Source organism: Lathyrus oleraceus, chromosome 7 (assembly GCF_024323335.1).
Source record: "Lathyrus oleraceus cultivar Zhongwan6 chromosome 7, CAAS_Psat_ZW6_1.0, whole genome shotgun sequence".
Taxonomy (NCBI): Eukaryota; Viridiplantae; Streptophyta; class Magnoliopsida; order Fabales; family Fabaceae; genus Lathyrus; species Lathyrus oleraceus.
In genome coordinates this window covers 133,978,703-134,050,791 of record NC_066585.1, presented here as the reverse complement: position 1 = coordinate 134,050,791, position 72,089 = coordinate 133,978,703, and the positions used below count along the sequence as shown (strand labels likewise).

Sequence of the window (72,089 nt, the reverse complement as noted above, 5' to 3'; positions counted from 1 at the left end):
TCATATCTTCTCATGACAGCTGATTATATCTCGTTGGAAAATAAGTCAATATGGTTTTAATTGCTGATTGAAGGCGCGTTCAATCATTACATCAATCACACATAGATTAGCATAAAAAACACAATCACACAATACATAACATTCAGACTGAATGTTCTGTATACAGATGTCATGACATCGGGTCTGACATCTCAGTAAAATCCTGCATAGCCACATTTTAAACATCCTGCAGGAACATGTTATCTTATGTCAAGACAACACTTGTGACAACTTGTGAACACTCTAGGTTTTACCAAAATTGCTGCCAACACATAGAACCAACAAACTCCCCCTTTGGCAAATTTTGGCTAAAACATACATCATACCATTTGTTCACAAGATAATAACCACATCAGCAGTTTAGCAGCAGAAGTATTAAAACACACATTACTAGCTAAGATAGAAATTAGTAAACACATATTAAACACACATGCGCTTGTGTTCCTTCTCCCCCTCAGTCTGCTCAACACAGACATCTTCTTCAACATCACCTATGACATACACCTCCCCATCTAACATCACCTTCAACAACACCTGTACATACATCATATCTTCAATATCATCTATCATCTATTTATAGCATAGCTACTTTAGCTACAGCTCCTTTAGCTACTTCTCCCCCTTTTTAGCCAAAAGAGACCAAAGAGACCAATGAGACAAAATAAATGTCTATTAGTCAAACAGAATGTCACACAGAATGTCAAAACATATTGTTAGGTGTTACAGAACCACAAACATACACAGCTTAACAAGCTGAGATAAAAATCCAGAGAAATAAAAAAGAACCCAAAAAAAATGCATCAAGGCATCAAAACATGACTGCCAAAAGAACCACCATCAGAACATCCGGAACAGCACACCATCAGAACAGTGGGGGATAACTTCAACAAAACTAGTCAGAGGAGCTAGCATCTTCATCAGCTTCAGAACCAGAACTGCCACTTGATTCATCTTGAGATTCAAACCTCTCACTAGAGGTTTGGGCTTTTGTTTCCTTGGCATGTCCAACATTATCTCTATCAGCTTTCTCCAAGCTTTCAATCAGAACCTCCAAAGCTTCTTTCCTGGCTTTAGCTACCCTTATCCCAGTCTCCAATTCCTTACAAGTTTCTTTCAGTTCAACAATCAGACCACCTTGAGAGGTTGGCTTCTTCACAGCAGATGTCATGACAATGTCATTGACATGACTGCCTTCAAATGATTTGTAATGAACTGACAGAGGAGGTTTTCTTCTACTAGGAAGATCATTTGTGCTCAGAATTCCAGGTTGTTGGCTCAGGATGATCCCACAAATCATTGAGGGAAAAGCTATGGGCAGCTTCACTACATTTATAGAAGCATGTTTGACAATTTTTTCAAACATGAATCTACCATAATCAAACTTCATCTTGGTTCCAACAGCAAGTATGAACCTTCCAAGAGCATTTGAGATTGTAGATATGTGATTGGTTGGTACCCAATTTGCTGACCCTATCTTGTGCAAGATAGCATATTTCACAGTTAGCTTTCCAGCAGGGAGATGCTTCTTGCTAGGCCACTCCTTGACCTGTCTTGCAGTTATTTCCCTATAGACCTCATTGTTTGTGGCTTCTAGTTCACATGCATCTTTTGTTCCTCTTCCTAGAAACTTATTAATCGCAGTTGGAGAAAAATTGACACACTTCCCTCTAACAAACACCTTACAAAAAAACTCTTTGCTATTTTTATCAGCAATGTCCTCAGGGATGTTCACCACAAATTCTTTAACCAGACCTTTAAAACACTGAGATAACCCAGTAAAAGTTTTCATTAATCCAGCAGATTTAATCAGGTCCATGACCTTTTTAACCTCCACAGTATCCTTGCCCAGTTCTCTTTCCACAACCACTCTTCTTTGGATTACAAACTTCCATTTTGCTGCTCCATCTTCAAGATGGAAGGAAATACTATCCAAGTGTACAGCACCAACTTTTGTAGGGGATTTCCTAACAGTTGTCCTCTTGACCGGGGAGATGTCAGAGACATCTTCTTCAACATCTTCATCTGAGTCAGAACTGTCTCTCACTTTCCTCTTCTTCACCTCAACCTTGCTCCAAGACTTTGAGAGGCCTACATCAGTAGCCTTCTTAGCAGTTTTGGCTGTCATTATCTCAGCCACAGACCTACCCTTTCTGGTCTTCATCCTCTTAGCCACACTAGGCTTCAAGTGATGAAGCAAGCTATCATCTTCATCATCCGAACTCTCATCTTCTAGGTCAATCACCTTCTTTGTAGAATCATGCTTCTTAGACTGTGAAGCATTGGCAGTAGGTGATGCCACAGATTTCTTACTAGACAGAGTTTTCCCTAATGAGCATAATCCTTCAACAGCTATATCTTTTTCAGACCTAGAGGAATCATCCTCCTTCTCATTGTAAGGTCCAACCTCAGGAGAGGGGTCCCTTCTTAACAGAGGAGTAGAAACTCCCTTTACAGAGTGTCCTTCATTGAGGATCCTTGTGACAAGATTTCTAATGACACGATCAGTGTGATACATGTCGTCCTTAGTACTAGGAGTATAAGTAGAGCTGGGGGGATATTGGAAATGTTACCTTGAGTAGGGCATGTAGTTGAGGATGAATCAGGAGCGTTGCCTGGAATGACAGACAGGGGAATCACGTCCAAAATGTCTTCATTAAGAAAGTCCATAGAGGGTGTTCTAGCTTTGTGCGCAGGTTTGGTGTTTTTAGAACCAGATGGTGAAGGATGTTGTGACATCTTGTTGTTCTTGTGGAAAGGTTTCTGTTGCCCTAGCATAGAAGGTTGATGAAATTGAAGGAAGATGGAAATGTTTGAGTAGAGGTTGCGTGTGAAAATTCTATAGATGGAAGTTCCAATACTAGGTGGTGATTTACCATAAATGGGGCACTTTCTTTTAAGTTGGCAGACAATATTTTTATTACCTTTTCCACTCCAAATTAATTGCTATAAATTCTCATAGATACAGATCCCTAATTTCCCTCTTAGACATTCAAATTGATTAGCATCCAAAGCCTTTGTAAATATATCAGCTAACTGCATTTCAGTAGCAACATGCTCCAGGGCTATGATTTTCTCTTCCACTAGTTCTCTAATAAAATGATGATGAATATCAATATGTTTTGTCCTGCTGTGATGAATAGGATTCTTAGAAATATTTATATCACTCAGGTTGTCACAGTATAATGTCATGACATCTTGTGTGACATTGTATTCAGTCAGCATCTGTTTCATCCAAACCAGTTGAGAACAACTACTTCCAGCTGGTATGTATTCAGCTTCAGCAGTGGACAGAGACACGCAATTTTGTTTCTTACTAAACCATGATATTAAGTTGTTCCCCAAGAAGAAACATCCTCCTGATGTGCTCTTTCTATCATTAGCACTTCTATCCCAGTCAGCATCACAGTATCCAGTCAGCATAGATCCAGATCCATGAGTGTACAACATCACATAGTCACTGGTGCCATTGACATATTTCAGTATCCTTTTCACTTGGTTTATGTGACTGACTTTTGGTTCAGCTTGATATCTAGCACAAACACCTACAGCAAAAGAAATGTCAGGTCTGCTTGCTGTGAGATATAGCAGACTTCCTATCATACTTCTGTAGAGACTTTGATCTACACTAACACCACTTTTATCTTTGGAGACTTTCAGATGTGTAGGAGCAGGTGTCCTTTTATGGCTTTCATTCTCCATGCCAAACTTCTTAACAATGTTTTTGGCATATTTGCTTTGAGATAGAAAGATAGAATCTTCCATCTGCTTGATTTGTAGCCCAAGAAAATAGGTCAGCTCTCCAACAAGGCTCATTTCAAATTCAGACTGCATTTGTTTGACAAAATGTTCGACCATCTGATCTGACATCCCACCAAACACAATATCATCCACATATATTTGAGCCACCATGAGTTTTCCTCCTTCATTCTTAACAAATAAGGTCTTGTCAATGCCTCCCTTCCTGTATCCATTGTTAATGAGAAACACTGTGAGTCAATCATACCAAGCCCTAGGAGCTTGTTTCAAACCATAGAGGGCTTTCCTCAACTTATACACATGCTTTGGAAGATTTGGATCTGTAAACCCTTTAGGTTGTTCAACATACACTTCCTCATGTAAGTAACCATTCAAGAAGGAACTTTTTACATCCATTTGGAACAGTTTAAACTTCATAATACATGCCACTCCAAGCAATAGTCTAATGGACTCAAGGCGAGCTACAGGGGAAAATGTTTCATCAAAGTCAACTCCTTCAACTTGAGTGTATCCTTGTGCTACTAATCTTGCCTTATTTTTAGTAACTACCCCTTGTTCATCAGATTTATTCTTGTAAACCCACATTGTTCCAATAACATTTATTCCTTCAGGTCTTGGAACCAGTTCCCATACTTCATTTCTCTTAAATTGGCCTAACTCTTCCTGCATGGCATTGATCCAGAATTCATCAGTCAAGGCTTCCTTGACATTCCTAGGCTCAATCTTGGACACAAAACAACCATGTGAGATCACTTCCCTTGATCTAGTTGTGACCTCTTCATTTGGGTCTCCTATAATGAGATCTTTAGGATGATCCTTCTAAATTTTGATAGAGGGTCCCTTATTAATTTTGTCAGCTTCAGGTTCAGCTTGAGTGAGTTCACTCTCATTACTTTTGTCTAGGAAATCAGTTGGGGGATCATTTAGGGATGTCTCAACATCGTCTGTGACATCAGTCTGTTGATCATCAACCACAACATTGATAGATTCCATCATTACTTTTGTTCTGGAATTAAAGACTCTAAAAGCTCTGTTGTTTGTTGAGTAGCCCAGAAATATTCCTTCATCACTCTTGGGATCCATCTTCCTTCTTTGTTCACGATCAGTCAAGATATGACATTTACTACCAAACACATGAAAGTTTTGACTATAGGTCTTCTTCCTTTCCAGACTTCATATAAAGTAGTAGGAGTCCCTTTCTTCAAGGTTACTCTGTTGTGAATATAGTAGGTTGTGTTCATAGCTTCAGCCCAGAAGTGGTAGGACAATTTCTTAGCATGAATCATAGCTCTGGAAGATTCTTGGAGAGTTCTATTTTTCCTTTCTACCACACCATTTTGCTTAGGGGTAATGGGAGATGAGAACTCATGACTAATTCCTTCAGATGCATAGAATCTAGCAAATTTTCTGTTCTCAAATTCTTTCCCATGATCACTTCTGATTGTGATAACCTGACTTTCTTTTTCTCTTTGAAGTCTTAGACAAAGATCTTTGAAAACTCCAAATACATCATATTTTTCCCTTATAAAATTGACCCAGGTGTATCTAGAGAAGTCATCCACCACCACATAAGCATACTTTTTCCCACCAAGACTTTCCACCTGCATAGGTCCCATCAAGTCCATGTGGAGAAGTTCCAGCACTCTGGAAGTGGTGTCATGTTTGATCTTCTGATGTGACATCTTTGTCTATTTTCCAATCTGACACTCCCCACAAACTCTTCCTTCATCAATTTTTAAGTTTGGAGTTCCTCTGACAGCTTCAATAGATATAATCCTCTTCATTCCTTTAAGATGCAGATGGCCCAATTTTTGATGCCATATCTTCACTTCTTCTTCTTAGCTAGAGTACACATTGATGAATAACCAGTTTCTTGAGAACTCCACATATAGCAGTTGTCCTTAGACCTGACTCCTTTCATGATCACTTCATTTTCTTTATTAATAATCAGACATTCCGTTTTTGTGAAGTTTACAGTTAGACCTTGGTCACATAGTTGACTGATGTTTATTAGGTTTGTAGTCAGTCCTTTAACAAGTAGGACATTGTCAAGGTTAGGGACTCCAGGGCAGTTTAATTTTCCAATCCCCTTGATTTCACCCTTTGCTCCACACCAAAGGTTACATAGCTGGTGGCATGAGGATGAAGGTCAGTTAGCAGGTTTTTGTTTCCAGTCATGTGTCTAGAGCATCCACTGTCAAAATACCAGTCTTCTTTGGCTGAAACTCTGAAGGAAGTGTGAGCTATCAGGTTAGTAACACCAGTCCTAGGAACCCATTATTTTCTGTTGACAGTGATGTGATGTTTGGGTCTAGGTTGATAATGAGAAGGACTAGGATAGCCATACAACTTAAAGCAGAATGGTTTTATGTGACCAAATTTTCCACTCGTTGACATACTTCTTCACTTCTGTGACACAACTTTCTGTAGGTAGTGGCTAACTCATCAGAGGTTACTTCATCATCACTTGAGTCTTCATCAGAACCCCATCTTCCAGTCAAGGCAGTCACAAGATTTGCAGACTCTTCTGTTTCACTTTCATCAGACCAAGTAGCAGCAAGACTCTTCTTCTGTTTCTTGAGGTAGGTCCCACATTCATCTCTAATGTGTCCATACCCATCACATTCATGACACTGAACTCATTTTCCTTCTTTGGACTTTTCATCAGATCTTGTTCTTCTTCCAGCATTATTGGACCTACTGATGTTAGATGAGATGTTCTTGACATTAGACTTAGACCTTACATCCATCTTTTTCAGAAGTTTGTTGAACTGTCTTCCCAGTAATGCTACATCATTTGCCAGATCTTCATCGGTATCTTGACCACTTTCTTCCTCTTTCTCTTCAGTGTTTGACATGAAGGCTATGCTTTTGACTTTCTTTTCAGATCCATCACACATTCCCAACTCAAATGTTTGGAGGGATCCAATTAGCTCATCCACTCTCATATTGGAAATGTCTTGATACTCTTCTATGGTTGTCACTTTCATGGCAAATCTCTTAGAAAGTGACCTGAGTATTTTCCTCACTAGTTTTTCATCTGACATCTTCTCACCCAGGGCTCCTGAGGCATTAGCAATTTCAAGGATATTCATATGAAATTCATGGATATTTTCATCTTCTTTCATCCTCAAATTTTCAAACTTGGTAGTGAGCAGCTACAGTCTAGACATCTTCACTCTAGAGGTGCCTTCATGAGTGGTTTTGAGAATATTCCAAGCATCTTTAGCCACCTCACAGTTGTTCACCAATTTGAAGATGTTCTTATCAACCCCATTGAATATAGCATTCAATGCTTTAGAGTTCCCAAGGGCTAGATCATCCTCTTCCTTGGTCCATTGTTCCTCAGCCTTCTTATCAGTTGTAACTTTTCCTTCCTTAGTAATAACTAGATGTTCCCAGCCTGTTAAAACAGCCTTCCAAGCCTTATTATCCAAAGATTTCAGGAAGGCTACCATTCGAGGTTTCTAGTAGTCATAGTTGGATCCATCCAGAATAGGTGGTCTGTGAACAGATCCTCCGTCTCTATCCATAGTACCAGAAAGTAACATCCCTAGATCTCACCCAGAACCAGAGCAGGATGCCTGCTCTGATACCAATTGAAATTTTGGTATTAGATATGAGATGTCCAAGGTAATGTCACGACACTAATATCTGAACAATATAAACAGGATAAAAGATAAAGAACAGTAATGCAAGTGACACAAGCAATTGTTAACCCAATTCGATGCAAACTCACCTTCGTCTGGGGGCTACCAACCCAGGAAGGAAATCCACTAAACAGAATTAGTTCAAAGACTCTCAGTAAACAACTTCAAGTTACAGTCTTTTCACCTAATCTCTACCCGTGTGACTTCTACCTAAGAACTCTTAGATATGAGATCTTACTCACTCCCTCTCAATCACAGCAGTGATGTAAAACAAGTATTACAATGAAAAGAATCACTCTTCAAGGACACATACTTGATCTTGCTTAAAAGCTTCAACCAAGTAAACACACACTCGTGCTTCAAAGCTTAGAGTGGACAATTTACAACTCAAAAGTCAGTCCAATTCAGTCATCTATGGATGAATGAATGGCTCACAATACACACGACCACACAAGACTAAAACCCTTATTCTCTCTCAATATTTCATTCGTTATTTCTTGTGTATAAAACCAGGTTTTCCATGCCCTTTTTATAGAAGTGTTTGGCTGGGCTTGGACATCACAAAACCCTAAAACTATTTTCTATTCATATCTTCTCATGGCTTTAGGTTTTACCAAAATTGCTGCCAACACATAGAACCAACAAATATTGTAACATTTCTCAAGCAATTGGCCAATACTTAGAAGGTTACACTTTATTCTTGGAATGTATAATACATCTTTGATCAAGGAATATCCATCATCACTTCTCATGATCAAAACATCACCTATCCCAGCGGACGCTAGAGTGGTGTCCTCTGCAAACTTCACTTTGTTCTTCATGTCATGATTAATTTTAAAAAAACCAATTCTTTTTCCCCTTCATATGAGTAGAACACCTAGAGTCCAAATACCATTCCTCAGTGCATTGAACTTAACCTTTCGTACTCATCAGGACATTTTCTTCTGCATGTAACCGATTACAGCTTTTACATAATCAGTTATAGCATGTTTATGAACGTTTCCAAAATTATTGTTGTTGATGTCCCACAGCTATTGCTGATGCATTCCCCTTATGTGATCATGACCAAGAGTGTGTTATTATCATCAAACTCTTGTCTTGCAACCTTGGCTTCATCTCCTTGAGGTTCCTTCTTCTTTGCATTGCACTCTCTTGCAAAATGACTGAACTTTTGACAATTAAAGAAGTGCCCCTTGACTTTTTTAATCCTATTCCTTTCACCTACAAATTTTCTTGACCACCATTTTTGTTGCAATTGATCTCACCCCTTTGACAAGTCGAATTCTTGGAACTTTGGACTCTCTTCCACCAAATTTCTGAAAATTTCATTTACTTTTCATGGGAAATTTTCCTTTCAATCTCTTGTCCTTCTCGTTGAAACAAGCTTTCAAAACGATCTTTGTTTTTTCCTTATCATTATTTCTCTCCTTCATTCTTTGCTCATGAGCCTCAAGAGAGCTTTGTATCTCCTCTTTGGTAATCATCACAAGATCCTTCGATTCCTCAATTGCTACAACCACATTGTCAAATGAAGGTGTTGTGGATCAATAGACCCTTATGGAAAATGTTAGAACTTAGAACTATAAGATTGGTGAATAATGGAGAAATTGAGTGTGGAGAGGGAGAAACTGAGAGAGAGAATATTAATTAGAGAGAGAGAGAGTAATAAAGGGTGAGAATATGAATTTTCAATGACAATAGATGAGGATTGCCCTTAGAATTTATACACAAAACAATTGAACTGGGATACAATTTACAACATTAAATAACTGGAAAAAAATCCTTTGACTTGTAACCGGTTACTTAAAACCTGTAACCGGTTACATCTACTAAAAAATCTAAAAATAGAAACAGTTGTAAAAGGTTACTACGGATGCATAATTGTTACACCAATGACATAATCACTTTTTCTTCAACTTATTTGATTTTTCGACATGCATATAACCGGATACTCGCCCCTGATAAACAGTTACAACACTTGAGTTACCGAAAATCTCTTAACACAAGTGTAGGAGAGATTTTTAGATTTGATGAGGCGGTCTGATTTATGGCTAATGTCACCTTAATTTATTTTTAGATCGAAGGCGAGTTTGACCGTGCATGACCATGAGTGAAAGTTATAATTATTGAGTGATGGAGAGACAATGGGTAAGCCTAGATTGTCGCTCGAGTACATGTAGAAATGGTCGAACATTTATGTTTGGTAATTCCTTGTGGAAGATTCATGGTTAGATTTGACATTATTGGTAGGTTGATAAGTTTTTTTGTTTTGATTTGGGGTAGGTGATGATTTGTCATCTTCGATTTCCATGGATGAACACGAAGATTTAGGGTTTGAAAATTAGGGATTTTGGAAATGATGAAGCGAACGAAACAATGGAAGAAAAATCGTATATGAAACTATGGTTTGGGGAAAACGAAGGATGAAGATGAAATCGATTAACATAAAATCAAATGAAAATTGATGAAAATTGAGAGACGTTTTTGTGAAGCGGGCATTTTGGAGAGAGAATGTGAAATTGGAAATGAAGGGAAAATGGAAGTTTTGCTACAGAGAACTTCAAAGGTGATAAGGATGAAATCCGTGTGGTAAATGAAAAAGGGAAACGTGGTGGAAAAGATGATGTTAAGATGATAATGAGCAAAAATATTTTAGGCATGGAAAGAAAACAAAAACGCAAGAAAGAGAGAAATCAGAGTAATTACTTATCTCCTAACAACAATACATTTTTTCCCTCTTTTTTCTTGTAGCAACAAAAATCAATAATTAAACTAAATATTTGGTATCTAGAATTTTTTTTGTTTATTTCTCTATACTTGCTATCTTAAGAATAAGAAGGATAAGTAAGTAATAAAGTTATTAAAAATAAGGGTAATACATTAAGTTTAATAGGCCGGGAGACACGAGGGTGGGTGAGGATATTAGCATCCCTCACCCGCAATTAAAATTCAAGTTTTTCTCGCACCCACGCCTAGTTAAATCGATTTTTTCCCATTAGATTTGAGGAGGATCCGGCCTGATTCGAATATTTTCCCAATCGAAAGTGAGGTATTTCGGGGTTAGAAAGTAAGTACTTGAGAATAACGTCTCCATTTTCCTTTTATAGTCTCCTTCTAGGGTTTAGATTTTTGAATCCTTTGATCCCTATACACATATCTTTGGCGGTGTAGATCTTTCGATCCTTCTCCTTCATCTAATGGCTCATGGTGTTGGGCCAATAGCCTCATTGAACCACTAGTCTGCTCAGGAAGGAATAATTTCCCCCAAAGACCGGTCAAACGTAGGTGGGATGTGGCTTACATTTTGGTTCGTTCTTTAGGGGTTATGTCAGTCTTCATATTGCTAAGTTTTTGTGTGTATTTTCTTCTTCTAAACTCTCCCTAATTTTTCTTATTCTTTTGGTATTCTTTATTTTGTTTTATCACAACGTGATGAGACTTTACGATATCTTTCGTATTTATGTCTTACCACATATTATTTATAGTATATGGTGATAGCCTACTATTAGGCATAGTATAATTGTTTTTGGGAATCATAATTGTCATTACGACTTTAATGACACAATTTGTATTGATTTGGCACGAGTTTACTAGTGGATGTGTGACCTTAGGGGTCCTTGATCTCCATTTGTTGGATATTTGTCGATTTGTCTTCTTATTCTCTTAAAAAAATAGGTATACATAAGGATAACCTTTTTTTTAATTTCTTGATTCACTCTCGCTTTCTATTATTGGTTTCCACCTCTCAAACAATTTTCCTCCATTTTCAAACATTTTCAAGCGTTCTCCACTAGTAAGTTTATCAATCTTGTTATGTTATTTGTTAGTTTTTTCCCCACTTCATCATGATTTCTTTTTAATAGTAGTTTTCTTCCTCTAGGTGCAACGATAATTCCCACTCTTCCACCCCTATTGTCATTTATCGTCTGTGAATGCTAATATTGCTTTTGGGTGATCATTGGTGCAGTAGGTTTCTGGCTTTAAATCATTTCATGCAAAGTTGAAGATAAGTAGATGAGGTTGTATTCCTCGAAATCGCTCTTCTATATATGTGGAAAAGTACTATTCTGCAAGCTATTAGATACTATGTTTTTTGCCTCTGATTGCTGAACAATTGCACAGTTCGTACCCTTGAGTAGATGGTGTATACATAAGTACCTTGTCCATTTGCTCAAATGCAATGAATCAGGGTATTACTACATGATGGAACAAGTAGGTAGCCCTCTAGGTAGTTGGGTATTGTGACTCTGTCCTTTTCAGATCATATTTGTTTGGAGTTTCACCACCCCAACTTCTCGATGTATGACGTGGTGTTTTGAAAGATGGATTTCTTTATAATGTTTACTATCTTTGAGCTAGAAATTTTACGTTATATTTTAGTGGCATCGTCTTAACTGCATCCTGAATGTTGAGCCTTTATCAGGGCATTTCAATCAATATGTTGTCATCTGAACTACACAGGAATGTGAGTAACCGCACAAGGAAATTAAGACAACATTTATTGGTATATCCTATTATAGTAAGAAAGGACTACCCCATTAGTCAAATACTCTTCAAACCGAATATACCATGAAGGATGGTGAATTAGCCATAGAGATATCAGAGTTTTACGTCTCCTACGAATCACGAAGAGCACTCAAAGAACAAACTTTAGCTGACTTCATCGTAGAAACCACCTCTGAGGAGATAAATACACTTTCATGGTAGACATTATTCATGGATGGCTTTTCCAATTCTAAAGGAAATGGATCCAAACTTCTTCTGAAGAGTGGCCATAATCTCACCTTGGAGGTAATAGTAAGGTTCGAGTTCCCAACGTCTAACAACTAGGAAGAGTATGGGACTTTTCTTAGAGAAACTGTGTATAATACTTGAGATGGGAGCTGGAGAGGTGGTAGCCAAATCCAATTTGCAGTTGATCACATCGCAACTAAAAGGTGACTACCAAACCAAAGACTCATTTCTGCAACAATATTTGGAAATAGTAAAAGTCGTCATGGCTTAATTTCACAAGGCATAAATCCTTCACATATTGAGGAAACAAAAATCAAAGGTGAGCCTCATATCCAAACAAGTTTGTTCAAAAACACAGGATTACAATAAAATTGTGGTGCATAAAGCACTATTAAATCCCAATATAAATTACATGTATTGTCGTCATATAAGAGAGAGAGAGAGAGAGAGAGAGAGAGAGAGAGAGAGAGAGAGAGAAACCAAATTGATGAATGACACCTATTTCCAAATACATTACGGTTGGAGAATTACAATAAGACATAAAAAATGTGTCAAAGGTCCGAAGAAAGGCTTGTTCGTACTCCCTTATTGAAGGAAAACTCTAAGGGTCGAGTACTATTGACCAACAATAAATGAAAAATACAAGGACACACATCCAAAAATGTCAAAGGCATAAAGACCTACATATTACTTCACCAACGGATATGAACGCCTTATCCTCTCCTTGGGCGTTAACCTTGTGAATGATCTAGTAAATATCTGAGATGTCATAAGTGTATGGGAAAACTTAGATATGATGATACACTTTGATTTATGATTGGTGTCTTGATATTCGAGTTCGACGTTGAGAGGATGGTAACTGCAAACACTCTGACGTCCAAGTCAATGTGCTGATCGAAAATGAAAGGTATTTTAGAGTTAAAAATGTGTATCTGAGTTACATGTCCTTGATCTTTCTTCTTGAGTTAACGTCTAATGATCTTTCTTCTTGATTAGATGACTCACAAGTCTAACGAATGTTTGGATCTTTTTCATTGAATCATCAGCTTTATTGGAGTATTAGTTGGTTTGTCGGTTCATATAAAAATGAAAAAATATCATTTTTTTATACAAATAATATAATGATAACAATCATAATATTTGAAAAAAAAGAAGATCTCATATATTTAAATAAATGAAGAACTACATATTCGAACTCGTATTCTACCTAATCATATATTCGTGTAGCTATTAATCAAAGTTAAAGAAAGTTTAATCCCCTACAAAAATATATTGTTCGGTGCTATTATAAAATATAAAGTTATAATAGAAATGGTGGAATTGTTAGATATATCCATTTATCGATGTGACTTCGAGTAATTATTTATACTTTATAAACTAATGAGAATGTAATATATCTATCTAATTAATTAAAGGAGAAAAAAGGTAAACGCTTTTTTTTTGGTTGAGATGCACTTACGAGGCAAATCCGATTGCGTTCATCTTAATCTTATGGCATCCGTCAAATTAGTTAACTGCAAAACTAATTTGTCAACTATCCTAATTTTTCATATTTTTTCCCTTATCTTAATTTATTTTCCACTTCATATATGTTTATTTTAATAGGAACTTTCGATTTTTACTTTGCTTATTATAGTCGATTGTGCTTAAATTAAGTGGCAAAAATAGGTCCTAATTAGTGTACTTTCGAATTTTAATATTTTTTTAACTAATTTTAAAAAAAAATTATTTAGTTAAATTGTGATGTTTTGGCATTCGTAAGACTATAACAAAAGTACAAAAACAACGTCAAAAAAACACAAAAAGAGTATGGAATTCTTCTATTATGTCTTCTAAATATATCAATTTAATTAGATTTAACGATCAATTCCACAACATACTATCTCAAATTTAAATGATTTTATTCAGATAATTTTAACTGTCACTTTATAAGAAAAAAATATATGTTATTTTAAATATTTAAATTAATTATTACTCTTACATCATCCTTATTCTCTTATATATCTAAGTGTTAAGGTGTTAATATTATAGATAAACTCCATTAGGGTTGCATCATATTCTATCAATTTAAGTTACATTTCACCGTTTCACATGTAATTTTTTATTTTCAAGCATAATAATGCAAAATGAATAAAATAAAAATTAACTTTTAATTTGACTAAAAATAAAGAAAACAAAAATTTAACTTTTAATTTGACCAAATATCATCTTTAATTATGTCATTCGAATGAGTGCATTTCTTAATTGTGCCGGTGCTTATTGTTATTTTCATTATTATCTTTTGACTATTTTTTTTGTACAATCTAATTTTGACTTTTAAATGTAGTATTTTTAACGCTTCTTGTTTATTAATTATTGATTGAGTGTATATTTGTTTATAGTCTTACTTTTGTACGGAAACAGACTTATTATATTTCAGTTAATATAAAATCTAATATAAATGGGGATATAATAAAAAAAAGTGGTGACTGGGGGAAAACGAGGTTACAACTAACTTGTTATGGTTTTTAAAACTCTCTTGACATACGCTATTGACGTTTTCAAGTTTTTTTTAAAGAAAAAAAATCATATCATAACTTACAATTTTTCTTATAAGGCTCACGAATTTTCCTAATCCAAGTTTGTCCAAAGTAAAAAGGGTCATAAAAAATAGCAATTCAAGTTATATGTCTTATTAAATTTAAATATGTGGGTTCGAATTTGTGACATTTATTTATCTTTAAGAGATTAATTTTAGCCATTATATTATTTGATAAAAAAAAATAACTAATTTAAAATAATTTTAATTTTTCTGATGAACTGAATTGGTTGCAATGGTTCAGCGTAACTAGTTTGATTCATGGTTGTGTTGGTTATGGATAATGTTTGATTTTTTATTGTTTCAAATTCCATAAAAACGTTATCAATAAGGATAAGTTTACAAGTTGGATTTTGAAGAGTTTTGGAGGGGAGAACTTTGAAAGGACACTTCTATAATTTGATATGTTTAAAAACTTTTAAAAAAATAATGTGATATTATATGTTAATGAACCGTGTTGTGTTTTTTGTTTAATTTTCTTAAAATATCAAATGCATATCAAATTAAGGATGTGACCCTTCAAAGTTCTCCCTTCTAAAATCTTCTAAAACTCAACTCGCAAACAGGCTCTAAAAAAATGGTTCCAACTCATAGTTTCATTTTTTTTAAAGTCTCTAATTCCATATACATTGGAATCCAACGTATAATTTGTTAGTACTTTAAACCATATCTACAAATGGTAACCAGTTATTTGACCACATATTATTAGTGTTGTCATCTCCACCATCCAACGAGTACTTTTATAGATAATTCAAATAGTACTTTGGATGTCTCTCCATAATTACTAGGCTGATTTCCCACTTTATCTTGGAGGACATCTTTTGAAGGGTTGTATCTAGCTCTTAAGCATCTGGCCAAAAAGAAATCGGGAGTATAATATAGTCTTCATACTTGTTTTGTCAACATTGCTTTATTAAAATATTGAATGATCTGAAACCCATATGCCCCTTCCAGATATGGAGTTACAAATAGTCTTTTTCTTGATCCAGTGTATCTTGCATTTCAAAGTATTTTCCTTCTGCCAAAATATGTAAATGAGTCTTTCGGTCCTATATAAATTCTAATAAGAAACAAAAAAACAACTCAGCATGTGTAGGAATGACTTATACCATTGCTTTAATAAGAATTCATCTCTCCTCAAAGGCTCATTTCTATTCCTTCCATCATTTAAGTGTATTACATATTTTATCAACTAAGTGATTAAAATATGTAGTTTTTGAGTGACATATAGAATTAGGCATGTCAAGATCTTTCGTAAAGCCCATAGTAGTAGTGAAATTCAAGCAATCTTGAAAACTTTGCGGAAAATTCACCAAAATCTATGGAGAATTTCGATGCACAGTCTTGAAGGGTTGTATCTAGCTCTTAAGCATCTGGCCAAAAAGAAATCGGGAGTATAATAGAGTCTTCATACTTGTTTTGTCAATATTGCTTTATTAAAATATTGAATGATCTGAAACCCATATGCCACTTCCAGATATGGAGTTACAAAGAGTCTTTTTCTTGATCCAGTGTATCTTACATTTCAAAGTATTTTCCTTCTGCCAAAATATGCAAATGAGTCTTTCGATCCTATATAAATTCTAATAAGAAACAAAAAAACAACTCAGCGTGTGTAGGAATGACTTATACCATTGCTTTAATAAGAATCCATCTCCCCACAAAGGCTCATTTCTTCTCCTTCCATCATTTAAGTGTATTACATATTTTATCAACTAAGTGATTAAAATATGTAGTTTTTGAGTGGCATATAGAATTAGGCATGTCAAGATCTTTCGTAAAGCCCATAGTAGTAGTGAAATTCAAGCAATCTTGAAAACTTTGCGGAAAATTCATCAAAATCTATGGAGAATTTCGATACACAATGATAATGAAAGAGAAAAAGAAAAGATGAAGTGAAGAAGAAAGGGAAATAGGGTTTTAGAGAAATGGGGAAGAAAGGGAAATAGGATTTTGGAGAAAAGGGGAAGAAGATGAAAATTTCTGCAGAGTTTCTCTATGCACTTCAAACTGATATTTTATTCAAATATGTAACTGTATACTCTCTTATTCTCAACCATAGGGGTTACTCCTTATTTATAGATTGAGTTTTTTCTTGCTCACTAAGAAAAACTTCAACTACGCTAATTCAACTAAAATTACAAAATAAGCCTAAGTCAAAATCTTTGTCGAGCAACATGCTACGATATTTCGACATAAATGTTTTGACATTTCATTGCCTCTGTGAGCAACTTACTTCGACACAAGGAATTATAATTCAACACTGTAAAACCCCAATTTTGACCCTAAGATCCCTCATGCTATTTCATCATTTGCATTGCCTTTGGGATCACACATTAGCATCATCCTTACCCCTCATTCATTAGGTTTGCATTGGGAGAAAACACCAAGCACATTTGATTGTATCATACTTTGTTTTTCATTATTTACAAAATGCCAAAAACATGTTTATGTATAGCTTTGTTTCTTTTGTAGGTAGTGTGTGCATCCACCAATGCCTTATCAAGCTCATATCTAGGATTTGAGATCCTCAATGCAAGGATATCAATCAAGAGATGGTTCACAATGGTTTTAGATATCATATATGGATCCCCGTGATCTTCACCTATCATTTTGATCAAGAAATCACCAAGAGTTAGAAGCTTGTCTGTCTTGGAAGCCCTAATTCATCTGGGTATCTTGTGTGACTTCCTCAGTAAGTGTCTTCATCATTTGATCAAATATTTCAATGTATACTTAATTATACATCATCTTATGCATATATTATCCTCCATGAGTCCCAAAGATCAATAGAACTTCAAGTTTGCAAGTTGGTTCAAGGTGGTTGACCAGAGAAAGTCAACTGGTCAAAACTGGGGTTCCCTAGACCATATCTCCTACACTTTTTGTCATATGAAAATGTTTCCAAGAGAAAAGTTACTCATTATGACATTCCAAACAACGTTAATGTTGAGGTCAAGAGCTAGTTTTGCTTGAAAGATCATTTTTTATGGTGAAAGATTATAGGTCATTTTGTATGTGCCCTAGTTAGGAGGTCAACTTCCAAGGACCATAACTTGCTCAATTTTTATGGGATGAAGTCCATCCAAGTTTCATGATCAATTTCAAGATGTACTCTCCAACTTTTATTCTTTTAGAAACTTCAAATTCAACTTGAAATGGCATGTGCCAAGAGGAAATATTATAGGTCATTTTGGGCCATTACCATTGAACAAACAATTTTCCTCAACTTCTAAAATGCATAACTCCTTCATGCCAAATCTAAATGATGACAAATTTGTGACTAAATTGAATAGGTTTAAAAGAGCTACAGCTTTTATGAAGTAATGTTTTCCATTTGAATCCCATAGCAAAAGTTATTCAAGGTGGAAGAAGTGAACATTTGACTTGGTACTTAAAAAAAATTCAATTATGTTTGATTTTCCAAACTTCCGCCTCAAAATTCATCATGATACAAGCTTCAAATGGAAACGTGTTCAACATGAAAGTTGTTCCCCTTGATCTCACCTTTCCAAAAAGCCCAAATTCACTTCATTTGGCTAAGGTTTTAATGACTTGTGTATGACTTTTCTTCAAGGTTCCATTTGGATGAATCTCATAACCACTTCTCCATTCCAAATGCATGGCTTCATGTCACACTTTCAGCACCAGTCATGATCATCTTTGGACCTTTTGACATCACTTCATGGGCCTATCACACGCCCATGCACATGAGAATTTCTATTTTTGGCATTTGAATGGAAGTGTGTGGAAATCAATTGCCAAGCTTATAAATACATTGTCTCATGCTCAGAATTATCGACACCTTGCCCAAGTTTTGCTCCTGCAACCTTCCCTTCACCATTAGAGGATAAACTTGAAGGTTTTCAATTGAAAATCGAGTTTCAATTTCACTTCTGTTTTGAAGTTGAAACTCCAAGAATCCAAGCATTTCTTTGATCTAATTCACTTCCTGCAAGCTTCTGAAGTCAAGTCAAGGCTAATTGGAAGAAATATCAAGCAAGATTCAAGCTTCACGAAGGTGATTTTTCATAAACTTTCTCTCTTCGATTCTCTCTCAATTTTTCACCATTCTCTTTGATTTTTGGTTCGCTGAAGTGCTACCAATGTAGGCAACAAGATTGAGTTGCTTTGAGGTCAAATCGAAGCAACTCAGTTCATGAACCTCAATTTTTGAAATCCATGTATCTTTCAATATACTTAGAATTGGAAGAAATGGAGGTCAGATTCGTGCTCCTGAGCATTTTTCCTTCAAAAACATGTACCCATTTTTCATTTTCCATTTGATTCATGGTGCATCAGTCTGGTGAGGTCCACCGGAGAAGATGGCCGGAGTTAGGGCTCCAGTGGTGTGCTGGCTTCGCCCAGACCATCTGATTACAGTTCCACGTTTTAATCAGGACCCTTGCTTTTGCATACCACGAATGTACACGCGTTGCCTGAGGTGTTGGTTGGAAGCACGCGTTTGGCCATCAGATATGTCACCTCAATTAATGAGGGAGATTTGATGGCCCTTGTTTTTTTTTTAATTTCTTTTTATTTTATGATTTCTTATTTAATCCCTTTATTTTATTTTATTCATATTAATTTCATTTTTAATCCAAAAAATATGGGACTTTCACCAAAAATCTTTAAATATTTTTCCTTTCCATATTCAGAATTAAAATTATTTTTTGGATTAATTTTGATATTTTTCATGAATTAAATGTTTTTGTGCATATTTTTAATTGTTTAAAATTACTTTTGACTTTTTAAAAATTGTGAATTTTTTTGTCTAAGGTCCTTTGACCTTGTTTGACCTAGGATAAATCCCTTGTCAATTTATTTCGTGTTTTGAAGGGATTTTAGGTTTTGACCAAATTAAAAGGTATTTTAATTCATTTTTAAATTGTTTTTTAATTGATTAAATGTTTAAAAATATTGTTGAGACATTTTTATGGTCTTGTGATGTTTGACTTTCTATTTGGGTCTTGGTCAATGTTGATTTGACTTTTGTTGGATCAAAACCATTGGATTTAGGGGATTGATGAAATGTATATTTCATCTCCCAAAATGAATGGATAGTTTTGATTTGATGAAATTCCTCCATGATCAATTTGTGTTTCTATCTTCCTCTCCCTCTTCATCTTCATCTCTATTCTTCTGCATTCCCTCTTTTGACCAATGAAATGAATCAATACAAGTGTGACTGAGATAGGTCCCTCCTTAATGATCTTTTCTTTTAGTGTGCGGTATGTTTTAGGAGTTTGGTTCTTCATACCAAATCTCTAGCATGCATTAACACCTATATTTTTATTGCTCGGCCTCAGATAGTTGTGACTTTTCTACAAAAGTCCAATTACAATTGCTTAACATAGAGCTAAATTTGACCCTCAAGGCATAGCATTCTAGTAAGTGAGATTGTAAGTCTCCCATTCTTCATGGCATTGTGTGGAGACTTGGCCTTTTTTCCTTTCATGGGAGCTAGTGGCATACTTGTTGAATTATCCAAGTTTGAGCCTTTTTCATGAAAGATGTCTTGGTTTAAGGATTCATACTTGTGAATGAATGATTGAGTGTTCTCCAAAGAATGACTTAATCAATTAGAATCACCATTAACACTTGACTAACCTTTGACTAACTCTTGTTTATATTGCTTTACGTTCAAGTCAATTACTTTATGCAATTTAAAACTTTAGTCATTTATCATTCATTGCCATTTACATTTCATATAACTTCTTTATATTTATGAAGTTATGGACACCGCTTCTCCACATAACTCTTTCGGTAACTTATTCCCTTTTAACATGCATCTCACCATGTTCATAATCGATCGGTTCTTCCTTTAGGCAACATCCTTTTTTTCGATGTATAGGGTGGTACTACCTCATGTATTATATCATAAAACCTCCCAAAGTCATTTGAGACATATTCGCTTCTACCATGCGTTATGAGAACTTTGAGCTTGTGGTCGTTTTTCCTCTCAACCATGAACTTGAACTTCTTAAACACTTCAAATACTTCATCATTTCTCTTGATTAGGTATGTATATATCTTTCTACTATGATAATCGATGAATGTGACAAAATATCTATTCACACCAATCGAATCAACTTGCATCGGTCCACGCACATCTGAATACACCACCTAAAGGTGATGCTTAGTTTCACAGTCTGCATCCTTACTGAAGTCTCCCTTATGTTGCTTCTCTTGCACACATTCTTTATAAATTTCAGTCGGTATGTTGATCAATGACAGCTTCATTACCATTTCGTTCTTTTGCAAGGCATTGAGATCTCTAAAGTTGAGATGCCCAAGCATTTAGTTCCATTCCACTCTTCCCGACTAGTCGTAATAGTGATACATATATGCTTCATAACCTTAAACTCAACCTTGTAAGTTCTATTGGGAGACATAAGAGCCTTTAGGATCAAACCCATGTTTGCGTCCATAATTCATAGTGCATTGTTCTCCATGTGAATCTTGTAACGCATCAAACCCATCATTTATTAAAGAATGTCTACATTCCCTTCTCTCGATTGATACATCATTGATCCCTTCCTCTGCTAGAGTGGTGTCATCTATGAACTTTACTATGTTCTTCATCGCAGGATTGATTGTAACAAAGCAATATTTTCTCCCAGGCATATGAGTAGAACATCTATAGTCCAAATACCATTGCTAACTATAGTGAATTGTCTCTTTTGTAGTTACCATGGAAAATTATGTTGTTGGTAATCGATTACATCGTATTAGTAATCGGTTACAGCATGGTTCTGCAATATTCTTCCAACTACTGTTACTGCATTCGCCTTTTGTGATCATGACCAAGAGTGTGTTCTCCTTATCAAACACTTGTCTTACAACCTTGGCTTCATCCACTTGAGTTTCCTTCTTGTTCTCATTGCACTCTCTCGTAAATGATCGGACTTTTGACAAATAAAGCATTACATTTTGCTCTTGTCAATTCTTCTCCTTTCACCTATAAAGTTGAATTAACCACCATTCTTGTTGCAGCTTCTCTCACCCTTTTGACAAGCCAAACTCTTGGAACTTCCGGATTCTTTTCAAACAAATATATGAAAATTCCCTATACTTTTCATGGGTCATTTCCCCTTTGATTTCTTGTCTTTCTTGTTGAAACGAGCTTGCAAAGCGATCTCCTCCTTTGCCTTGTCACAGTTTCTCCCCTCCATCATTTGCTCGTGTACTTTAAGAGAGCTTTGTAGCTCATTTTTGCTCATTGTCGTCAAATTCTTCGATTCCTCAATCGCTACGACTATGTTAAAGAACTCAAGATTTTTGCGATAACTTATTTTTCTGTAACAGGTTCTCCACACGCTTTTACTAGATTTACCAATTGAATAATTCTCGTTGTGAAATCGTTGATGGTCTTTTTCTCCTCCATTTGAATCAACTCAAGTTTTCTTTTGTGAGTTTGTAACCTCACAACTTTCTTGGTCGTGTCAGCCCCTACATACGCCTTCTCCAAGATTTCCCATGCTTGCTTCGATGATTCAAAATCGCCAATTTTCTCAAAGTTGTTTGTATCCACACATTGATGGATCAAAACCAACGCCTTAAAATCTTTCTTCTTTTCTTCCTTATGTGACACTAGTTGTGCATCCTTAGCACCTTTGACAAGATGATTCACATTGTTCTTGATCACTTCAAGAACTTCTTGGTAGCCAAACAACACCTTCATTAACTTGCACCATTTTTCATAATTATCCGCATAAAGGATTGGGAGGCTTGCCTGAATTCTTTCATTGGAGAAATAGTTCATGTTACACACTGAATGTTTGATGAATCAAATCAGGCTATTGATACCAAATGTTAGAACTTGGAACCATAAAATTTATAAAATTGAGTAAAGCTTTATGAAACCCAGGTATAGTTGTTTCTACCATTCAAATTCAACACAATGGTACTTGAGTACCAAAACACAGTATCCAAATACAACTATTTCAAAAGACATAAATACAATACATTACCCAAGTACAACTATTTCAAAAGCAATGGTAATCGATTACCAAAGGCAAAAAATACAATGAACACAATGGTACTTGAGTACCAAAACACAGTACCCAAAGGCAACTATTTCAAAAGTCATAAATACAATACATTACTCAAGTACAACTATTTCAATAGCAGTGGTAATCGATTACCAAAGCCAAAAATACAGTACAACGTTAACCTATTACCAAAACACTTAACCGGTTACGAAAACACTTGAGTGATAACCGGTTACAAAAACCCTTGAGTGATAACCGGTTACGAAAACACTTGAATTTTGTGATTTTTACGAGTGATTGCATTGAGTTCCCTTTAAAGGACATGACTCGTCCTTTTTTACCAAGAGAATCAGACAAGAATAAGGACTGTACATGGACAGATGATACCCTCTTTTAGAATGTTCGCAAACATGAAAGTTGTTGTCACCTACTTCAAATAGTCTAAGAAATGTTTAAGATCGTGAAGAATAGAATGAAATTTAGTATTGTTTTGATTTAAAGAGTTGGATGAGTCTATTCCATTTTAACATGAAAGATAAAGACAATAAGTCTTAACTCTAGATCTTTGATCCACTCTATCATTGCTAGTAAGTACGTTTTTTCACCATGAACCACTAAAAAATAGTTTATAAAACAGACATCACACAATGTCTGAAATTAAATCATTATTATGACACACTTCATAGCCCTGGCGCTGCTGTATGTTATTTAAAACAGACATATCAAAAACTTAGGTGGTGAATATGTGACACTGTCATGAATTGTTAGATAAAGACGATAGTTTCAAAATTGACTCAATAATTCAAAACAGTATAAACCTTAACAGTTTGAAAGCTTTATCCTACAAATACTTCATACAACAAATAATGGAAGAAAATAAAACATGGCAACAAAATTGTTCTCTTAAAATAAACCGAGTTCAAGACAAAGTGCCACTTGGTGGAGTTTAAGCCCTCTTCTTGCTAGAAGCCAACTGGGTCTCAGGCTGCATAATACAATTAAAGAATGAGAAATTACATAAATACAAGCAATAAAGAAATAGGAAAATCAACAAAAACATGATGACTCAAATACCTCCTTCTTGACAGGTTCTTCCTTTTCAGATAGTACCAACTCTATGTGGCATGGGGATGACATGTAAGCTGCAAAGAACAGATCGAGTCAACAAAAACAGAAGACAATGAACCGTAAAAAAAGATAACACAACAACACGCAAAATATGAACTGTTAAAATAAATCACAAGAATCAAACATACGGTTGATTCTTCCATGGGCTCTGTAAGTTCGGCGTCTTTGCTTCTGTGCTTGATTGACTTGGATATGAGAAATATATAGAGCATCAACATCCAATCCTTTGACCTAATAGGAATTAAGAATCGATCAAATGAGCATAATGTCATGGTAAGCTGTAAAGACCAAATAAAAGATACAGAACTTACTTCGGCGTTGCTCTCTGCATTCTTAAGCAAATCAAGGATGAATTTTGCAGATTTGGCGGGCCACCTTCCTTGTCCATTGGAGTGTCTGCTCTTGGCCTGGGCTGTCCTCCCAACACCACGGCAGAAACGTCTGAATGGAATAGCCTGTTTGTGGGCAAGAACATCTTCCAAGTACCTTTTAGCCTTGATCAATGGCATCTTCCTGATGGAAAACGCTGTTTCCCTAGTGTTCTGCATGTTCAATAGAAAAAGATAATTATCACATAACTTGAATATAAAAAAACAACTAAAAATTGGACAAGGAATTTTAATAATTGTATCATTTGATCAATAAATAACAACAAAACACACTGCCACAGATAGGAAGAAGGCAGCTAGGCTTAGATCTATGACACATAAAAATCAATGAACTGGGAAAAGGCCTTACATTACAAAAGACATGCCAAATCATTTTATCTATAGTAACACTACAAGGGTTGATGACTGTGACACACTTAATGTAAAAATCACAGTAAGAGTAATCAGAAATAGATCACAATTTTTTAATGCATTGAGGGAAATGTTACATCATTTACTGAACCTTTAGTCATGAGCAAAGAACACAGGTTCACCCAAAAACAATGGTTTAGATATTCCTGAAGGTTACGGGAGGACTGCTCATGTAGGAAACAGACCACTGCTTTTTTCAATCAGGTTCTGCTATGACTAATCTTGACTTTCAATATCAAACACCATGAATACTAACACATAAAACAGGTTACAAGGCAATGATAAGATACGTCAACAGAAGGACCAAAAAGTATCAACTAAGAAACAAAGAATATATTTAGAAACAAAATATCAAATTATTCCATCATTTACTGAACCTAGAGTCACAAAACAACATAGGTTCACCCAAGAACAATGGTTTTTATATCCCTGAAGGTTACGAGAGGACTGCTCATAAAGGAATCAGACCACTGCTTTTTTCAATCAGGTTTTTCTATGACTCCAGATTATTGATTTACTAAACTTACTGAGACATTAGTGAAAAAAGGTAAAATGCAAAACAGATAATAAAATTAAAAACACCAAACTATATTAATAAAGAAAAGATGAAACTGTTCCATCATTTACTGAACCTACAGTCACAAAAAAGAACATAGGTTCACCCAAAAACAATGAGTTTTATATCCCTGATAGTTACGAGAGGACTGTTCATATAGTAAACAGACCACTGCTTTTTGTCAATCAGGTTTTTCAGTGACTCCAGATTATTGATTTACTAAACTTACTGAGACATTAGTGAAAAAAAGTAAAATGCAAAACAGATAATAAAATTAAAAACACCGAACTATATTAATAAAGAAAAGATGAAACTGTTCCATCATTTACTGAACCTACAGTCACAAAAAAAGAACATAGGTTCACCCAAAAACAATGAGTTTTATATCCCTGATAGTTTCGAGAGGACTGCTCATATAGTAAACAAACCACTGCTTTTTGTCAATCAGGTTTTTCAGTGACTCCAGATTATCGATTTACTAAACTTACTGAGACATTAGTGAAAAAAAGTAAAATGCAAAACAGATAATAAAATTAAAAACACCGAACTATATTAATAAAGAAAAGATGAAACTGTTCAATCATTTACTGAACCTACAGTCACAAAAAAAGAACATAGGTTCACCCAAAAACAATGAGTTTTATATCCCTGATAGTTACGAGAGGACTGCTCATATAGTAAACAGACCACTGCTTTTTGTCAATCAGGTTTTCCAGCGACTCCAAAACACTATTCAAATAAACTCACCATAACATTAGTACACAAAAGTTATTAAAAAATTTAATGAAAGAAAATATCAAAATGTTCCATCATTTACTGAACCTTCAGTCACAAAAAGAACATAGGTTCACCCAAAAACAATGGGTTCGTATCCCTGATCGTTACGAGAAGACTGCTCATATAGGAAACAGACCACTGCTTTTATCAATCAGGTTTTTCAATGACTCAAAATCATCGATCAACTAAACTCACCATAACATTAGTAAAGAAAAGTTTAAAAACAACTATAAATGAAAGAAAAGATCAAAATGTTACATTATTTACTGAACCTTAGGTCACAAAAAAAGAACATAGGTTCACCCAAAAACAATGGATTTATATCCCTGATAGTTACGAGAAGACTGCTCATATAGGAACCAGACCACTGCTTTCATCAATCAGGTTGTTATACATTTTCAAATCATTTAAAAACTAAAATTGGTAACTTATATGACAAAGAGTGAAAGCTATCAGGGCAAAACTCAAATAAAATAGTAGTACAAAGGTCAGCAGTAACTATGCTAGACTCAGATAACCAAGTAATGAGGTAGGCAGTAAATACTCCACATTATGTCCTAAGTTATACGAATCAATTGTATGAATTGAAAGCAAAAAATGTTTCATCGTTTACTGAACCTTCACACACAAAGGGAAAGAGGTTCACCCAATAACAATGGATTCTATATCCCTAAATTTAACAAGAGGACTGCTCACAAAGGCAACAAACCACAGCTTTTTTCATCAGGTTTTGTAGAGTATGGTAACTAGTAGTAGGGTTTTTTATAACTATACCGAAAATAGAACAGGTGCAGATTGCAAAAAGAAATGTTTGTATAAGCAATGAGGTAACTAATAAACAACAAACAGGCCAACTCAGTACCACACAACATATTGAGAGAGTAATAAAGACAACAAAGCACTGATTTTTATGGCATGATTATCCAGAGTTCCATTTCTAATCAACAGACCCAAAAAAACGAACTAACAATAAAAAGCAATCTTCCTTCAACATATTGACATTGAAGTGATGACAATTAAATTGCATTATAGTTTGAATCATAGGCACAAAACCCTAAACCCTAAAAGTTCAATTAAAACACAATTAAATAAAAACAACAAATATCTAATTGAACAATTATACCAATGATCTATCTGTTGCAAATCTAATTCATCAAATTTAACAAATAACTAAGCAGACAACAAAATAACAAAAAATAATCACCTTGAAATGAACTCTAAGGTCAGCACCTCTTGCCTTGGTGGCTGCATATGACAAAAAAAATACACAATCGATAAAAAAAATCAATAAAACCAAAACCAAAAGCTACTAAAGCGTTGCATCACAAGGTACTTACACTTGGTGGGATTATCGGGCTCTCTTGAGTACTTAACCTAATAATCAAAAAAATACAGAGATTCATGAAAACAGATCATACATTTGAAACAGAGCAACAAGTAGAAGAAAACGTGAGAAATGATAAAATGGTACCATGACGACGGCTTGATAGGTCAAGATACAGAAGAGCTGAAGGAAGTAGAGTGTAGAATAGAGATTATATAGCGGTTTCTATAACCCTAATCTGTACCATTCTTCAGATGCGGCCCAACTTGTTAACTGCCCGGCCCATTAGGAGTGGAGACTCGTTTTAATTTATAAAATTAAAAATTTTAAATTGACACATAAAATAAATATAAGTAAATTTTAACTAAAAAATCCAAAACAACTTATTATACGAATCAATTCCTCTAATTTATTTATGACGGTGGTGATTATATGGTGATTAAGTTTTCTTGTCTATTTATATTTATCTATAATATAAGAAGATTAATGTTTTGGAAAGTTCAATTTTGCCCTAGTCTTTTTTCTATTTTTCTCAATATAATTTACAAAACTTCTCAATGATGGGTTCACTTCCATTTTTTTCTCTTTACTCTAACCTATTACAATCTAACATGTCGAGTTTATCTCACTTTTCTCATAATTTTTTCTCTGCACACGACTCAAGTTTAAACCATCACACGTTTCCTCGTGTACTTTTGCATTCCATTTTACTCCACATTTGATTTCCTTCTTTCCAAAGTTCATATTCCTCATCGCTACAATTGATTTCACCTTCATCTTTCTCTTCCTGTTCACATAACTAGTAATGTCTTTCTTCTTCATCTTTTTTATTCTTTTACGAAATGCATATATTTCTGGTCAATGTTTTACAATATCACCTTCAGCGTTTCTGTACTTACTTATTCATATTGTCTCTTCAGATCCTTCATATGGCACGACCTTTTGAGCTTATTAAAGACATTAATTATCGAGAAGAACTATGGAAGATCGCGGCAAAAATACACCATAAATGGCCCGTTTGTTCTAACACAAAAGAACACTTCGAGATGATGATAGTGAGGTTGAAGGTAACGGAAACACAATAAATGGGGGTTTGAATTTGGTTTCTAAAATGAAAATTTTTTGTTGCCCAAAACAACAACAAGGAGAGAACTTCTAATGAAAATAATGGACACAAATATTTTTATCTTGGTTCGTTGTTAACAAAGTTACCTCTAGTCCACCCACCAAGATGATTTCGCTTTATCACAAGGACTTAATACACTATAATCAGACTTGATTACAACCACAAAGACTAATCGTAAATATTTTCTTGAGAAATTCTGACTATATCTTAGTCTCTCAAAAAAATACAACTCAAATGTTGACAAATAAATTGTGTTACAAAGTTGCTTCTAAGAAAGCATATTATACAAATGTATTACAAATATTTACACACAAAAACATTTTCTATGAAGTGTATGAACAAAAAGTTCCTTGTCTGATTGTTTTTCTTTCTCTCAAATTATTTACAGTATGCAATATTCACGTAGAAGATATTCTCTTAAGGTTGGCACTATTTCATTCTTCCAGGACACCTTTATATAGGCAATGAAAAGATTTGTTGGAAGTTATAAATGGAATACACAAACGTAGATGTATCCTTGTATAACGGTCTGTGAAAATGGAGGACACAGTGGTACGATAGTATAGTCCTTTCCCACAAAATCATTGTAGTGGAAAGAATATTGATCTTGTACTCTATACTATTTTCTCACGTAAAACTTTTTGATCTTATCTTCAATTAATCAATGACTCTAGTTAGAGAGTTGATAAAGCATGCATAAAAGAAGAATCAAAGTCAATATGAGAGAGAGAGTCTTTAGAACTTGGTTTTCAAGGTCTTCAAAATCTTTGTTTTCAGAGTCTTGATCCAGAGTTCGGTGACACAGATCATCATAGTTGTTAAGCGCAAGACTTCAGAGCTTGGCAACGTTAGAGGCTTCTCTTATTAGAGTCATAATACGAAGCTTTGGATGAGAGATGTTTATAAGCATTGATCACAGTAATCCATAGCTTGATTATCATTGAAGAACACACATATCAGAGTCAGAGTGCACTAGATTCAGAGTCTAATGATGTCACGCGTCACTTCTTCAAAGTTGAAACTTGTTTCTAGTATATGCACACTTAACAAAACCATTAGAAAACAAAATTGTTCTTTATGAATCTATATATTATTATCATCAAAACATAAGGTCAGATGCAAAACTAAATATTGTTCTTACACGAGGTAAACCACTAGCTATGTACTTGAATATTTATTGATGCAGTTGTCTTAACGTTGGTGCAGCTTTTCTGCATTACTATCATTGTATTATTTTATTTTATTTTTAAATATTCCTTTCAAAATGGTTTTTGTCATGTATTGGTTTCTTTTCATTTTTATTTTATTTTATATATTGTTTTTACTCCTACTTGTGTTATTTTATGTGGTTTATTGTTTTATTGTCGTTTTGTTTTCTATTGTTCTCTTTCTAGATCACATGTTTTCCTTCGAGTTTCAAGGGAGTGATATTCATGTCATTGTTCCTACTATGTTTAAGAAGTTATTTGAATCATCGTTAACAATTAACAATACATACACCATAGGTAACTTTCAAGGCCAACCCAATGATATGCTATTTAAAACCTCTAATCAAAAGTATGTTTTGAGATTTACTGGTGGGACAACCATTGGAAATGACAACAATCATGTCATTTTTCCGAAGCCTATCAAGTTCACTACTTTTAAAGATATTATTTCTAGAAAATGGAAGAAAGATATGTTAATAGGTCTGGTTGTTAATAGTCACATTCTTATTTAAAGTTCCTTATACCATTGCTCATCAATGACACTCTTTTTTCAGATGTTATTGTCGTCATTAAAGAAATCAGATACACTCAGATTAATATTAGGAGTAAGAAGCAACATGTCAACTTGGTGTTGAAGGATTTATAGTATATCTCTAACAACATTGAAACCTTTCATTTTATCGGTTTCTATATTATATTGTTTAGTACATTTGAGTTAAACTCGCCTCCTTTTAGGAACAACACTTTAAACTGCAAGTTGTAGGAAAGATATGCCCAAAAGTTTATAACTTTTAATCAAAAAAGGAGTGGTTCGGCTCCAACAATACTAATGTTGTGGTACACGAAAGTTAGAGCTGAAGGTCAAACTATATGAAACCATTTTTATATTATGGATGTTTATGGTTGTCTTTGTCTAACCTTTTCATTATCTTGTATTGATATGTAGGTAAATATCCACTATCAATTTCCAACATTTATAAAGTCACCATAACTATAAAGTTCCTTAAAGATTTGGATAAGCGATGTTCAGAAGCGTTGATCAGAGTAATCCGGAGCTTGATTATGATTGTAGAAAAGATATATTATAGTCAGAGTTCACTAGGTTCAGAGTTTGATGACTTCACACGACACTTTTTCAGAGTCAAAACTTATATCTAGTATCCGCGTACTTAACAAAACCATTAGGATACACAATTATCCTTTATGAATCTATGTATTGTTATCATCAAAACATAAGACCAAATGCATAACCAAATATTATTCTTGCAATCTCCCTCTTTTTGATGATGACAAAACCATATAATTTTAGGAACAATTTTTACTCGGTTTTATCATATAAAAACATATCACAATGAGGTTTGTAAACTCCCCCTAAGTTTTATAATATCAAAAATATTTCTCAACTTAAATCTTAAGAGTGAGTTTTGCAAGCTCCCATGAGTTTAAGACTCAAAATAATTTTAATACATAAAATATTTCAATCAGCATGAAATTGAGAACTTCCCTGTACGAGATTCAGATTCATATTTCATCATAATCTACTTTGTATCAGAAAACCTAGTTATCGGGAATTTATCTTGTATCAGAGCCTGGTTAAGCTTTTAAGCTTGGTTGTTAAATTAGAGCTTGATTAATCATAATAGCCTGGTTATAAATTCTTGATTCCTTCAGAATCTGGCTTGTATCAGAGCTTGGTTAGAAAGTCATATCTAGGTTTCTTCTTTCTAAAACTAAGTTTTGGATATCCTAGTTAACTAACAATTCTTGACTAAAAATTCTTAGTAGCATTGGTGAACTTTTTCAAAGTTCACAGATCATTCAAAATTATCATAGTCATGTGTCAGAAAGAATGTCAGAGATAGATGTTTGAAATTAGAAAGGAAAATAAGTATATCAAAATCATATATATTATTCTCCCCCTTTGTCGTCAATAAAAAAACAAAGGAAATAAAATAGAAGCGAGAAAAGGAAATATCATTGATATTAAAAGGATAAAGATGCAGAGAAGCACTTACCACAATAAATTTAAACATAAACATAAAGCAACATAAAAAAAGGTTTTGGTTTTAGGTTGGGGTAGCAACCCTGACATAATCACTTAAAGCAACCCTCAAATATTGGTGTTGGTCTGAGCTTGTTCCTTGAATATGTCTTCTTGTCTGTCCAAATGAGACGTAAAAACTCCATTATCTTGCTTCAGTTCTTTCAAGTCTTCAGCAATAGAGGAATGGATTCAGATTCAGAAGGCTTTGTCCCATAAATAGTTTGAATCTCATATTCAGGAGGAGGAGTAACTTTAGTTTCTTGTTCAACTTCTGGTGCAGGTGGAGGTTTTGGTTTGAACATCTCCATAAGTGGCTCCATGATTTCAAAAAGTTTTTCATGGAATTTCTTTTGTACATATTTATAACAAAGTTTTCACAACTCCCAAGAGAGAGAATTGATTCGTCTTTTAAATTCAGAACAAATATCATCATTCTCAGCAGGGTTGACCCAATTTGTGCAAACTTACGTCAAATAGCATAGACCATCATTTGTTTCATACTCAAATTGTAACACTAGTCCATCAACATCAGGTTCAGGTTTAGTTTCATCCTTAGAGTCATATGAGACTGCAATAGTCTTATCTGAGGAGTGTTTACTTGTAAATTTGGTAAACAAAATAAGTTTTTATTAATACTTAAAGAATTAAACTCAAAAATATCCTAGAACATATTTGTGTGAGTTGTAGTTTTTAACATGTTGTCGAAATCGAAGAGTAGTGTTTGAAAGATAATGATAAGAACTTAAGTGAAATCGAAATGTAAAAGCTTTACAAATAAAGTGGCTAAAATCGAAACGCAAATATTTTAAGGTAAAATAATAGAAAGTAACTTGAATTCAGAAACTTGAACGTAAAATGCTTAAAATTCATAAATGTGGAACGTATACATACATATTTCCTCACCCGTTTCTCAATACACAAATACTTTGAGTTTGCAGGATTTTTAGTACAAATGCGGATCTCTATAACTAAATAAAACATCTACTTATATACTAGTCTAAAAATAACTACCCACAACGGCCGACTAGACACATCACGCCACGCTTCGTTCTCATGCAACCGTTATCTTCGACGGACTTCCATGTGTCTTTGAATAACCACATAGTCTTATCTACATTTGACTCATTCGATTGATCAAAATAACCAACCCAAATATTGGAAATTTTATTAAGTCCATACTTCATAAGTCCCCATTGATCTTTGACTAATGCTCGACTGGGAAACGTTAAACCACCCTTCGATAAAAGCAATTCAACCTATGGTCTCAATTGATCACGTTCGACTTCACAACTCACCATAATATACCTTTGTGTCTTGCTTATCATTATTATATATATTGAAAATCCAAGGTAACAAAATGCCATGTTTCAATTTATATTAGAAAAGCGAAAAGTGGCATTTTTTAGTGTATTTTCGATATTATTCTAACTTCACCGCTGATGTCATCATCATCATTACCACTTTACTGCGCTTTGTCATTTTTCATAAGAATTTCTCATAATCTCATCATCACTCATAATTTATAGGAGAACATGAATGTGCACGTTTTCACTAACCCTTCACACATTAATGTTTCCACTTTGTAACACATGAAGTTATTCCACTACCTTCACGCGTATGCCATGTGTTAGATTCTGACCAGCAATTGAGATTATAAATACTCAGCTCCATTATTCTTTTCATCTGCTTCATTCACGCATTTCCTTAACTCACTTACGCAGAAAAACAATTTACTTTCTCTTTGCAAAAGCTACTAACCTCAACAATGGCAACCAAAACTCCAACTTCAAAATTTGACACTAGTAAGAATCCTTTTGGCATTCACGATTTTTCCAGAAGAAAACGATGAAGGGAGGGATTTCGTACCTGAACCACCATTGTTAAAAGAAAAAATCTCCAACTGGGCGAACCAAGTTATTCCTTTTTCTTTATCTAGTAAACTCCTTGCATTTTTTGGGCCTTACCCAACTGCGAAGTCACATTCTGTGAAAGTTAATAACTTCTTTCCAGGTTACCCAATTACAATGCCTTCAGCGTTCGAAGAACGCGCTCTCGGCACATCCTTTATGGACAAACATGCACGTGTCTTTCAGTCTGCGCCTCCGACCCAAAACAAAGAGTATCTCACTTGGCTAAAAAAAGTTCAATCCCAAGGGAAAAAAACAATGGCAGAAATTAGATATCTACAACGTGATCAAAATTTCTAGAACTATCTTTAAATATAATCCAACCATGTTGTTAGCGTCAATCTTTTTCTAAAAAGGTTCGACCAACACTTTCCAATTCCCTTGTGGCATGTTAGCACCAACTTTATTCGATGTGGCGCCCATCACAAGACTAAAACCTGATGACTTCCACAACTTTAGCTAAATTCTACATTTGAGCCCAAACTTCAAATAATTGAATCCCAAACTTTGATAGAACATACTAGCTACAGAGTCATTGAAGGCATAAGGCTTGCTTTAACTACTCTTTATGACACCCCCTCATGAATCATATTTATGAAATACATAGAATTGTTCGTCAAGTCGACCACTTTTGTCTCGACCATGACTCTTATCATGAACCGATGTGTTAGCCCATCCTGGTTTAGAAATAGATTTCCTGGTGTGTCGCCCTCAACCGCTACCATGTCGAATTCTATCTAGGCGGCGTTTTTGACACCCACCCTCCTATCGACCAAAATCGAAATTGGGACTCCTGACTATGGCTTTGTTGGCTATCAATCCAACTTAGTAGCCAGGCAATTCAGATTCATCCAGCTACTACCACACTCCCTTTATGCTTGGGACATTTGCATTTGCTGATCCGAGAGTAAATTTGGCTAAAAAAGAAAGAAAAAATGGTCTGATCCAAGTCACTCTTTAATCGATCAAACCTAAATATATTATACGTGTGTTTGCATTACTTTACTACTTTGAGAGCTATTCAAAATTAAATCATACATATTATTTCAAAATTCTTGCATCTCCAAATTTTCCTTTTGAATTCATCTGAGTATTTGAAACGAAACCAGTATCTTCGTGAATTGATTACAATTACATATAAATATATCTCTTCCATTTGAATTACAAAATTCCGTTACAATCCATTTTAAAACCCTAACTTCACTTTATAGGTGAACTAGGAATGATATTGCGATAAGAAAGGATAGAATAATCTGAAAAAATGATGAACTAGAAAGATCGGAATCAATTCAAAGGTTTTAGGATTTTTATTTCATTTGTCTTTAATACAATAATTAATTGATAAAGGCCATGACATTAGAAAAAGAATTAGAACACAAACAAAATAATTAGCATGTCATAAATACATTTTTGGTGAATCAGATTATTAGAAAATCTAAGACAAGACGATCTTCAAATGTTGAAATCTCCGTTGTTTTTTACAAAAGGTAAGGAGAAGTCGTCTATATTACATGTAAAATGCTATTACCACTTAAAATAAATTTATTTTGCAAAATAATTTATAAATGGAGGGAGAATATTTTTTATATAAATATTTAATCTATATTGTTTTCAATGTCAAACTTTCTGGACACATCTATTCTTTCGCCTAACCTTATCTCTTTCTGTCACCTTAACCATTTCGTAATTTGCAAAGATTTTCACGTCTCTTGTAGCATTTTTTCAACTTATTTTTGTCCAAGTCTTAAAAAGACCGAACACTTTGCCCCATCCTAAGAACACACCAAACACAAGAGAAATCTCAAACAAAAGTGAGACAGAAACATTCACCAACCAAGGAAAATATGTCCTTATGTCTTAGACGAATAACCTTGACTAGTGTTCTTTGTGAATGAATGAGTTTCAAACAATTGATTTTCAAAGAGAAAATTGTTACATTTCCTGATAACCCCATATTCTTAAAACTATGAATATATCTTAAAACTTAGCGCATTGTAAATATCAGAACTTGGTAGATATTTACGATATTCCATGACATCGAATAAAAATATAAACTAAATTAATAAATTATTCTAACAATTCCTGTGGCTATGACTATCCTATACAACTTTGATAATTATTAAAAGGTATAGCTAGAAATGAAACTAGAATAAGCAACTACATCAACCCAGTCTGGGAAAACACTCTTTAATATCTTTGCAGGATCAACCAACTTTTGGTCCAAAACTGAAACTTCCACTCTCAATGCTTCAGAACTGTTAGCCTGATGTTATCAACCAAATATAGAATCTCAGCTTTTATTGTGAAAAAGAAGAAATTTAATGCTGCAAGAAACTTTACCTCTAACCAGAAAGACCAGTTCCTGTCGCTTGGTCCACTAAGACGCAGTATATACGATGGTGGACCTCCGCCATACGCTTCGGTTCCTGTGCATATACAAACAAATTTAATGCAATAGCAAAAAATGTTATCAACCTAAAAGAAAAATCGATGATACGGGTTTTGTACCTGGAAGCGCATTATCTGCAAACGACCAACTGGATAGCGGACCGGTGATGTTAAGAACGGTAACCCAGATTTCTTCTAAGGAACTGAAAGGAATATAAATCAAGTTATGCGTGCATTAAAACAAGGATAAAAAAATAGAAACCACTTGGAACATAAATTGTGTTTTTGTACGATGCTCGGCGAATTCGCCATTTTTCACTCACCCTAAATAAAGATCCAAGTGAATTCTTCTATGTCCCTTTTCAGAATTTGAAGAAGTATTTTGAACAAATAATGTGGGAAAGAATTGATACTGTTTCAAAATATCATCCTCGTTTGCGGGGAATTTCAGACTATTTGAAAAGAGAGAAGAAACTGGAAAAAGTACCTACAAAGAGAATTTTTTTCGCGATAATTTCTAGAATTCACAAGCGCTAAGAATATTAACCACTATATTCATATAATAATGGCACTAAACTTACCATCCAATCATGGCGGTTAGACCGTGATGCGGATTCAAATGAAAACTCTGAAGTAACATTCAATATTTCTGCTGCTTCAGGCGAATGTTTGAATAGGAATTGTAAGGAATTAGAATCTAGTACAGAAAAATCATAAGTGGATTCCGTTATCTGACTCGAGCCTGCCAAATCACAAAATTTGTAAGAAATCTGAAAGCAGAAAATTAAAAATTGGAGATTTGATTTGAGTACTAAACTGATAATAGAAAAGAACACATTGTCGACACTAGATTAAGTCGCTACTGTTTCAGAGGGTGTCATGAAAATTGTAATAGTTGACACTATCATTTCTGATAAAATTGTCGGGTATCAATACCTGAAGTTCGGAAAGTATGCTGAAAAACAATTCTCTTAGGAGCCGACATGGAGTAAGGAAAGAACTGAGATGATAACGCCAAAGCAAGCACGCTGAGGTGCAACAGAAATCGCACAATTGATGATCTTGCTAACCAATGACCACAAATGGGTATTAGAGGGCCAACAGACCAACCAGTTACGAGTCCAATTACTGCAGCCACGATAATATCCGGAACATAGTGCCCTGCAATGAGTTATGTTCAGTACCGAGCATTTTGACAGTATATTACTTCAATATTTATCAGTATATTTCTATCAAAAACTAACCATATGGTAGAGGAAGAGAACCCATCATGCCCATCTTCTCGATTAAAAACTGAGCAAGAAAGCCGCCAAAATAAACGGCATATGCAAGGCATGGAACTAGAGGCAATATGTAAAACATTGTTGACCTAGAAAGTGAAAAAAATGAAGTGAACAGAAAAGTTATTGCAAAATTAGAATGACAGATTCCGCACAAAAAATTAGATAAATAGCATGCATATAAATGCAGTAAGGCACAAGTCGAATGTACTGTAATGTGCAAAGGATGCTCGAAAGACTGAAGATGAAGACATGAAAATTTGTTTATGCAAAAAAAAAAACATAGATGGTTATTTATGATCAACCTGAATGAACGTCGTCCGAACGATTTGACTGATAAGCAGAAGGATATCCATGAAGGAAGCATAGAAGCTGATGCAAAAAAAGTCACGAAACCTCCACTCAACCCAGCTGCAAGATAAGCCTGATGTTTACTAAATTTGTTAGCCAAAAAATAAAATAAAAAAAGTGAATACATCGCATCGTGCTGCAAAAAGATTGAATTTTATGACTACATATTAAATCTGCGCACCAAAGTTAATACGGCATAGAACGCAAATGCTCCCCAAAACCTTGCTTCATCAGATAGTGCCTGAAATTTACGTGTCAAATCAAAAGTTAGGCGTCTTGGACTTAGAAATCTCTCTCTCCGACAAAATATTTCACACAACGATTAATGGAACCAATAAAAACATGTTTTCAATGTACTGGAATACCTCTTTTGATCTCTTGACAATTGCGACATCTTGAGAAAGAGGAAAGCTTCTCCAGAGTATTCTTGGAATAATAAGACCAACAAGTCCACAAGGTATAAACATCATGAATGCCAAGAATGGATGAGCAAACCTGTGTGTTTCATCCATTATGTTAACACGAGAACCGAAAAACATACATTAAGGGATTTCAGCTGTTACACCTTAGATACTGATTTAAATGAAGTTACCAATTCATTGTTTGAGATGAGAACAGTAATCTCAGCAAAGAAAACGCAACAGGCACAACAACTGCCAATATCATCCCAGCTGCATGGAACAGAAATCCTGCAAATCCAATAAATTTCAAAATGTCAAACATACAACTAAACTGATCAACAAGGAGGCCACGATTAGAATACGTCTTATAAAGAAGTAACCATTTACTGATTTACCTTTCACAAAATCACATAAAGTTGCGAACCAAGAATGGGACCGACCACGTGTAAAAGACATTACAAGGAATAAGAATATAGGAATGCTGTGAAGAACTTTAGCAACCCTTTTGGAATAAAATATCTGAAAATCGGCAATATAAATATAAGAAAACAAAAGAGCGAGATGGACCGATTTTAAAAATTATATTGCTATAAGTATCAGTGCATACCATAAACCATGAGAGAAAATCAAAGAATACAGCCCGCTCTTCGTTGAATAAGCTAGCTCTAACTTCACTATAATTTGTTTGATATTTGTTTTGTAACTTAGAAGAATTAGTAAAAGCCTTGATTATGCCGAACAAATTTTCTCCGCGTGCTTGGATGCTTCCGGGTCTGGAGACATAGAAACAACACATCAAAATGATCAAAGACATGTATGAGGAAAAATACTATAAAAAATGGCAACATAGTACTATAAAAATTCTGTCTAGAGAAGGATTGTAACCATTGCATAAGCAGCATTACCTTACTTTCAAGAGAAGAAAAAAGTGATATAAAATTAAAATAAAATATCCGAACCAAATAAAGTAGGTAAAGTACATACAAGAATTGTTCCAATGTATCATAGGAGGTATGATAAAAATAACCACCAAGGAGGAAGATAATGTCAAGCCCGGGAATATCGCCATAATCTTCAGAAAATATTCTATAATCTGTATCTCCAGGAATAATAGGAAAAACATCCTGCATATTACAACAGAAAGTTCGGATTTGTATTGGTATATACGTATACGGAAAATAATTTCTACACAGCATAATAAAGTACTAAACAGGTAATAAAGACAAAACCTGAGCTGCACTAGTAGCCATAGGGTACATTGCTGCTTCCGCATAGATATTAGAAGGCCAAGAACTCGGTCCAGATTGGCATACTAAATCTGTTAATTAACAACATTATCCAGCGAAATTCCTACGTTATTCAGATGTAGCTTATGATATTTTACTACTATTCATAACAGAAATTTAACATCGTGTTTACCCGGCCCTCCAGTCCCAGATGCCTCGACGTTTATAAAAGCTCCTATTGTGTCATGCCACTTATTTGTCTTCATGAAACCATGTGAACCCTTAAGCATCAAGGATTCAGAAGTAAATAACACCTCATTAGCAAAGATCCTAGTACATTTAAATTTTCTGATCACAATATCGTCATTTCTTCCGGACAAAATTTTAATTCAAAAGTCATATATGTAATTTCAACTCGAAACATTTACAGAATAGACATCCTACCAACATGAAAAGTTCCTCCGCACCGTTAAAAAGGAAAATAACAGGGCGGCGCAGAGCCGAACCGGAGTCCACAATTAGTCTTGCAATTTCCAGCATCGACGCTGAGAAAAGGAAGAAAATGAAACAAGACTTAGTATGCTCGAGTTATATATTTTCCGAATATAATATAATCTTTCGAATACAACAAAGACTTCAAATACAGTCGCTACCAACCAACACATGAACCACAATCACCGGCACCAGGGGAACCAAGCGGACTATCAAAATGCGCATTCACTAAAACCGACGGATCAGTATCTTTCGATTCTAAAGATGATATCCTACAGTAAAATATACCAGATAAGCACATAATCGAATCCTACAGATAACAATTCACCACTGCAAATATACCTCATAAGAATATTAGTATGGTTTCTGTATCCCAAAGCTATATGGTGACGCAAAAAGTTCATATTGAAGGATCCACTAACAGTGCTCTCTTCAATCTCAATTCTGCAACAAAAATGCTTGCAAATTAATAATAATAAAAAAGAAAAAAAAGGCGAAATCTGAACATTGCTTAAAAAAGAATTAAAGCAACAAACCTGACATTAGAGGTAGCTCTGTCCTTTATTAACTCCAACTCACCCTTAATGTATAGAGCAGCTTTTTTCAAACCAGGACGCCCTTCCTACATGGTCGCATGTGTCAGTTTCCGAAACCGACATCAACATTTTTAATTAATATCAATGTAGGTACCCAACCTCTGAAAAAACAGTCATGACTATGAAAAATCCGTCAGAGATAGATTATGTTAAGATTTACAGAAGACTCACATGGCGGCCATCGATCTCTTGAGACAACATTCTGACATGTTCGACGGCTCTGGCTTCAGAAAATCGATCGAGAGGGGCGTCGATAAGGAGAGGATTGATGAACTTCATGTGGATAACGGAGTATGTAAGCATAGAGATGAGACCGTAGATGAGCGCCATGAGGAACAGGAATTTGAAACCGGATACATCGTCGGATGACCCGAACCCGAAAGCCATGTCGGGTTTTTTTCTCTCGCACACGGAGATGAAATGGGAGAGAGAAAATGAAAATAGATTGATTGCGTTTTTGTTTGTGTGCGTGATGAATTAATTTATAGTGTTAAGGGTGGAAGTGGAAGTTAGCTAGTGTGGAAGTTGGAGAATTATGCTTTTTGTTGTTTTATTTTTTGTTCTAATGTGCCAAAAAAAAGAGGAAGATGAGAGGCGGTAAGTGGAACATTCCGAATTTGTTATTGTTATTAGTGGTTTTATACGTATGTTTGCGTATGTTTTAGAAGTTCTCAGCGGACTGCCGGTGCGTCTTATTTTTCCTACAGTGGGTTAAGTAGAGGATTTATAATGGGAGAAACTAATTAGGTTCTTTAGAATGTCTCTATTGCTAATAATAACGGAAAACAAAGTGACTTGTTACATATTCAATCCTCTTAAAAGTAGATTGAGATAGAATGTTGTTATATATAAGTTTTTGAATTTTCTTTTTTAAGATTCACCGTTTTTGTTGATAGAAAATCTAAAATCTCAAAGATAAATTATATGAAAGCGTGTTGATTGACCATTTTATTTTAAGCAGCATTGATGATGGTCTGTTTTACCGTAAAATATTCAATCCTCAATCTGATTAGTGGAGAAATCTCGATCAAGTCCATATATGAATGTTTCTCTCGTACTCACACGTACACCAGAATAATTGATGGCCTAATAAAATATCTGGTTTGATTTTTGAAAGAGACAAAAGCAATTCTAGAGATGTAGAATTGATTTTGGAGTGATTTTGAGATGTTTGATTCTTTTAAAGTATAATTGATTCTACTTAAAGTTAAAATTTGTAGCTTCTTAGTTTAAATGTGAATTTTTATATTGAAATTTATTATTCAACTCACTTTTACATAAATGTATCCAAATATAAATCAATTTTGTTAAATTCAATTCTATTAAAATAAATTATACTAAACTCATTTCTCTTAAAATCAATTCTTTCCACCGCTAATCCAAACACACGTTAAGTGTCGATCTCCCTTCATGTGGGTCTTTCAAGAAAAAACGTCTTTTTCTTCATAAATACTTTGTGTAACACCCAAAACTCTAAAACTTATAAATAAAGGATTACTCGGCAATTTTGTTGGGGTCAATTCAAGGGATCAAGATGAGGAAGCATTTTTACTTTGGGATTTTTCTTTAAGAGCAACACACATAAGACACACCACATACTCGCCTAAAACCTTAAGGTGATATGTGTTTGAGTTCCCCTACTTATAAATGCTCAAGTCACTATATTTCTAATCAATGTGGGACTTTCCCACACTATTCACACTTGTTATTCTCAACACTTTTTCTCAAGTGGGAGTCTATCCACAATATTCTCCCTCAAGCAAAAGTTATTTTTTTCATCATATACACTTGTACTGCCATTGACACTCTACAACATAACACTCTATTCACGATCATGTGGGGATACTTTCAATACAAGTGAGTCAGTCCCTACACTCGAACCAAACTCTGATACCATTGTTAGGGTTAATTCGAGGGTCAATATGAGAGAGCATTTTTACTTTGGGACTTTTCTCAAGTGTAACACACCTTTGTGAGAGACACACCGCATGTTCACTCAAAATCTTAAGGTGACAGACATATAGGTTCGCTCACTTATAAATGCTCAAGTCTCTATATTTCTAACCAATATGAGACTTCCCCACACTACTCACACTTGTTATTCTCAACAAATTTAAGGTGTCATTAATGAAAATCCTTTAACAATACATAGACATTTTTAAATCACGCGACAGAAAATTAAATCGTCGATTCTTGGAAGTGCATATTTGTTCTTAATTGTCACTTTATTCAACTGTCAATAATCAACACACAACCTCATGCTACTATCTTTCTTCTTAATTAATAACATCGACGCTCCTCATGGTGAAACACTCAGTCGAACAAACTTCTTCTTAAGCAACTCTTCCAATTGCTTCTTCTGTCAAATGATGCGTTTCAAGGGTCAATTAACTTCTAGAGACTCGGTTAAACATGTTTAGGTCCAAAACACTTGCTAATTTGGCTTAGAATTGAGATTAGTGAAGTTCAAATTTCGGGCAATGGTGATTTCTTCAGTTCCAAGTCCCCGTGTTCAACTCAATAGGACATCTTGCTCAAGAGGCTTTTTGGTCCCATTCTTTTTTCAATGTGTTGACATCATAACAAAGATTACAATGTGCCAAGAAAAGTTTCATTTGGATGCTTGAGCATAAAGTTATGGCATGTTGAAGTTGGCATGAAAAACTGGTCATGTAACTTAGGAAAATCTAACTCTCAAATGCTTGAAAAAGATCTATAATGTTCCAGTGAATTCCATGACCTTCCAAGCATAATTTGACTTTGATCCTTGAAGTAAACTTGTAGAGGGAATCACAAATGATATTTTACAAAAAGAATCAACCTCAAATCTTGAAAATTGAAGAAGTTATGAACCTTGAAAGTTAAGGAAAAGTCACTTGAAAATAGGTCAAATTTCACTAAGTCCACAAATGACCTATAATATCTCCAAACTTTTGATGATCCTCTAAGCATAACTGACTTTTGTCATATAAATAGAAGTTGTAGAGGATAATGAGAATAGTCAAATGCAAAAAGAATCATTCAAAAATATTGAGAATTGAAAGAGTTGTGATCCTTGGAACTTAGACTTCAAATTTTGACTTTTTGGGTCAAACCACTTGGAACAAGCTCGTGCACTTGGACGTTTCTTGCATTTCAAGGTACATGGATGATCATATGAACTTAAAATAAGGTGTCTTTGAATTTCTTTTGATTATAATGCTCAAAGTTTGAGGTAACCTGTTGAAGAAAACATGAAAATAAACACATGAACCTTTAACTTTCTTTGAGAAGTTAGCAACAAAATCTTGAGATACCCTTGATCAAAATGAGATTGAAAGGTTCTTTATAACCTTAGGGATCATGCCTTGGAAGATATCCCCTTTAGAATCAATGATCGACCATGTTTTTCTGAGGAGTCAAAACAAACCCTAGCCGAGGAAACATGCTTGATGCTCTTGATGGAAAACTCTACCTTGCATAATAAAGTTAAAAGAAACAAAACATATTTTTGCTATTTTGATTAGTGGTTAGATGAATAATAAACATATAAACACAAGATTAAAATACTAACAAAGAAGTGCTTGATGATCCATGCATAAGGCAAATCTAAAGATGGGAGGGAGAAGACCAAGAGGTGATCTTGTTTGTGTAGCAACGATGCAAATAACGTGTGGGATGTTAGGGTTAAAAATTAGGGTATGATAGATTAATATTATCCCGCTTCACAATAAAGCTTGACTACAAATACTTTAAGAATAATATCCTTATGCTTAATGTGATCTCATGATTAAGTCAAACTTAACCGTTCATTAAACAAATTATTTATTATAGGGTCTTTATTATTTTGAAAAAACAAACATAATAAAGAAATACCTTTTAATTATCTATAAATAATTCGATACAAATACCAAAACCATTGGCCTCTAGGGCTTAAACATACACTAGACACCAAAGTCTCCCACTGCATACGACCGTAACATAGAAAAGTCTCATCAAACTCACGATGGACTCTGTGACTTGTGTAGGGTGTCCAGATGACATCCTCCACTGTCAGCGCATCAAACCTCCTCTTGTACTCCATAACACCACCTAGATGTGCTTGTTTGACCTTCCATCTCCTTGCACTTGGGGACCCTCATGTCACAAATAGTAGGAAAATGCTTGTATATCCAACACTGATAAAATAACAAATACAAATAAAGATATGTCATACATAACAATTATATAAGAACTAAACTACAAATACTATTTTTAGTACACCTGAAATAGACTCAAATAGCCATAAGTTGTTTGATCTCAAAGGCAGTTGCAACTACAAAAGCTTTCATATATGAAGTGTCAAGCGTGGTGAGTGAATAGTCGGTCATATGTAGGAGATCAAAATCAGCAACAATCCATCTGACCTGCTCAGGCATCAAAACCTTACAAAAGTTCTTCATCTTTGATCCGTGGGATGTCACCTTTAACATTGAATGGTCTTGTGATAAACAAAGTTAAAAAACTATATATATCTATCTATATATATATATATATATATATATATATATATATATATATATATATATATATATATATATATATGCACACACACGCCTCTCACTGCCATAAATGGTAAGACATATGGTTAGCATACTCGATAAGCATTGATCACCGGTCATTGGGTCCTCCTAAGAACTTTCCGTAAGTATGTACAAATGAGTATATCGAAGCAGTAACGTTAACCTCAACGTCAACTGTCTCGACCTTATCAACAATAGAGACCTCATTTGTATCAGTCACCTCATCAGCAATATGGGTCGCATCCATCTCGGCCACCTCAACTTGGTCAATAACAGTCTGACCCTACACCTCCTCAGCATGACCAACCTCAGTAACATGCTCATTTGCATCATCTATATATTGCTTGTCTAATATAACCAATCAACGTCGAGTGTTATGGGGTGCGCAAAACTACCCAGCCAACCATTTTTGGTGAGAACTGATTGAAACTACTCTCCCAGCCCGTAGTTGGGAAGACTTTGCCTCAACATCCATAACCCGAGATGCCGCTCAATCAGTGGACGGGCCTGCCTGCAATACTACTTCCTTTCACACGATCTTCACTGTTGGAATAATGCAAAAATCAATGAAAATACCACCAGTTTGTAAATTTTCGGAATTTCTCATATATTGTTGGAAATTCTGAAATTTCTAGTACTAAGTTAAAAAATTGGACTACCGATATTTTTCAGAATTTTCCATTAAAAATTTACATTTTGAACTATTAAAATTTTCAGAATTTCCACAAAAGAGTATGAGTAAATATAGGAAATTCTAAAATTTCCGGTACAAACTCATAAATATATACCAACATTTTTAAAATCTCCGATACAAATACAAAATGTTTATCAGAAATTCTGAATTTTCTGGTAAAAACTCATGAACTTCGAGAAAAACCTTACTATTTACTAAATTTCCAATACAAAACTTGTAATTTTCTGTATTGCTCCAAAAAATTTAAAAGGTGCAAAAATTTTGAGTATATTTTTAAAAATGTTTTAGAAAGGTGTGAAAGATAAATATAGTCAATTCACTTAAAGTGTGTGAGGCCAATTTTAATTTGAAGGGTAACAAGTTAAATTCTCGGATAGAGAGCACCACTATTGTATTCAAGTCCAATCTACAAATAACATAGGCCCAAGTAATAATATCATATATAAAAATCCCAGCGCTCCTCCAATGGTCATGACGTTTGCGTTGGACTTTGTTAAGCCATGCCAAGTACTCCTTGTTGCCATGAGTGGGCACGAAGAGAAAACCCCTAACTTTTGCCTCCATGAACTTGACATCAAGTGCGACGGATCTGTCGAAAGCAGGGGGCATAACGGGTTTATACCCAGGAAAGAAGGGTGCAACCTTTGTTGGGGAAGATTTGGCATCAACAAGGGGGCCATGGAAAGCCAGTAGCTTTTTGTCCACCACGAGTGGGATCACCAACTGGTTTTGCCAATTTTTGAGAATGGCTTCATCAAACGATGAAGGTTGAGGAGTAATTTTCATCCCTTCTTTAACAATAAGCTTGAAGGCAATGGGGTATTGGCCAGTGTCGTAAGAGACGTTTTCTTTCGCGAGAGATGAAGAAGCCATTGAAGAAGTAAAGTAAAAGTTTAAAGTTTTTTCGGAAATGCTGTGTAAGAAAGCGCAATGCATAAGTATGTTTAAGGTTTTGAGAAAGAGGATACACGAGTATGGAGGCAAGAAAATATGTAAAGAAGGGGAAGACTCTATTTATAAGCCAAGTAAGGTGAACAATCGAGCATGTAAGTGACTGACAAGTGGCTGGATATGGAGTAATCAGAAGAGTTAGTAAGGTTCAGTTGAAATCCCACGACCTAGGGATGGCAGCTAACGATGGCTGAGTGTCTTGGAAATCGTGCGGCCAAAAAAAGTCATCATTACGTATTAAGTCATGAGTACTTGTTGGTGTAAGCCCTAGAGGCCAAAACTTTTGGTACTTGTATCGAATTATTTATTAATAATAAAAGGCATTTTCTTTATTATGGTTGATTAATAAAGTCCCTAGAATAGATAGTCCGTTTAATGTATTAAGTATGACTTAATCATGAGAACACATTAAACATAAGGGCACTATTCTTAAAGTATCCGTAGTCGAGCTTTAATGTGAAGTGGGATAACATTAAAGCATTAAGACTATTATGTTTGTAGACTGATGATCACATCTCATGGATCATGGATAAAGAGTTATCAAGTCTTAAACATAGGTATGAATATTAGGAGTAATATTTATACCGGATTGACCCGCTATGAGAATACTATATAGAAAGTTATGCAAAGTGTCATAAGTTATTCTCATGGTGATAATAGTGTATACCACTCTTCGACCTGAAACCACTATGGATCCTAGATGTAGAGTCGAGTGCTTTATTGCTGATCCAACGTTATCCGTAACTGGACAACCATAAAGACAGTTGATGGGTACTCCACGAAGCATGCTGAGGGACATGAGTGTCCTAGATGGAATTTGCCAATCCTGCGTAACAGGATAAATGTCTATGGGCCCAATATTGAACTGGACAAGGGTGACACGGTCTATACCTTGTGTTCAATATAGACATAAGGGCAAAGGGGTAATTATACACATAATTATTATCACAGGAGGTTTTGTCAGATCACATGACATTTTCGTGACTTGGGTAGCAGTGATGTGTTGCTAGATACCGCTCACTGTTTATTATGTTAAATGCGTGATTTAATATAATTGCCAACATCGCGAAAACCTATAGGGTCACACACAAAGGACGGATTGATGAGAGATAGAATAATTAAGGAACACCGTAAGGTACGGTGCACTTAAGTGGGAGACGAAATATGGTAAGGTACCAAATACTTAGTGATTTTGGCATATTATGAGATATGGTCCAAAATGCACTTAAGTGGGCTTTTTGGCTTGAAGCCCACACAAGTGGTTCTATAAATAGAACCCCTTGGGTAGAAGCATTGTCACTCCATTCCACTCAGACAGAAATTCAAGTAGAGACTTGGAATTTTGTTTCCCTCTTTCTCTCACTCAAAGCCTTCATTCATAACAGCTAGCACTGCGATTGAAGGAATCTGTTCGTGTGGACTGAGTAGAGACGTTGTCATCGTTCAACGTTCGTGATCGCCCCGTGGATCTGTATCAAAGGTTTTGATCATTATCAGAGATCTGCACCAAAGGTTTGAATCGCCACAAGAGGTAACGATTCTATCACTGATCATGCCCATTCGTAAGGATCACTAAATGGAGAAATTTTTAAATTCCGCTGCGCCTTGGATGGCTATTCTCCAACAGTACTGACAAGACAACTAGCCAAAATCTGGAACATCAAAAGGCCAACTTCTCGATCGACTCGCTCATGTCCAAGCCAGCCTTTTCATGGGGCAATTTGTTAGCTGACAAATTTCGGCTAAGGGAAAAGCCCAGTTCGACAACGGGTTCTGTCAGAAGCTCCTCAATAGAAAGGTGGATGAGGTTGTCGATCGACACATACAAAGGTTGGGTCGAAGTAGAAAGGTTATGAGTGGAAAATAGGAACGTGGGCACGTAAAGAGGTCATGGGTAGTTATGCACCAAAATGAGGGAAGTGGGCCGACACGTGGCACCTCAAAAGGGCTTTGTAACCTCCCGACGGTTATTTTGAACTAGTATTTAAGCCAATGTTATGTGAGAATTCAAAGGTGGCAATTTGAACATTTACTGTAGGGGTAAAACTTGAAGTACCAAAGCGTTTACGAGAAAAAAGTTACTCTCCTCACAAATAATGTATTTTGCCTCCACTTTATAATTACAAGTCATTTAATCTTCGCAAAGTTTATCTTTTGTCTTGCCTTACTTTATCTTTTATCATCTTTCTTTCAGTACTTTATCGTTTTTACTTATTATTTTACCTTTATTATTTCCTTGACTCGTCAAGAGTCTCGCTTACACCCTTTCAACCAGTCAGAAACATTGTTTACCAAATAATCATACACCCAAAACACTAATTCCGGGACTTCTTAGCCGGTCCTACAAGTAGACCTCATATAGCAAGGTTAGAGATTGTTGCGCAGAACAACAATATGACAAATTAAAATTATCCCAATTCACAATAAATCTCAACTACAAATACTTTAAGAATAATGTTCTTATGTTTAATGTGATCTCATGATTAAGTCAAACTTAACATTTCACTAAACAAATTATTTATTTTAGGGTCTTTATTATTTTGGAAAAACAAACATAATAAAGAAATACCTTTCAATTATTAATAAATAATTTAATACAAAAACCAAAACTATTAGTCTTTAGGGCTTAGACCAACACTAGACACCAATGTCTCCCACTTCATATGACCATAAAATATAGAAGTCTCATCAAACCCACGATGGACTATGTGACTTGTGTAGGGTTTCCAGATGACATCCTCTACTGTCAGCGCATCAAACATCCTCCTATACTTCATAACACCACATGGATGTGCTTGTCTGGCCTTCTATCTCCTTGCAATTGGGGAGCTCTCAGAGGTATGATGCACCCTCCTGTCACAAATAGTAGGAAAATGCTTGTATATCAAACACTGATAAAATAACAAATACAAATCAAGATATGTCATACATAACAATTATATAAGAACTAAAGTACAAATACTAATTTTTAGTATACATGAAATAGACTCAAATAGCCATAAGCTGTCTGATCTCAAAGGCAATCACAACTCCATCTGCATATATGATAGTTAATTAAGTGCACCCTCAAGCCCAACTGATATGCTCAAGGCTATTGAACAACCACACGTACTGAGCATCAATATAAACATGAGACTTATCAACTAAGAGAGTACATGTTACTAGATGTAGCATGTACACCCTTGCGTCCACCTTATATATATATATATATATATATATATATATATATATATATATATATATATATGTGTGTGTGTGTGTGTGTGTGTGTGTGTATATATATATATATATATATGTGTGTGTGTGTGTGTGTGTGTGTGTGCATGTGTGTGTGTGTGTGTGTGTGTGTGTGTGTGTGTGTGTTGTGTGTGTGTGTGTGCGTGCGTGCGTGTGTGTGTGTGTGTGTGTGTGTGTGTCTCCACAAGCTCAGTATACTTGTCTCGAAGTCAATGTATACGAAAATGAGCTCCAATAAACTCATCAAATTCCTTACCCAATACCTCATTAGTAACTCTCAAATCTTAAAAAGTCGCAATACATGCAAGCTTCTAGTTAATAACATGTGCGACGAAGAATCTATCAGCAATGGGGAGATGGAACAGCGAGGAAATATCATCCAAAGTGATAGTCATCTCCCCAAATGAAATATGAAAGAAAGATGTCTCCTTGTGCCACCGCTCTTAAAAGCTTTCAAATGTGAAGTGTCAAGCATGAGGAGTGAGAAGTCGGTCGTATATAGGAGATCAAAATCAACAACAATCCACCTGACCTGCTCAGGAATCAAAACCTTACAAAAATTCTTCATATTTGATCCGTGGGATATCACCTTCAGCATTGGACGGTCCTGTGACAAACAAAGTTAAAAAAAACTATAAATCAATTTCAAATAAAATTAAAAGTTATATATATATATATATATATATATATATATATATATATATATATATATATATATATATATAGAGAGAGAGAGAGAGAGAGAGAGAGAGAGAGGGAGAGGGAAAGAGACACGCACACACACATACCTCTCCCTGTCATAATCGGTAAGATATATGATTAACATACTCGGTAAGCATTGATTGCCGATCATTGGGTCTTCTTGAGAACTCTCTGTTAGTACGATCATATGACTATGTCGAAGCAGTAGCAGTAACCTTAACGTCAGGTGTCTCAGCCTCATCAACAATAGGGACCTCATTTGTATTGGCCACCTCATCTGCAATATGGATCACATCCATCTCAGCCACCTCAATTTGGTCAATAACAGTCTGACCCTTCACCTCCTCAGCATGACCAACCTCAATAACATGCTCATTTGTATCATCTCTAGGTTGATTGTCTAATATAACCACTTAGCGTCGAGTGCTATGGGATGCGCAAAACTGCTCAGCCAACCATTTCTGGTGAGAACTGACTGAAACTACCCTCCTAGTCTGTAGTTGGGAAGACTCTGCCTCAACATCCATAACCCGAGATGCCGCTCAATCAGTGGGCCTACCTGCAATACTGCTTCCTTTCCCATGCAAAAATCAATAAAAATACCGCCAATTTGGAATTTTTTGGAAATTTTCATATATTGCTGGAAATTCTGAAATTTCCAATACTAAGTTAATAAATTGAACTACCAGTATTTTTTAGAATTTCCCATAAAAAATTTAGATTTTGAACTATCAGAAATTCTCTTAAAAGAGTATGAGTAAATATCGGAAAATCTAAAATTCCCGATACAAACTCATAAATATATCCAACATTTCTAAAATTTCCAATACAAATACAAAGTGTTTACCAGAAATTCAATTTTTTTTTATAAAAACTCATCAACTTTGAAAAAAAAACATATTTTTTACTAAATTTCCAGTACGAAACTTGTAATTTCCAATGTTGCTCCAAAACTTTTAAAAGATGCAAAAAATTTGAGTATATTTTAAAAAGGTGTGAAAGATAAATATAGTCAATTCACTTAAAGTGTGTGGGGCCAATTTTAATTTGAAGGGTAACAAGTAGGGGTGGACATAAACCGCCCATCCGGCCCAACCCGGTGAAACCCGAAAAAAAAAAGGAATTTGGGCGAGTTGGATCGGGCCAACGGGTCAAACAGGTTACCAAACCGGGTTACAGGGGGTTCAAAAGAACGGGTCGGGTACCAAAAATGGACCCACGGGTACCCAGACCCGCCATCTACGAAACACAACATTTTGTCAAGTGAGGGGAAGGGATAATACCTCAGGCTCAGAGATTCCTCTTGTTCTCACTTCTCTCACTCTCGTTTTTCCTTCCCATATTCTCTCACTCTCTCGTTCCCTCACTCTTCTCGTTCCCAGATCTTTCACTCTTTCATTCCAGTTACAACGTGATTAATTGTTTCCTTCCCATATTCTCTAATGTTTTCACACACTCTCAGTTCTATCACTCTTAGTTAGGATTTTTTAATTAGGGTTTCTAAATCTAAGGCTTTTAATTTAGGGTTTATGATGATTGTCGTTGTTACAGGTGATTAAAGGCTTTGGACCAGTTCTCTCACTCTACGGGTGATTAGAGTTTGTGTTTTTTTGCTTATATTGTTGTTGTTTCGATGAATCTCTTTGTTCTCTCTAACTCTCTAACTTAGAAACTTGATTTGTGCATACTATTTGATTACTCTGGATTGATCTTTGGAAACTGGAATGTGACTTTTGCTACCCCTGCATGAACCGTGATTTTTGGAACTTAGGTAAAGACACAACTCATGATTTTGCTCTGTTTTCACTTTGTTCCTTCATCTCTTTCCCGCAACATAGGCTACTATACATTATGCTTTATTAGTTGTTTGAAATATTGAGTTTTATGTCAGTTTCTTTTTTGGTTTATGTTAGAAATATTGAGTTTTATGTCAGTTTTTTTTCCTGCTATGTTATCTGATATTTCATGTATCCGATTTTTTGCGATCCGCTATTAATAACAATTAAACTGGTTGTAGTTGCAGGTGATATTTCAGTTCTCATATCAATGGCTAGTCTTGCATTGGCAAATTAAACAAATAAGGTATCATAGTATTACATGTTTCTACCAAAAGTCTTACATGTTTCTTTTTAATTCTTAATAAACTCATATGATTGAAAACAATTTAAGTCTTACTCATTACTTCATATGGTGTATTGGTGTTACCATGAAATATCCCTAAGGCAAGTTGAAAGCACAAATAATGAAAAAGCCCTATGAGTGTAGGAATCATACCCTACCAAAAGGTAGAAGGATGTTGAAAGCAAGGAAGAAAGAAAAATAAAGGACGAGGCCGACAAGGAAGGATGGCTCCGTCGGCAGGCCATTATGTCGACCAACGCGAGGTTTGGGACTTAAAGAATTCTAAGCAAATGTGCAGAAGACAGCTTCGCCCTGATGTCTGGGCGGGAGAAATTTGAAATTTAAAATAAATAGCAGTTCCAACAGAAATAAGAGCGCCATAACGTGGAGCAGTTAGCAAGACATGGGTGCGGAGATTATACAGATCGTGGGTCATAACATCTGATAGTTTCTAAGAAGTTAGCTTGTTCTAGTGTAGTATAAATAGGAGTATCCCACAAGGGGCTAAAGGGTGTTCACTTTGTACTACGAAATCACTTGTAAGAAAACTTCCCATTCCTAACGCGAGGAAGCAAGAGTTTCTCTGAGAGTGTTATGTACGTGAATCACCACATTTATTTCAATGCAACTTCCCTACTTTTCAATTGTTCCCATTGAACATTTTATTTTAATTTCTTTTGCTTTTGAATTATCATTTTACGTTGTCGTTTACGTTGTCGTTTACGCTGTCGACACTGACTCTATCACGATCATAGAGTTTACCAAAAGCGTGTTCGTAGTATACATCTTTTGAATGTTATAGCGCTGTCGGTCACGAGTCACCTATAGGCGATAACATTGTCTAAAACCGTTCGTGTGGAAAAACCCTACACTTATTTGACACTTTGTTGGGAACCGTTCCTCACAAAGTCATTTCGTCGAAGTCTGAACAAGTCTCACTTGCACTAGCACATGTCCTAGGATCAACTGGTCAATCCTGCAAGTAACCCTTCGTTTTAATACCAGGGAGGACCAGCGGTTGTTTACCCATTTCCACAGTAAACAAAATGGCACGCCCAGTGGGACGGTGCTAGAGCAGTTGCGAAATTGCATGAAACTTAGAAGTGGCAAGTTATATAATAAGCCACTAAGTAGTGTGAAGATGTCAGAAACTAACACGGATGAAGTTCCACGAGGGACTTTATCCAATACGGAAACAGTAGTTTCACAGGTTGTCACTTTGCCGCCGATGACAAATGTAGCCCTAACCATGTCGACTACGGGTGCGATTGGAACATCAATTCCTCAGCCTCCACCGGGGGGTTCAGGATCAACGATAACGACGTTCAGACCTTATGTGCGTCACTTTGGCACCACAAATCCGCTTTATGGAATGCCGTATTCCTTAATGCCCGGATATCAGTCGACATCCAGTGCAACACTATTTTCAGAAACAAACCCTCCCTTGCAAGGATCAACGCAAGGGGGCAACATAAGGAACACTCCTCAGAACAGAACCATGCCGCTGTCGAACATTTCAGTAGCGGTGTTGAGATAGCAAATGGACGATAGTAACCATGAATTGGTTAACATGTTGACCAACCAGATGGGCATAGTCTTCAATCCGCTAATACAAGAATCCGCTGAAACAAACAGGCAGGTGGCGAACCAATTGACGCGTTTATGCAATTTTCTGGGGGCACCGACCCGACAGATAACGCCAACGATTAGACCGATTGCTCCTATGCAGATAGAGATAGGGGCGGAAGAGGAAGAGACAGTCCACGGAGGACAAATCATTAGACCCCCCCCCCCCAACATCAAGGCGTCGAATCAGGAGTTGTGGGACGTAACCAGGTGGTAATGGTCAACCGACAGCAGGATACTGATCAAATCGTCGATCAACACCGACAAGAAGACTTGACGGTGGAAAATAATTTGACAACTATTATCGAAAGGATTATGGCTAGAAATGGCATGGGTGCCACGTTACAAAGGCCATTATACATTTCCCCATTAGCTGAGTTTATTCTCCAAGCCGAGGCACCCAGGGGGATGAATGTACCTAAGTACACTAAATTTGGGGGAGAGTCTGGTGAATCGACAATAGAGCACGTCGCCAAATACTTAACAGAGTCAGGGGATCTAGCTCATAATGAATGCTTAAGAGTAAAAAACTTCCCTTATTCTCTGACCAAGGCGACCTTCACATGGTTTACTTCGTTGGCCCCAAGTTCCATCCACTCATGGGCCAAACTAGAAAAGAAGTTCCATGAACAGTTTTACGAAGGACACTCCAAAATTAGTTTGGCGAAATTGTCTAGTATTAAGAGGAGGTTCGCTGAGAGCATAGATGATTATCTGAATCGTTTTAGGTCTTTAAAGGCTAGGTGTTTCACACAAGTTCCAGAACATGAACTAGTTCAAATGGCCGCAGGAGGTTTAGATTATTCCATTAGGAAGAAGATAGATCCAACTTTTGTGAAAAGTATGTCACAACTGGATGACAGAGTCCGACATCTAGAACGATTGAGGCTAGAAAAAATTAGGCACAATAAGTCTAAGAAAGAAAAGGTAGCGTGTGTCGAGTACGACGCGACAGACCCAATACGTGAGGCCGATTATGCCTCATCGATCGAATTAGAAATCGACATGGCTGAACTAAAGCCAGGGTCCGCCTATGAGTGTCGCTCATTGTTGCCTGCGCAAGGAAAGAATCTTGTCGAAAACAACCCAAAATTTCCTGCGAAAACTTACACTTTCGACGTGTCGAAGTGTGAGGAAATTTTTGACTTATTGGTTAAAGATGGGCAGATGGTGGTGCCGCCTAGTACTAAAATACCACCATTGGAACAAAGACATAAAAGAGGGTTTTGTAAATATCACAACTATCTTTGTCATAACACCTCTAATTGTTACCTTTTCAGGGATTTGGTTCAAAAAGCGATTCAAGAAGGCAGACTGAAATTTGTTGGCCGCAGGATGAAGATCGACACTGATCCTCTTCACCAGGAGGAAGCCCTGTACGTGGAACCAATCGAGATCAACATGGTCGAGATCAACGAGTATGATGAGGACAACATGCTGAAACAAACTGGGGAAAGCCCGGATGTCGATATAGCTGAAGTTTACCCAAGCGCTGATGAAGACTTGGTGGATTTTCTGTATCGCTGCAAAAACAAGGGTTCACAGGTGTGCCTGTGCCCAAGGTGTGGTGTTGTCACCGATAAAATAGCAGCAGAGAACTTCCGGAAGCTGCAGCTGGGTAAGAGCCAAAGGAATGTGCCAACCAGGGGTTACCAGAATGAGAGAGGCTTAAAAAGGGTTGTGGGAAATAACTCAACAAGGCCCAAGAGCTACGTGCCGTCGGCCAGTGCTCCTAGAGGTACTTGGATTAAGCCCCATGAAAGATAAGACACCCCATAAGGGGTTGCTGCTGATACTAGAGGAGGTCTAGCAGTAAACTATAGGCGTGAATTCAAGTCTGAAAAGAGGACTCATATTTCTGAAAACTATTTGGGAAAGAACCCCATGACACGGACTCAATGGAAACGATTTCAGAGGCGTAAACAGGCTGAAAGAGATGCTGCGAGAGGCATGTCCAGCAAGGCGAGTACTGAGAAGAAAATTGTGAAGGTCGATACAGCGGAGAAAGAACGGATAAGAAAGTACGTCCGTCGACCAACTGAAAACTGTTCTGATGAAGTGACTGATGACTTCAATTCAGAATCTGAAGCAAGCCTCGACATCCTGGTCAACATGGTATCAATCCTACCACAAGAATACAAGTGTGTGACTGAAGTCGACGGGTCGGGGGACAATGCTGATGCTGAAGAAATGGCTTTGCACCAACCAAGATGTTATTTTGTGTTGAACGATGGTGCGGCTAAAAGCCAAGAGGCAGTGTTCGAAAGACCAACGATGAACATGAAAAACCATTTGAAACCACTGTTGATCAGGGCAAAAGTGGAAGGCGTAACCGTCAAAAAAAATTTGGTCGACTGTGGTGCCACGGTCAACATCATGCCACACCATATTCCGAGGAAGATTGATAAGTACGACACCGACATCAGGTCTAATAACGTGGTTTTGTTGGACTATGGAGGGGAGACGAAAAGCACAATGGGAGTAATTATGGTGAATGTTACAGTAGGTTCCGTACCAGACTGACACTATTCATGGTGATAGACGCAAGGCCAAGTTACAACTTGCTACTTGGCAGAGAGTGGCTACATGGCGTCGGAGTTGTGCCCTCTTCAGCATACCAAAGACTGGTGATTTGGAGAGAGGATGGGGTGGCCGAAAACATTGAGGCCGACCAAGGATATTTTATGGCCGATGTGAATAATGTCGGCAAGAAGGAGTTTGAAAGAAAGCTGGCCAACATCTCTCCTTGCTTCCCAGCTGAGGATGTTTATGCTAATCTAAGTGAAGCTTTCGTCTCTCTAACTCTACATGAAACTCACAGCTTCATTTGGGATGTGGAACGCCTAGATGATCCACCATACACAAGTATCCGGCCGACAGGCTGGGGGGATGCCAGTGATGATGTCTGAGTTAGAAGCTTTAAGAAATATTTCGGCATACGTTGCCGAAAACAAAATAAAGTCGACCATAGAGGCTGAAGAAAACATGGCTGTTGAGGCCTATGCGTTGAATAAAGGGGACTTCGACATGCAGCGTCTGGATTGCATTTACGACAGTGAACCTTTAGGGTTCGAAAAAGACCTAAAGGCCCAAAGAGAATCCGACCAAAAGACCCATTGGAAGAAGTCGACCTTGGCGAGAATGGCGACAAAAGGCCAACATATATAGGTGCCAACATCGACAACAAACTAAAGCCTGAGGTAATATCCATACTCAAAGAATTTAGAGATTGTTTTGCTTGGGATCATAATGAAATGCCTGGTTTGAGTAGAGATTTGGTCGAGTTAAAGCTGCCCATAAAAGCTGGAAGAAAGCCAGTGAAGCAGACGCCCAGGCGTTTCGCCCCAGAGATTATGGGAAAGATAAAAACAGAAGTGGAAAGACTCTTGAAAAGCAAGTTTATCCAAACTGCAAGGTATGTCGAATGGTTGGCCAATATTGTGTCAGTCATAAAGAAAAATGGGTCTTTAAGAGTATGCATTGATTTTAGAGATCTAAATGCTGCCACCCCAAAAGATGAATATGCCATGCCCGTGGCTGAGATGCTAGTCGATTCGGCTGCTGGTTTTGAATATTTAAGCATGTTAGATGGTTATGCTGGATATAACTAAATTTTTATTGCAGAAGAAGACGTGTCGAAGACGGCGTTTCGATGTCCAGGAGCCTTAGGGACATATGAGTGGGTGGTCATGCCATTCGGTCTGAAAAATGCCGGAGCAACATACCAGAGGGTAATGAACACAATGTTCCATGACTTCATTGAGGATTACATGCAAGTCTACATTGATGACATTGTGATAAAATCAAATGGACAACATACTCACGTCGACCATCTCCGAAAGGCTTTCCTGAGGATGAGGAAATGTGGATTAAAAATGAATCCATTAAAATGCGTTTTTTGTGTGCAGGCAGGCGACTTCCTTGGGTTTGTGGTGCACAAAAAGGGCATTGAAGTAAACCAAAGCAAAACAAAAGCCATTATGGACATCAAGCCCCCGTTGACCAAAAAGGAGATGCAATCTTTTTTGGGAAAAATAAATTTTCTTAGAAGATTCATATCAAATCTAAGTGGAAAAACAAAAGCATTCTCCCCACTACTTCGACTGAAGAACGAAGAGTTCGAATGGCAGGATGCACACCAAGAGGCTTTCGACAAAATTAAAGAATATTTGACTAAGCCTCCAGTATTGGCCCCTCATGTTAGGCATAAGCCAATGAGATTGTATATTGTAGCCTCACAATCGACTATAGGAAGTATGTTAGTCCAAGAGGATGAAAATTGTGTCGAAAGACCTGTGTATTACCTTAGTCGAATGCTTAATGATCCTGAAACTAGGTATAGTGACATTGAAAAACTATGTCTATGCCTGTATTTCTCTTGTACGAAATTAAAGCAATATATCAAGCCTGTTGATGTTTACGTATCTTCCAATTTTGATATTATTAAACATATGCTATCTAAACCAATTTTGCATAGTCGAATTGGGAAATGGGCTTTAACGTTAATAGATTACTCCCTGACGTACGTACCCTTGAAAGCGATGAAAGGGCAGGTAGTAGTAGACTTTCTGGTTGACCATTCAATGGCCGAAATGGCGCAGAATTACGTAGATTTAGCACCATGGAGGCTATACTTCGACGAATTAAGACATAAGCATGGAGCTGGGATATGAGGAGTCATAATTTCTCTAGATGGAATTCCAACAGAGTTCAAATACAAAATCAAAGGGGTATGCACCAATAATGAAGTAGAATACGAGTCACTGATCACCGGACTTGAACTACTGCTGGAATTGGGGGCAAGGAATGTTGAAATCATGGGAGATTCGGAGTTAGTTATTAAACAAGTATCAAAAGAGTATAGGTGTGTTAAAGAAAATTTGATCATGTACTTCGTGGTTACCATCAGACCGCTCAAGAGGTTTGAGCAAGTCAATCTCCAACACATACCACGACAAGAAAACCAAAGAGCAAATGATTTGGCACAGAAAGCTTCAGGGTATAAAATGTCGAAAGACCAGGACGAAGAGATCCAAGTAAGACAGAAAGTACGGGTGACAGTGTTGTCACCGTCAGATCTGGCGATCATGAAGCTGGGGGCAGTAGACAAAAGTCATTTCGAAATTTTGACTGTCAATAACGAGGGAGGGAGTGATTGGCGTAAACTGCTAGTCGATTATTTACGTAACCCCGTGGGGTCGACAGATCGAAAGATAAAATATAGGGCCCTTAGCTATGTCTTGGTGAATGATGAATTATTCAAAAAGACAATCGAAGGAGTGTTATTAAAATGCTTGGGGGAAAGTGAAGCATACATGGCTGTATCGAGCATACATAGCGAGGCGTGCGGGGCACATCAAGCAGGGTTGAAGATGAAATGGCTCTTGATGCGTTCAGGAGTTTATTAACCTTCAATGATGAAAGATTGCATTGAATTTGCCAAAGGTTGTCAGGAATTCCAATTGCATGGGGGCATACAACATGTGCCTGCGAGCGAGTTACACACAATTGTGAAACCCTGGCCATTTAGAGGATGGGCGTTGGACGTTATAGGAGAAATAAAGCCAGCCTCGTCGAAACAACAAAAGTATGTGTTAGTCGGGATCGACTATTTCACAAAATGGGTCGAAGCCATAGCATTACCAAATGTAAACCAAGAAACTGTGATAGACTTTGTCCAGAGTTACATCATTTGCAGATTTGGCATCCCAGAAACTATTACAACCGACCAGGGGTCAGTCTTTAATGGTCGAAAAGTGCAAGAGTTTGCAAAGGAAATGAGAATCAAGTTACTAACATCTACCCCATATTACGCACAGGCGAATGGCCAAGTCGAAGCTGCTAATAAGGTGATCATCAGCCTAATAAAGAAACACATAGGAAAGAAGCCAAGGAATTGGCACAAGACGTTAGACCAAGCCTTGTGGGCATGTCAAACGTCACCAAAGGAAGTGACTGGAACAACCCCATTTCGACTGACTTATGGGCATGACGAAGTACTGCCAGTAGAAATTCAGGTCCAGGCGGTCAGGACCCAAAGGCAGTATGAAATACCTTCTGAAGATTACTGGAGCATGATGACAGACGAATTAGTCGACGTAGACGAAGAAAGAATGCTAGCATTAGACTCTCTACAAAGACAAAAAGAGAAAGTCGCCCGAGCCTACAACAAAAGGGTGAAAGGGAAAGTGTTTGCTGTTGACGATTTGGTTTGGAGGGTGATCTTGCATATGGACATAAATGATAAAATGTTGGGCAAGTGGTCCCCAAATTGGGAAGGGCCGTTTAAGGTTTTGCAGGTTTTTTCTAATAATGCCTACGAGGTCGAAGAGCTGGCACCAGACAGGCGAATTTTAAGAGTGAATGGAAAGTACTTGAAAAAATATAGGCCTCTCCTTCAAGAGGTCAAAATTTTGGCAGACTAAAACAAATGTAAAAAATAAAGTTGGAGATAATTATGTTAGATACCAACGGTAAAGGCACAAAAGTAAAGTATACAGTGCTAAAGTCAAGATAACATTAAGGTGGCAAGAAGCCATTGTTTAAATATTACAAAATATGAACTAGTACAATCGATAGAATCGGTCAAAGCTAGCCGAATTTGGATTGGAAAGATTTAAGTTCAAAATTATAGTGCAAAGACATAGGCTCCAAAGTGTCGGCATGGGCTTTGAGTTTTTCAAGCGTTCCTTCGACGTTCATAAGCTCGTCTGCAACCTCCAAAGAATCACTGGTGGTCTGCTCCACAGTTTCCTGGGCAGGTTTTAACACTTCATCGACGAAACGCGACTCCTCCTGGGTAATGAACTCCAATTCACCGTCCAAAATGGCAATTTGACGCCGAAGGGCATCAATTTATTGAAGTATCTCAGCGGCTCGTGTTTGTTTGGAGGTCAATTATGTCTTCCGCTCCTCTATAGCCTTCAACATACTGGCGACTTCCGCGTCAGCATGCGTCACCAACTCCCATTTCTCTTTCACAGACGCCTCAGTTTCAGCAATTTGACGCTCAGTGTCCCGAACGCTGTCAATATGACGCAACATAGGCACCAAAAGCTGTTCTAAAGCCGCCATCGCACGTTTGGCGTAATCAGAGAGTTGGAGATCCTTCAGCTGGGCAATTGCACTCAGAAGCTCTAGACCGACAGTAGGTTCATGCATGAGCACGAAAGGAAGGTCAGAGTTCAAGGCGTGCACGCGAATTTTGTCCATAAGGGCCTTAGTTTTCGTCGCCTCAGGGCCCATTTTTCCAGAATGGAGTTATTCAGAGTTGGACGAAACATCACGCGATTTCACCAGATTGCGGAGTTTGGAAATTGCCTCTAAAGCAGAAGGCTTAATCGCCAGCCCTGGGAAGGTCGAAGGAGAAGCTGCCGATAGAGAATTAACATGAGGAGAAGCAGTCGACAATGGAGTAGCCTGGGAGGATTGTTGTTTGTTGGTGTCGACACCGACTGGCTCCCGTGGATCCTGCAAGGAAGCTGAAGAGAGACTCGAGTCAGAACTAGTCGAACTGGAGTCCAGATACGTCGCAAGACTAGTGACCGAATCAGAGTCACTATCACTGATCTGGAGTGGAAATTCAATGAACTCACCAGCGGTGTCGACAAATTGAAAGGAACGAGCTAAGGAAGACACCGGCGACGCGAGAGTATAGTCAGCAACAGGCTGAGTCGGCTCAGTAGAAGCATCAGCCTGCAGAAAGAAAATTGTGTAAGAGAAGCGTAACAAAAAATCCAAAGAAATAAATAGGAATACAGGTAAATACCTATGTAGATGCAGGGGAAATTGCATCCCGATGTGTGTCCCCCAAGGCAGTAGCGGGGGAGGGACCAATCGACGATGAAGCTCCCACGACTGGAGCAGGGGCCGCACCAAGGGTGGAAGCGTCGACTGCAGGAGGGTCGGCATCTGTGACAGAGACTTCTGAAGGAGGCGTTGTATGATGCCTCTTCCTTTTATTGTCACCACTCTTGGAAGGAGAGTTATGTTTCTACCTTTTGTGTCCATGATGGCTTTTAGATTTATGGTGGGAGGTGTGCTGGAGACACAAAGAGAGGTCATAAGCAATTAGTCTAACCAAAAGAGCAGACGAGCCGACAAGAAATACCTCAGTGCCTGCGGGAGCAGAGCATTTATGTTTTTTGGATTTTTTGGAGACGGAAGAGCCAGTAGGCTCTGTCGAGCGTGGTTGACCCTGCACATAAGTGAAACATTAGCAACCACATAGTGTCCCCCTTAAGAAAACAAAAGAGAATAGAGATGTTTCAAAGAGGAGCATACATAAGAGCTGGGTTTCTTTAAGACTTGAGATATGGGGCGCCTATCATCGTCAGAAGATTGCTCAGGAGCAACCTGCAGGAAAGGAAAGGATGGCTAAGAATAAAGAAAAAAATCAAAGGAGATAGTGAGGCAGCCAGAGTCGAACCTGAGCCTTTTGTGTCGAGGGAGCAGTTTGGTCAGCAGATACAAAACCTGCAGGATTTAGTGGGAGCGCTGCAAATAAATAAAAGAAACGCAAGTAAGTGGCAAGATTCAGCTAAAAGAGAGTGCTAAAATTTCTAGAGAAATGTTACCAAGTTGCGTGGTTTCAAACACGCTAACATATTAAGAATCAATATGAAGCGGTCCTGAGTAGTCAGGCAGATAATACTTTGTTGGGACCACTCTGTCAGCTTTTCTCTTTTTAGAGGCGTTCTGTATGTACGAAATGGGACAATAGAACCACACTGGAACCAAATGACCAAAGGCCAAAGCCAGTGGACTAGATGGCAGAGGAGGGAATTTGACTTTTCCGGAGTGAAGAGCGTAAAGATATTTGTCTTTCACATAAGCAGGGATTTTGAGTTTCGAAAGTTGGTCGGTTACTTTCGCTTTTAGTTCGACCGCAGCTTCCCAGATGGTCCCACGAAGATTATCTGGTCGATACACAACTTGGAAATAATTTTGGAAAGCGCGAATTTGTTTGACATGAAGAGCCTTACATTTAGTCGACTTCGCCTGCAAACAAATAAAAGCCTCAGTTAATTCAGAAAGTTTTGCATCAGGATATCCAACATAAAGGGTAAAATAGGACTGCCACCAATCATGGAATTTCTTGGTATAGTAGTGGGCTGGTCGGAAAGGGAGAGAGGGAAGACGTGGTCGGTTTTTCCAAATGTTTTCGAGTTCATCTTCGACCTCGCTCCAAGGTTGGCCGTAAAGGATATTGGCGAGTAACTCTTGAGAAGAAAACAGAGGTTTGGGGATGAATTGGCAAAGACCAAATTGCCTAGCCACAAGGTTAGGCTGGTAAGCTACTAGACCTGGATTGCTGCTGGCAGTCTCCGCCGACAAGAAGCGAGGGACCAAAAATCGCCTCCAAATGAGGAAGGATTCAGTCCTTAGTTCCCCGTCAGTCGGAGGGAAAGGTCTGGTAAGCCACTCAGGACCCTCAGTTCGACGGTAAAAAGGGGCCATGGAGGGTAGGAAGTCGACACGAGTCAACATGATTTCGAAGATGAGTCGAAACACTCGAAGGTCTGGAAAGTTCTTGTCGATGGGTGTCAAGGGGATCAACCATTTCCAGATGACATGTCGTTCCTCTGGGGGAGACGCAACCCTCCTCATCCCATAGGGGGCTACATATTTGGAGAAGGTGGCATTGAGCCACAATTGCAGGAACCAGAAAGGGCCATGAACCAATACATTCTTCTTCCTGGAGTTCTCAGGGTCGAAGAGCCTAATCTGGCAGACAACCTCAGATAGAGACTCATAGAGAGAGGCTAGTAGTAGCTGGCCCAAGGCAACGTCACGCTCTTGATGCAATTGGGTTGCCAGGAGAGCAAAGTGTTTGGCTACCTGCATAGACCTGAAGCAGAAAACAAAACGTGACAGCCAAAGAGTCAAGAACGCCACATGTTCCTCGTCGGTCACGGGGCCTGCAGAAGTGGCGTGATGATCAATAAAATTGTTGTATGTTGGTTTGCGAGAGTCACCAACGTTGAACTGCAAGGAGACTAGGGCTACGACCTCGCAATCAAAAACTTCGCCAATCGGTCTCAATCCAGTGATCGCGGCAACATCTAGGAGTGTCGGCGTGATCATGCCACATCTAGTATGAAAGGAGTTGGTCGAACTCTCCCAGAATTGAGGGGCGGCTAATAACATGCCATAAGATTGGGGAAGGCCACAATGGGCAATTTGTAAGAGGGTATAAATGCCTGTCCTTTTCCAGTGGTCGATTTTCTCCGTTTCCAACCGGTCCATCCAAGCACAAAACTTAGGACAATTCCTGGGGGGAGCGGTTCTGAAGTTCCTATCGACGTATCAAAGGGAGAAGGGTTATTGAGCAGATATCACAAGTTCAGAAATGTGACTGGCGGGAAAAAGGGAAGAGTCATTTTTGGTGATCTCTGGGTGTCGGTTTTCTAGGAGAGGACCTAGAAACGCTAAGGGTTCATTAGCTAGAGAGAAAGGAATCAATACCCGAGAACGCCAAATTTTCTCCTTTTCTTCTACCATTGGAGGCTCAGGGACATACTCCCTGCCATCAACGTTGATGGGGCGCGTGAGTTCAGCAGCTGAAGGTTTGTTAGAGGTGGCCATGGAAAGAACAAAGGGTTTCTTCGTGTGGAGTGGAAGAGTTTTTCACAGAAAAAGCAGAAGACGAATGAATGCTGAATCAAGAAAGCCAAAAAAGAGAAAAAGAAAGAAGAAGGAGGGTTTTATAGCCCTTAAACCCTGAGCAAAGAAGAGGGAACAATTACACTTCCACGACCGACATGTAGACTCACGTTCCCACGCCTACAGACACATGGAGGAGAGTGAGCAAGCAAAAAGATAAACACGTTCAGTTTTGGGGACGTGAAGTGATGTAGACGTGATTTTGTGTGTCTAGATGAGAAGAAGAAACGCTCGCCATGATTGATTGACGTCACCCACGTGGGATACACAGAGGTCCCACTAAGTAGAAGCGGGAACAGTAAAAGGCAAGTCGACAGTTTCAGAGATGCCATCATCTCATCAACATCGACAGTCGAAAATGGCATCTCTGGGGGGCATTTTGTTACCATGAAATATCCCTAAGGTAGGTTGAAAGCACAAATAATGAAAAAGCCCTATGAGTGTAGGGATCATACCCTACCAAAAGGTAGAAGGATGTTGAAAGCAAGCAAGAAAGAAAAATAAAGGACGAGGCCAACAGGGAAGGATGGCTCCGTCGGCAGGCCATTATGTCGACCAACGCGAGGTTTGGGACTTAAAGAATTCTAAGCAAATGTGCAGAAGACAGCTTCGCCCTGATGTCTGGGCGGGAGAAATTTGAAATTTAAAATAAATAGCAGTTCCAAAAGAAATAAGAGCGCCATAACGTGGAGCAGTTAGCAAGACATGGGTGCGGAGATTATACAGATCGTGGGTCATAACATCTGATAGTTTCTAAGAAGTTAGCTTGTTCTAGTGTAGTATAAATAGGAGTATCCCACAAGGGGCTAAGGGGTGTTCACTTTGTACTACGAAATCACTTGTAAGAAAACTTCCCATTCCCAACGCGAGGAAGCAAGAGTTTCTCTGAGAGTGCTATGTACGTGAATCACCACATTTATTTCAATGCAACTTCCCTACTTTTCAATTGTTCCCATTGAACATTTTATTTTAATTTCTTTTGCTTTTGAATTATCATTTTACGTTGTCGTTTACGTTGTCGACACTGACTCTATCACGATCATAGAGTTTACCAAAAGCGTGTTCGTAGTATACATCTTTTGAATGTTATAGCGCTGTCGGTCACGAGTCACCTATAGGCGATAACATTGTCTAAAACCGTTCGTGTGGAAAAACCCTACGCTTATTCGACACTTTGTTGGGAGCCGTTCCTCACAAAGTCATTTCGTCGAAGTCTGAACAAGTCTCACTTGCACTAGCACATGTCCTAGGATCAACTGGTCGATCCTGCAAGTAACCCTTCGTTTTAAGACCAGGGAGGACCAGCGGTTGTTTACCCATTTCCACAGTAAACAATTGGTTACCCACTTCCATCAAGCTGTCCATGAGAAAGGAGGTGTGCCATGTATTATTGTGTGCAAAATAGGTTTTAAAATAATGCAGGATTATAACCCTTCCATTAATTGTTTATAAATTTTACATTATATATTGATATTTAGTGCAGTAATAGTGCAGTATAAATTAACTGTACTATTATTGTTTATAAATAATCCATATTAGGAATTTTAGTAGTCCATATTTATAAAATAGTCCATATTTATAAAATTCATTAAGCTGTCCATGAGAAAGGAGGTGTGCCATGTATTATTGTAACAAGTCCAACACATTGCAGTTAAAACAAAATTTGGTATAACAGAGAATCATAAGTTTTTTAGCATGGTATGTTGTTGTTGCTTATGTTCTAGTTTAGTGCATACCAAATGTATGGTATATTGTTGTTGCTTATGTGCTAGTTTAGTGCTACCAAATGATGACACTTTTAATGCTACCTTTTGTTTCTCTATTACATTATCCTCTAATATCATCTTGAAACTGATTTTTTATAGGTTTTAAATTAGTGCAGTATTACAATCCTTCCATTAATTGTTTATAAATTTTACATTATATATTAATATTTAGTGCAGTATAAACTAACTGTACTATTATTGTTTATAAATAATCCATATTAGGAATTTTAATAGTCCATATTTATAAAATAGTCCATATTTATAAAATTCATTAAGCTGTCCATGAGAAAGGAGGTGTGTCATGTATTATTGTAACAAGTCCAACACATTGCAGTTAAAACAAAATTTGGTATAACAGAGAATCATAAGTTTTTTAGCATGGTATGGTGTTGTTGCTTATGTTCTAGTTTAGTGCATACCAAATGTATGGTATATTGTTGTTGCTTATGTACTAGTTTAGTGCTACCAAATGATGACACTTTTAATGCTACCTTTTGTTTCTCTATTACATTGTCCTCTAATATCATCTTGAAACTGAATTTTTCTGAATACCATTTGAAACTGAATTGTATGCAAAATAGGTTTTAAAATAGTGCAGTATTATAACCCTTCCATTAATTGTTTATAAATTTTACATTATATATTGATATTTAGTGCAGTAATAGTGCAGTATAAACTAACTGTACTATTATTGTTTATAAATAATCCATATTAGGAATTTTAAAAGTCCATATTTATAAAATAGTCCATATTTATAAAATTCATTACTGGAAGGGTTATGTTACTGCACTATTTTAATATTTGAATAGTGCAGTCTATATTTGACATTATATATAAGATTCATTAATTCCTATTTCATTAACTTTTTAAATATTGATATATTGATAAAATTCATGCAACTAATTCCATAGGATAAGGCTTGATTTATTATTATTTTGGTCTTCAGTACTCATTTTACAATATGGCTTTGATTATTCTCAGTGCATATTAGTTTTAATGGATCATGCTAATTCTGCTATTTAATGTATATTGTGAGGATACTGTCAGCATTAGCCAAGTAGTAAAATGTGTCATTATCAACTATTTAATTATCTTTCTGTGATGGTTTGTTGATTATGGCTCCTTCATTTTTCAGTGATGGATCAGCCTAATCAAACTATGCCTACTCAATATGTCATGAATGAAGTTGGTTCAGCAGCAACAACTGAAGTTGTTAGACCAGAATTAGTTAATACCCAACCTACAAAGAAGAGGAAAGCTAGTGCAAGTGGTTCTAGGCAATCATCTGCTTGTTGGGAGCACTTTATTAGATTACCAGATGACTTAGTTGATACACCAACTGTAGCTTGTAAACACTGCCACAAAAAATACCTATGTGACCCTAGGACTCATGGCACCACCAACATGAACCATCACATTTTAAAATGTGCAAAGAAGCCTAGAACCACTAATCCCACCCAAACTATTCTTACATACCCCTATGTAGAAGGATCTAGTTTGGGTCATGTTAGCTCCAAATTTGACAAGCAAGCTTGTAGAAAAGCTTTGTCAATTTTTATGATTCTAGATGAACAACCATTTAGTGTAGTTGAGGGGGAAGGTTTTAAGTACTATTCTAAAGTAATGCAGCCCCAATTTACTCTCCCATCTAGGTGTATGGTAGCTAGAGACTGTTTTCAGCTACACTTGGATGAGAAACAAAAACTAAAAGCCTTCTTTAAGTCTGACTACAATAAAGTAGCACTTACTACTGATTGTTGGACTTTTATCCAAAATCAAAACTACTTAACCCTTACGGCACACTTTGTGGATAACGAATGGAACTATCAAAAAAGAATTATAAGCTTCACAGTTATTCCAAACCACAAGGGTGACACGGTAGGTAGGAAGATTGAAAAGGTGTTAAGGGATTGGGGAATTAGGAATGTGTCTACCATAACTGTTGATAATGCAACTTCAAATGATGTAGCTGTAGCATATTTGTATAGAAAAATATCAACTATGAATGGGATGATGGGGGATGGAAAATGTTTTCATATGAGGTGTGCTGCTCACATATTGAATTTGGTGGTAAATGAGGGTTTAAAAGATAAACATTTGTCTATTACTAGTGTTAGGGATGCTGTTAGATTTGTCAAGTCCTCACCTCATAGGGCAACTGAGTTTAAAGAATGCATTGAATTTGCTGGAATAACTTGTAAAAAACTAGTATGTCTCGATGTTTCAACTTGTTGGAACGTGACATATTTGATGCTTGAGGCTGCAGAGAAGTTTCAAGCTGCTTTTGATAAGCTTGAGTATGAAGAGTTGAGCTATAGAGAGTTCTTTGGAAAAGGTAGTCCTCCTAGTAGTGATGATTGGGACATTGTTAGAGCTTTTATCTCTTTTTTAAAGTTATTCTATGAAGCAACTAATGTTTTTTCCACCTCTCAAAGTGTGAGTTTGCATAGTGCTTTTCACCAAGTGTCTGCGATCTATTGTGAGCTAAAGCAAGCTACTATGAACTTGAATGGTGTTTTTACAAGTGCGGGTGGGGACATGATGGAAAAGTATAATAGATATTGGGGGGGTGCTAGTAAGATGAACAAGTTGATTTATTTTGGAATTATTTTGGATCCAAGATACAAGTTGAGTTATATTGAGTGGACTTTTAAGGATATGTATGGAGTTGGATCTGTGTTTGCTACCGGGTTGATCAAATCTATAAAAGAGAGCTTACAAAAATTGTATGATTGGTATAAGCAAGCTTATGACCAAAATCATAATAGACAACCTCTTGGTAGTGGTGAAAACAATGTTTCCAATGATGAAACAATAGTTGGCCGTCCTTCACTGATGGCTAGAGCCGATGCTTTTGAGCAACATTTAGAGGAACAAGACTCGATTGATCAACAAAATGAGCTTGAGGGTTTTTACTCTAGTAAGTGTGTCAAAAGGGATCCTAAATTTGACATTCTTGTGTGGTGGAAACACAATTCAACATAATATCCTATTTTATCTACAATAGCTAAAGATATTTTTGCCACACCAGTGTTTACGGTTGCATCAGAAAGTGCCTTCAGTACATGAGGGAGAGTCTTAGAAACTTATAGGAGCTCCCTAAAACCTGAAATGACAGAGGCATTAATTTGCACCCATAATTGGTTAAAGCCGTCTTTTACCTATTTCAAGGACTTGAACCTCATGGAAGATTTTGAGCTTTCTGAAGATATTATAGCAGGTAAAATTATTATATATTTATTTCATAATTGTTATATTTTTCTAAAAAAATGTTTATTTCATTATTTCAGAATTTGAAGAAATTTCTTCAGCAGCAAGAAGAGGATCTTTACCGTCTCAGCCATAACCTTCTGGTTGTGCTTGAAAAATATGGAGGTATATTTACTTTATTAATTTGATTTACTTATTACTTTATTCCTTTTTAAAGCTTAATATTTTTCTTGTTTAATTTTTCAGTTCAACTATTTTTTTTTGAAGTCATATGTGACTTATATTTTGTGACTACTCAATGGCCAAACAATATATATTTTGTCTCGTGGATTTTGAAGATATTCAAGCTAGTCAAATTCTGGTATGCATCAAACAATATATTATTGTGTTAATTATCATTGGTGGTTTATTAGTTGGATTTAATACTAATTAATTTTGAACTGAAGTTGGTAATGTCATGGTCGGTTGTCCAATAGAACATTTTGAGGCCATGCATGAACAACTTGGTAAAACTGTGACGATACGCTATATAGCCAGGATCAATTGATACATTTTGTAACATCTTGGTAAATGAGCACCAACATACGCTATGTTAATTAATAGTGTTATGTTATTGGTTAAAAAATAGTGTCATGTTATTATTTTTTTCATTATTTCTTAATTTTCTCTTACATGCTGAAAATGATGCAGTTGACCAAGACCTTCAAAATTGATGTGTGTTTACTTTATATCGGCATGCCTTTACGTGTGTAGAATTAACGGTTTTGATTTGATTAAGAATTGTCTATCTCTTCATGATAGCCATATGATAGTGGTAATTTATTGTTTCCCATTTCTTGAAGAGCTTGGCATCATCTTTTCATTGGATTCTCAAGCATCTGGTTTTGGTTTAACAAAGTTATGTTCCATGGGATTATTAAAGATAATGGTGAGAGGGATAGATATTCTGTTAAAATGAAATATTCACTCTTGACACATATGGGTTAAATTGAAATCCATTTGATGTTGTAGAATTTCATTTGTATCGGAACTGTTAGGATCTGCCACTTGAACTTGTTGGAATCGACGTTAACTCAATGAGATTTGTTGCTATTGTGATATGATTGGTTATAAAACAAGTTAAACTCAATCAGTGATGCTTAGAATAATTACAATGCTATTTCACTAAAGCTAAATGGTAGATTGACTCTAATGATTTAACTTCTATCAGTGTTAATCAAAATTTATATTTATTAATTAAGGCTGATATTGTAGTTTTGATTTGGGTATGTTTTATGAGTTTTTACCTTATGCTGAGAAATGTTGAAATTGATTTTGAATTGCAGGTTAGGTGAGAGAGGAATGCATGTTGAAGAACTAGAAAGAGAGCTCAAGTTATTATTGGATAGGATTAAGTCAGTTCTCTTATTTTTATATTGTCTTGCTATGGGTATGATAAGCATTTGCTTATGATTTAAACTAAAATTTGTTCATAATTCCAGGTTGTCTGGAAAAGCTCTTGAAGATGAAGGTATGGTATTCTCCATACTCCCACAGATAATGTTATGGCCTGCCTTATCGATAATGTTATGGTCTGGCTTAGGTGGAAGTGGAAGCCCTTGTAATTCAAGAACCAAAACTTGATACAAATATTTTGAGTCCTATCATCCAAAGACCAACAATTTGTAACTGTTTGATATACTTTCAAAAGTTCTCTTGTTTCTCATGTATTTTGAGTTTTTGTATATGATACAGTGGTTGTAATTTATTAATTTCTTTTTAAGGTATGTGTGGAAGTAGCATAACAGTTGTTATTTTAGATTGAAGTTTTTGATGCTTTGAATTTATTTTGAATCTAAGTTGTAGTAATTTGTAGCTCAAAATATTATCAAAATGTATTATTGGGCTCAAAATAATATCAACCCAATAAAACCGATTAAACCGATTGCATAACCCGCAACCCGTCCTAACCCAACCCGTCCAAACCGATTACAAAAATAGGCGAAAATGAACTTATATGGCTTAACCGCGGGTTGGGATGGGTGAGACTTTTGGGTCCGAAACCGCCCAACCCGGCCCGTTGTCCAACCCTAGTAAAAAGTTAAATTCTCGGATAGAGAACACCACTATTGTATTCAAGTCCAATCTCCAAATAACATAGGCCCAACTAATAATATCATATAAAAAATAAATCTATCAATGAATGAATGAATTAATTAATTAATAGTATCATTTTCTTAAT

At 36.5% G+C, this 72,089-nt stretch overlaps 3 protein-coding genes and 8 non-coding genes across 13 annotated transcripts; 1 reads left to right on the top strand and 10 right to left on the bottom strand.

Moving 5' to 3' along the window:
* Nucleotides 1-23,512: 23,512 nt before the first annotated feature.
* On the bottom strand, nt 23,513-27,572 carry LOC127108226 (60S ribosomal protein L17-2). The gene is made up of 7 exons (XM_051045653.1): nt 27,484-27,572; nt 27,350-27,386; nt 27,217-27,257; nt 24,191-24,421; nt 24,008-24,110; nt 23,826-23,893; nt 23,513-23,736 (listed from the first exon to the last, which is right to left on the bottom strand). Exons 1-7 carry the CDS (start codon nt 27,484-27,486, stop codon nt 23,698-23,700), a joined length of 522 nt encoding a protein of 173 aa, XP_050901610.1. The 5' UTR covers nt 27,487-27,572; the 3' UTR covers nt 23,513-23,697.
* Nucleotides 24,748-24,876, bottom strand: LOC127109607 (small nucleolar RNA snoR74). Its single transcript, XR_007796879.1, has one exon. It is a non-coding gene; the product is annotated as a small nucleolar RNA snoR74 (small nucleolar RNA).
* Nucleotides 25,034-25,159, bottom strand: LOC127109606 (small nucleolar RNA snoR74). The gene has a single exon (XR_007796878.1). It is a non-coding gene; the product is annotated as a small nucleolar RNA snoR74 (small nucleolar RNA).
* On the bottom strand, nt 25,289-25,416 carry LOC127109609 (small nucleolar RNA snoR74). Its single transcript, XR_007796881.1, has one exon. It is a non-coding gene; the product is annotated as a small nucleolar RNA snoR74 (small nucleolar RNA).
* LOC127109610 (small nucleolar RNA snoR74) lies at nt 25,547-25,675 on the bottom strand. Its single transcript, XR_007796882.1, has one exon. It is a non-coding gene; the product is annotated as a small nucleolar RNA snoR74 (small nucleolar RNA).
* LOC127109611 (small nucleolar RNA snoR74) lies at nt 25,806-25,934 on the bottom strand. Its single transcript, XR_007796883.1, has one exon. It is a non-coding gene; the product is annotated as a small nucleolar RNA snoR74 (small nucleolar RNA).
* LOC127109614 (small nucleolar RNA snoR74) lies at nt 26,035-26,160 on the bottom strand. The gene has a single exon (XR_007796886.1). It is a non-coding gene; the product is annotated as a small nucleolar RNA snoR74 (small nucleolar RNA).
* On the bottom strand, nt 26,262-26,389 carry LOC127109613 (small nucleolar RNA snoR74). Its single transcript, XR_007796885.1, has one exon. It is a non-coding gene; the product is annotated as a small nucleolar RNA snoR74 (small nucleolar RNA).
* LOC127109612 (small nucleolar RNA snoR74) lies at nt 26,608-26,733 on the bottom strand. Its single transcript, XR_007796884.1, has one exon. It is a non-coding gene; the product is annotated as a small nucleolar RNA snoR74 (small nucleolar RNA).
* A 7,945-nt stretch (nt 27,573-35,517) lies between the features above and the next one.
* LOC127105245 (uncharacterized) lies at nt 35,518-40,977 on the bottom strand. Of its 3 annotated transcripts, XM_051042413.1 has the most exons (21): nt 40,527-40,974; nt 40,296-40,381; nt 40,102-40,203; nt 39,925-40,031; nt 39,712-39,812; nt 39,461-39,548; nt 39,271-39,359; nt 39,026-39,165; nt 38,649-38,814; nt 38,437-38,560; nt 38,233-38,329; nt 38,006-38,135; nt 37,822-37,881; nt 37,595-37,713; nt 37,254-37,378; nt 36,946-37,170; nt 36,591-36,751; nt 36,333-36,496; nt 36,130-36,212; nt 35,962-36,047; nt 35,518-35,884 (listed from the first exon to the last, which is right to left on the bottom strand). In XM_051042413.1, the coding sequence occupies exons 1-21, from the start codon at nt 40,740-40,742 to the stop codon at nt 35,741-35,743; spliced, it is 2,613 nt and encodes an 870-aa protein (XP_050898370.1). In that variant the 5' UTR covers nt 40,743-40,974; the 3' UTR covers nt 35,518-35,740. The 3 variants fall into 3 exon arrangements, 2 of the variants coding, with proteins under 2 accessions (XP_050898370.1, XP_050898371.1); XM_051042414.1 differs by lacking the exons at nt 40,296-40,381; nt 40,527-40,974 and having other exon boundaries at nt 39,921-40,031; XR_007794973.1 differs by lacking the exons at nt 35,518-35,884; nt 36,333-36,496 and having other exon boundaries at nt 35,956-36,047; nt 40,527-40,977.
* Nucleotides 40,978-67,795: 26,818 nt separating this feature from the next.
* LOC127102438 (zinc finger BED domain-containing protein RICESLEEPER 2) lies at nt 67,796-71,491 on the top strand. The gene is made up of 6 exons (XM_051039809.1): nt 67,796-69,578; nt 69,666-69,697; nt 69,949-70,033; nt 70,115-70,229; nt 71,194-71,262; nt 71,350-71,491. Exons 1-6 carry the CDS (start codon nt 67,796-67,798, stop codon nt 71,489-71,491), a joined length of 2,226 nt encoding a protein of 741 aa, XP_050895766.1.
* The last annotated feature ends 598 nt before the right edge of the window (nt 71,492-72,089 follow it).

Bases quoted from the DNA above. Each gene is read 5' to 3' on its own strand.
- LOC127105245 (XM_051042413.1), bottom strand. From the start codon at position 40,742: ATGGCTTTCGGGTTCGGGTCATCCGACGATGTATCCGGTTTCAAATTC. The intron at 39,360-39,460 runs GTAAACACGATG...GTTAATTAACAG, and splicing joins ATCTGGGACTGGAGGGCCGG to ATTTAGTATGCCAATCTGGA. The intron at 37,379-37,594 runs GTTGATCATAAA...TTCACTTTCTAG, and splicing joins TTCGGACGACGTTCATTCAG to GTCAACAATGTTTTACATAT.
- LOC127108226 (XM_051045653.1), bottom strand. The intron at 24,422-27,216 runs GTGATTATTTTT...TTGAACATGCAG, and splicing joins ACCTTAGAGTTCATTTCAAG to AACACTAGGGAAACAGCGTT. The intron at 24,111-24,190 runs GTAAGTTCTGTA...AATTCCTATTAG, and splicing joins ATGCAGAGAGCAACGCCGAA to GTCAAAGGATTGGATGTTGA.
- LOC127102438 (XM_051039809.1), top strand. From the start codon at position 67,796: ATGGATCAGCCTAATCAAACTATGCCTACTCAATATGTCATGAATGAA. The intron at 69,579-69,665 runs GTAAGTGTGTCA...TATCTACAATAG, and splicing joins GCTTGAGGGTTTTTACTCTA to CTAAAGATATTTTTGCCACA. The intron at 70,230-71,193 runs GTATGCATCAAA...TTTGAATTGCAG, and splicing joins TTCAAGCTAGTCAAATTCTG to GTTAGGTGAGAGAGGAATGC.